The sequence below is a fragment of the Bos indicus x Bos taurus genome, chromosome 20, assembly GCF_003369695.1.
Source record: "Bos indicus x Bos taurus breed Angus x Brahman F1 hybrid chromosome 20, Bos_hybrid_MaternalHap_v2.0, whole genome shotgun sequence".
In the NCBI taxonomy this organism is placed as follows: Eukaryota; Metazoa; Chordata; class Mammalia; order Artiodactyla; family Bovidae; genus Bos; species Bos indicus x Bos taurus.
The window spans coordinates 54,093,053-54,165,141 of record NC_040095.1 but is presented as its reverse complement, the minus strand read 5'-3'; positions in this window follow the sequence as shown (position 1 = coordinate 54,165,141).

Sequence of the window (72,089 nt, the reverse complement as noted above, 5' to 3'; positions counted from 1 at the left end):
CGACCCCATAGACGGCAGCCCACCAGGCTCCTCGGTCCCTGAGATTCTCCAGGCAAGAACACTTGAGTGGGTCGCCATTTCCTTCTCCAATGCATGAAAGTGAAAAGTGAAAGTGAAGATGCTCAGTCGTATCTGACTTTTAGCGACCCATGGACTGCAGCCTTCCAGGCTCCTCCATCCATGGGATTTTCCAGGCAAGAGTACTGGAGTGGGTTGCTATTGCCTTCTCCAATAACTAGTGTCAAATTAGACATTCCAAGTTGGTAAAGGGTTGATGACAATGAAAACAGTTTGTTTAGCATGCCTTATATTTTATCATTTCTTCGCTTATTCATTTTGCATTACATTAGACATAAACAGCTAAAATAGGTTCAGAGTTAGTGTACATAATATTAAAAATTGTATAATCTTCCATTGTGTAATTCTGTTTTGCTTGTTTTTCACTTTTTATTTTGTTCTGGAGTATAGCTGATTAGGGCTTTTCTGGTTACTCAGACGGTAAAGAAGCCCCTTGCAATGCGGGAGGCCTGGGAAGATCCCCTGGAGGAGGGCATGGCAACACACTCCAGTATTCTTGCCTGAAGAATCCCCATGGATAGACGAGCCTGGCAGGCTACAGTCCATGGAGTCGCAGAGTTTGACATGAATGAGCGACTAAGCACACATAGCTGATTAATGATGTTGTGACAGTTTCAGGTGATCTAGAAGACCTCCTAGAACAATCACCTAAAAAAAAAAAAAAAGATGTTCTATTAATCATTGGGGATTGGAATGCAAAGGTAGAACATCAAGATGTACCTGGAATAACAGGCAAGTTCGGTCTTTGAGTACAAAATGAAAAAGGACAAAGGCTAACTGAATTCTGCCAAGAGAATGCAAATACCCTTTTTCAGTAACACGAGAGACAACTTTACATGTGTTCATCACCAGATGGTCAATACCAAAATCAGATTGATTTCATTCTTTGTAACTGAAGATGGAGAAGCTGTATACAGTCAGCATAAACAAGACCTGGAGTCGACTGTGGCTCAGATCATCAGCTTTTCATAGCAAAACTCAGGTTTAAATGAAAGAAAACTAGGGAAAACACTAGACCAGCCAGGTATGACTTTAATCAAATTCTGTATGAATTCGCAGTAGAGATAACAAATAGATTCAAGGGACTAGATCTAGTTAACAGTGTGCCTGAAAAATTATGGACAGAGGTCCATAACATTGTATAGGAGGTGGCAAACAAAACCATCCCAAGGAAAAAGAAAAGCAAGAAGGCAAAGTGGTTGTCTGAGGAAGCTTTACAAATAGCAGAAGAATGAAGAGAATTGAAAAGCAGAGAGAAGGAAAGTTTCATCCAATTAAATGCAGAGTTTCAAAGAATAGCTAGGAGAGACATGAAGGCCTTCTTCAAGTAACAGTGCTTAATAATAGAAGAAACCAAAAAAAAAAAAAAAAGTGGTGGGGGGGACGAATACCAGAGATCTCTTTAGGAAAATTGGAAATATCAAGGGAGCATTATGCCCAAAACTGGCACAATAGAGGATAAAAATGATAAAGACCTAGCAGATGCTGAAGAGATCAAGAAGAGATGGAAAGAATACACAGAAGAACTGTATAAAAACGGTCTTAATGAACCAGATTACTACGATGGTGTAGTTAGTCACCTAGAGCCAGACATTCTGGAGTGTGAAGTCAAGTGTGTCTTAAGAAGCACTGCTACTAATAAAGCTAGTGGATGCAATGAAATTACAGCTGTTGCTACTGCTGCTAAGTCGCTTCAGTCATGTCTGACTCTGTGCAACCCCATAAACGGCAGCCCACCAGGCTCCCCCGTCTCTGGGATTCTCCAGGCAAGAACACTGGAGTGGGTTGCCATTGCCTTCTCCAATGCGTGAAAGTGAAATTGCTCAGTCGTGTCTGACTCTTCGAGACCCCATGGAAGCAGCCTACCAGGCTCCTCCGTCCATGGGATTTTCCAGGCAAGATTACTGGAGTGGGTTGCCATTGCCTTCTCCGGAAATTACAGCAGGACTATTCAAATCCCTAAAGGAGGGTGCCGCCAAGGTTTTGTATTCATTATGTTAGCAAATCCTGGAAGACCCTGCATGGACCACAGTACTGGAAAATGTCGATTGTTATCCCGATTACCAAAAAAGGTAGTACCAAAGAACGTGCTAACTATCAGACAATTGCACACATCGCCCATGCTAGTAAGATCATGCTTAAAATCTTGCATGCTAGCCATCAGCATTATGCAAACAAAGAGCATCCAGATGTCTAATCTGGGTTTAGAAAAGGAAGAGGAACTAGAGATCAAATTGCTGACATTCACTGGATTATAGAGAAAGCAAGGGAATTTCAGAAAAACAAACAAACAAAAAAACAAACATGTATCTCTGTTTTATCAACTACGTTGAAGCCTTTGACTGTGTGGATCATGACAAACTGTGGAAAGCTCTTAGAGAGATGGGACTACCAGACCATCATACCTGTCTCCTGAGAAACCTGTATGCAGGTCAAGAAGCAACAGTTAGAACCCTCTATGGAACAACTGATTGGTTCACTATTGAGAAATGAGTATGGCAGGGTTATCTGCTGTCACCCTGTTTGTTTCGTCTATATGCTGAGCACATCATGAGAAATGCCCTACTGAATGAGCTACAAGTTGGAATCAAGGTAGGCGTGAGAAACATCAACAACCTCAGATATGGCGGTGGCAGCATTCTAATGGCAGAAAGCGAAGAGCAACTAAAGAGCCTCTTGATGAGCATGAAGGAGGAGAGTGAAAGAATGGACTTAAGACTAAACAAACAAACAACTAAGACCATGGCATCTGGCCCCATTACTGCATGGCAAACAGAAGGGAAAACGGTGGAAACAGTGACAGATTTCCTTTTCTTGGGCTCCAAAATCACAGTGAATGGTGACTGTGGCCATGAAATTAGAAGACAATTACTAATTAGCAGGAAAGCAATGACAAACTTAGACAGTGTATTGCAAAGCAGAGATTTTACTCTACTGACAAAGGTCTGTGTACAATGCTATGGTCCTCCCAGTAGTCAAACAGAGTTTTGAGAACTGGACTGTAAAGAAGGCAAAATGCCAAAGAATTGATGACTCCTGTATGTCCCTTGGATAGCAAGGAGACCATACCAATCTTAAGGGATATCAACCCTGAATGTTCACGAGAACGACTGATGCTGAAGTTGAAGCTCCAGTATTTTGGTCATCTGATGCAAACAGACAACCCATTGGAAAAGTCCCTGATGCTTGGAAAGATGAAGGGCAGAAGGAGAAGAGGATGAGATGGCTGGACAGCATCACTGATGCAATGAACATGAACTTGGGCAATCTCTAGGAGATGGTGAGGGACACGGAGGCCTGTGTGCTGTACCCCATGGGGTTACAAAGAGTCAGAAATGACTGAGTGACCGAGCAACAGCAATATAGCCAATTAATGATGCTGTGACAGTTTCAGATGAACAGCAAAGGGACTCAACCCTACCATTTGTGTAGTTTTAAAACACTTAAATGGTGTTCTATGTTCATATGTGCTTACCAATAATCATATTTTCTGAGAACAAACTGAAACTCTCATAACAAATAACCTTGAAAAATAATTATTTCATAATCAATCAGCTTATCCCACATGGTCAATTATTGTTTCTCTAGTCTATTTGATAATGAAGACTAATGGGTGCTTTGTTTTTAAGTTGTCCTTTCTTTTTTTATTCTTACCTATGAAAAATTACATGAAGGCAAATAGTTTATGGCATGTAACATTTGTCTGGGCCTATATCACATTTGAAATATAAATGTTGTCAATTTTAGATGGCAATTTGATAGTGATACTTTAAGGGTTAATGCCAGTGAAGAAAATAACAAAATGTAATTCATTCCCATCACTGTCACTGTTAAAAACACATCCTTGTAAATTCCATTGGAAAAAAAATTTTGATGATCAAACCCTTAGAGGAAACTAGATTGTCTCCATTATAAGCAGTTCTGTGGAAACAAATTTGAAATGTACGCACTTTGTTCTACTGGGGCTTCGAATAACTCAACTGAATATTTCAGAAGAAGCCACGAGTGTGTTAAGAAAAGAAACTAATGCATGATAGAAGCCAGACTAATCAAGGGAAGCAGTGCTACAGCATATGTTGTTTTCTCTAGAAAAATCCAAATGGGACATTCAGATGACTGAGTCTGAAATTAATTTTATAGGCATTAACATTGTGGGTATTTCACACACGCAAGTTCAGAACATTTCCCTTGATGGTAAAACAAAATGTGGGTATCAAGAGGGACATAAATTGAAACTCACAGCCCCTTACAATCAATCGAGTTTTACATCAACTTTGTTTTCATTGTTCTTAGAAAATTTATACTGTGCTTCCCTACCAAAATGTTAGTTAAAATAATGCTAAATATTTACAGACTAAATGGGTACTAATATAATATTTCTCAACCATATATTTAATTTCAAGAAGGGTCATACTGGCATACCTGAAAGAATTTGCTTTCCAGTCTCCAAATTTTCATACTGCTTTATAAAAGTAAAACATGAATCAATATTAAAAATTTTCCATAAATTTAAGAGGTTAAGAATTTAGTCTGAAAAAAATAACCATGAGATAAAATGAATCATACATCTTAAATGTTATTCAGTGTTCTATGTAATGATCAGTTAAGGAAAAAAAACAAATAAAACATTGTTTATGAAAAATACTGTGAGTAACATCTTGAGCACTACAGTTAAAGCTCTGATTTAAAACCTATAATTCATGTCCATCATCAGAAGTCTTTGCTGAGTAGACAAGTAAATATCTGTAAAAAAAAAAAAAATAATATGAGCAACTCTGCTAGAGATTCAGACACTTTTCCAGTCCTCTAAAATCCTTTTAAAATAAAATTTACGTGGCATTCCAATGGTTGACCTAATAGCGTCAACTATATTTAAGTAAGGTCCATCCTCATGGGGCCATAAGTTTTACAATGTATAATGTGTTGTGTACTTTGAATTAAGCAATAGAATTCATCTTAAAATTTCTTATAATTTATTTTATTGAAATTTCAAAAACATGACTGTTACCCCCCAAAATCCAGCCATAAATCACTTGCCTAAGCTATAATTGGACTAAGTGACATTGAAGGCAAATATATGAGGAAACAGTAGAAATAGTGTCAAGACTTTATGTCTTTGGGGTCCAAAATCACTGCAGATGGTGACTGCAGCCATGAAATTAAAAGACAGTTGCTCCTTGAAAAAAAAGTTATGACCAACCTAGACAGCATATTAAAAAGCAGAGACTACTTTGCCAACAAAGGTCTGTGTAGTCAAAGATATGGTTTTTCCAGTAGTCATATATGGATGTGAGAGTTGGACTATAAAGAAAGCTGAGCACCAAAGAATTGATGCTTTTAATTGTGGTGTTGGAGAACACTCTTGAGAGTCCCTTGGACTGCAAGGAGATCCAACCAGTCCATCCTAAAGGAAATCAGTCCTGAATATTCATTGGAAGGACTGATGCTGAAGCTGAGGCTCCAATACTCTGGCCACCTGATGCAAAGAACTGACTCATTTGAAAAGACCCTAATGCTGGGAAAGATTGAAGGCAGGAGGAAAAGGGGACAATAGAGGATAAGATTGTTGGATGTCATCACCAACTCAGTGGACTTGAGTTTGAGTAAAGTGGAAGTTGGCAATGGACAGGGAGACCTGGCATGCTGCAGTCCATGGGTTCACAAAGAGTAAGACACGACTGAGTGACTGAACTGACTGACTGAAACTATAATTTGACTAAGTGACATTGAGGGTCTTGTATACTTGAGAATTTTGATAACATAGTGGACCTATTTTATAGCAATACATAATTACAACTTGATTTTAGTTTTAATTTAATTTAGTATTTTTTTTTTTTAGCACAGAATATTTTTTGATGTACCTATCCATATTTCCACGATGCTTTGTACTCACAAGATTTATTTCTGCTTCTAAAGTTTCTTTTTCCCCTTAACATTTGAAGATACATATGAACAACCAAATATGGACTCAAGAAAAATATTGCAAATATTATATTATTAGGCCAAAAAAAATTGCTTGTCCAAAATAGAAGACCAAGATAACCTAATGACTGTCACAAATGTATTTTCCACATCAGAAGCTAAACCAATAGAGTCTAAGATTTTAAGAAGGAGCATCATGGTGGTGAGAGACCACAGAATTTGAAAATACAAAAAAATGAAGAACAAGTTGTCTAGTGGAGCCAAGGTCAGTGCTCACCAGGTGTCAGCCAGTCAACCTTGGATTTAGGTCATCAGTTTTAGTTTAGTTTTAATATCCTATAAATATTGTTTCTTTTAGCTTATTTCAAATTTCTTCCTATTTTATTCTCTTCTTTCTCTTTGTTTGGATTAGAATGTACAATACATTTTTACCTCTACTTGTTAAAAAATTATGCAGTCTGTTAAAAACACTTTATTTAGCCTATATATTTTAATAGGCTTATTTAGCATATGAGATGAAAAGGGATCATAATCTCTGGTATACCCAGATTACATCACCCAATTTAGAATACTTAAGCTTAGTTTCTTTCTTTCTTTCTTTTTTTCTTTCTGTAATATATATGCTGTTGTTGTGATGCATTTTAGCTGTATTCTGTTCTTTTTTTTAAATTTTATTTCATTTTTTAACTTTACAATATTGTATTGGTTTTGCCATATATCAACATGTGTTGTTTTTATGGTCAATGTTTGCTTAGAATTAGCCACATGCTACCATCTTCATTGTTCATCCTCTGTCTTGTAGAATTTCATGCCTAAAGAGTACTTTGAAATATTCTTAATTAGGCTTTATTTTTGGAAATCTCTGTCTATTTTTCTTCATTTTTGTCTACATATGCAATGTATGGAAACACCACTGAGACAAATATAATTCATAACATAAAACCAGAAAGGAATTCTTATCAGAGACAAGATATCGAACATGAATAAAGTGTGAGGAAAGAAATATAGACCAATGAAATAAGACAGAGAGTCTAGAAACAGGTCAACAATGTATATCAACTTGTTTTTAACAAAGTACACAGGCATCATTGTAATTGAGCGTGTTAATAAGGTAGTTTTGGCTTATTTGATTATCCATGTCATTTGAGGTGGATTATATACTTACACGTTAAAGTAGAACAGTAAATCTTCTAGCTAGAATTGAAGGGAAGTATATTTACAGTTTTGAGTAATAAATTCATAAATTCTCTTTAACCTGAGAGCATTCATTTCCAATTGCTGTTGTAAAAATTATCATAAACGTAGAGGCTTAAAACAACACAAATATATTGTCTTATAATTCTGGAGGATAGAAGTCCTAAAATCAAGTTATAGAAAGGATTGTTATCTTTTGCCATATTCTAGGGAGGAATATGTTTCCTTATATATTCTTGATTCTTGTGGCTATTTGTATTACTTGTCTGATGGGAACTCCCTCCATCTCCAAAATCACTAGAATAAAATTCTTCAACTAGTATCTCTTTTTCTGACCACTTGAATCCCTTTTATATGGTCACAGATTATTTTATTGTGCCCACCACATTATCTACAATGATTTCTAAATCTGAAGACACAATTTAATCACATCTGCATTTTTCTTTCTTTCTTTCTTTTTATGCATCATAAGGTAACATTCACAGCTTTGAAAACTTGAATGTGAACATTTTTGTTGATGACTTCTGGCACCTAAATATCTATATTCATCCACATATAAAGTGTATTAAATCCATAACAATATCCTCAGAAGTTTCAACTCATTGGAGCACACACTCATAATCCAAGATTTCACTTAATATTCATCAGCTTAAAAGGCTTAGTTTAGTTCAGTTAAGTTCAGGCATTCAGTCGTGTCCGACTCTTTGCGACCCCATGAATCGCAGCACACCAGGCCTCCCTGTCCATCACCAACTCCCGGAGTTCACTCAAACTCATGTCCATCGAGTCGGTGATGCCATCCAGCCATCTCATCCTCTGTCGTCCCCTTCTCCTCCTGCCCCCAATCCCTCCCAGTATCAGGGTCTTTTCCAGTGAGTCACCTCTTCACATGAAGTGGCCAAAGTATTGGAGTTACAGCTCCAGCATCAGTCCTTCCAATGAACAGCCAACACTGATCTCCTTTAGGATGGAATGGTTGGATCTCCTTGCAGTCCAAGGGACTCTCAAAAGTCTTCTCCAATACCACAGTTCAAAAGCATCAATTCTTCGGTGTTCAACTTTCATCACAGTCCAACTCTCACAACCATACATGACCACTGGAAAAACCATAGCCTTGACTAGATGGGCCTTTGTTAGCAAAGTAATATCTCTGTTTTTCAATATGCTATCGAGGTTGGTCCTAACTTTCCTTCCAAGGAGCAAGCATCTTTTAATTTCATGACTGCAATCACCATCTGCAGTGATCCTGGAGCCAAAAAAAATGAAGTCTGTCACTGTTTTAGTTTTTTCCCCATCTATCAGTCATGAAGTGATGGGACTGGATGCCATGATCTTAGTTTTCTGAATGTTGAGCTTTAAGCCAAATTTTTCACTCTCCTTTTAACTTTCATCAAGAGGCTTTATAGTTCCTCTTTACTTTGAGAGAGTCATTTCCTAGGCAGGTTGATAGGGAGTCTAGGGGTCCCCAAGGAGAGAGGGGTCTGGAATTCTCAAGGAGGAAGAAAGGACAAACTTTTTTTCTTTCTCCACATTCCTTAGGATTATATAACAATAATGTATCCTACCTAAGGACAGTCTTTGGATTCAACCTTCTGTTATCTAAAAATGTTAATTATGGGAGTAGACCTGGTCTTTACAAGGATGAATCTTGCCTGAGGACAGTGTTATCTTAAAATGTAAATTATGGGAGTAGGTCTGATGAGGTCTTTACAACCTCCAGATATTCTTTGGATTATATAACTTCATTGTTAACACTAGCAAGCGGGTACTCTTTCTGCCCCCTTCTGATGCCTATGTCAGAAGCTTTCTCTATCTCCTTTATACTTTAATAAAACTTTATTACACAAAAGCTCTGAGCGATCAAGCCTCATCTCTGGCCCCGGATTGAATTCTTCTCCTCCGGGGACAAAGAATCCCGGTGTATTTGCGTGATTCAACAGCAACCTTTCAACTTTCTGCCATAAGGATGGTGTCATCTGCATATCGGAGATTATTGATATTTTTCCTGCAATCTTGATTTCAGCTTGTGCTTCTTCCAGCCCAAGGTTTCTCATGATGTTCTCTGCATATAAGTTAAATAAGCAGGGTGACAATATACAGCCTTGATGTACTCCTTTTCTTATTTGGAAACAGTCTGTTGTTCCATATTCAGTTCTGTTGCTTCCTAACCTGCATACAGGTTTCTCAAGAGGTAGGTCAGGTGGTCTGGTATTTCCATCTCTTTCAGAATTTTCCACATTTCATTGTGGTCCACACAGTCAAAGGCTTTGGCATAGTCAATAAAGCAGAAATAGATGTTTTTCTGGAACTTTCTTGCTTTTTCAATGATCCAACGAATGTTGGAAAGTTGATGTCTGCCTTTTCTAAAACCAGCTTGAACATCTGGACGTTCACGATTCACATACTGTTGAAGCCTGGCTTGGAGAATTTTGAGCATTACTTTACTAGCGTGTGAGATGAGTGCAATTATGCAGTAGTTTGAGCATTCTTTGGTATTGCCTTTCTTTGGGATGGAATGAAAACTGACCTTTTCCAGTCCTGTGGCCACTGCTGAGTTTTCCAAATTTGCTGGCATATTGAGTGCAGCACTTTCTCAGCATCATCTTTCAGGATTAGAAATAGCTCAACTGGAATTCCATCTCCTCCACTAGCTTTGTTCGTAGTGATGCTTTCTATGGCCCACTTGACTTCACATTTCAAGAAGTCTGGCTCTAGGTGAGTGATCACACCATTGTGATTATCTGGGTCTTGAAGATCTTTTTTGTACAGTTTTTCTGTGTATTCTTGCCACCTTTTCTTAATATCTTCTGCTTCTGTTAGGTCCATACCATTTCTGTCCTTAATTGAGCCCATGTTTGCATGAAATATTCCCTTCATATCTCTAATTTTCTTGAAGAGATCTCTAGTCTTTCCCATTCTGTTGTTTTCCTCTATTTCTTTGCAATTGATTGCTGAGCAAGGCTTTCTTATATCTCCTTGCTATTCTTTGGAACTCTGCATTCAGATGCTTATATCTTTCCTTCTCTGTTTTGCTTTTTACTTCTCTTCTTTTCACAGCTATTTGTAAGATGTCCTCAGACAGCCATTTTGCTTTTTTGCATTTCTTTTCCGTGAGGATGGTCTTGATCCCTGTCTCCTGTACAATGTCACAAACCTCTATCCATAGTTCATTAGGCACTCTGTCTATCAGATCTAGTCCCTTAAATCTATTTGACACTTCCACTGTATACTCATAAGGGATTTGATTTAGGTCATACCTGAATGGTCTAGTGGTTTTCCCTACTGTCTTCAACTTAAGTCTGAATTTGGCAATAAGGAGTTCATAATCTGAGCCACAGTCAGCTCCCAGTCTTGTTTTTGCTGACTGTATAGAGCTTCTCCATTTTTGGCTGCAAAGAATATAATCAACTTGATTTCAGTGTTGACCATCTGGTGATGTCCATGTGTAGAGTCTTCTCTTGTGTTGTTGGAAGAGGGTGTTTGCTATGACCAGTGTGTTCTCTTGGCAAAACTCTATTAGCCTTTGCTCTGCTTCATTCCATAGTCCAAGGCCAAATTTGCCTGTTACTCCAGGTGTTTCTTGACTTCCTACTTTTGCATTCCAGTCCCCTATAATGAAAAGGACATCTTTTTTGAGTGTTAGTTCTAAAAGGTCTTGTAGGTCTTCATAGAACCATTCAACTTCAGCTTCTTCAGCGTTACTGATTGGGGCATAGACTTGGATTACCGTGATAGTGAATGGATTGCCTTGGGAACGAACAGAGATCATTCTGTTGTTTTTGAGATTGCATCCATATACTGCATTTCAGACTCCTTTTTTTAAAATTTTATTATTATTATTTTACTTTACAATATTGTATTGGTTTTGCCATACATCAACATGTATATGCCATGGGTGTACATGTGTTCCCCATCCTGAACCCCACTCCCACCTCCCTCCCCATACCATCCCTCAGGGTCATCTCAGTGCACCAGCCCCAAGCTTTCTGTATCCTGCATCAAACCTGGAGTGGTGATTTGTTTCTTTTATTGTATTATACATGTTTTAATGCCATTCTCCTAAATCATCACCCCCCCGCCCCGGGGTCCAAAAGACTGTTCTATACATCTGTGTCTCTTTTGCTGTTTCGCATACAGGGTTGCCGTTACCATCTTTCTAAATTCCATATATATGTGTTATTATACTATATTGGTGTTTTCCTTTCTGACTTACTTCACTCTGTATAATAGGCTCCAGTTTCATCCACCTCATTAGAACTGATTCAAATGTATTCTTTTTAGTGTCTGAGTAATACTCCATTGTATATATGTACCACAGCTTTCTTATCCATTCATCTGCTGATGGACATCTGGGTTGCTTCCATGTCCTGGCTATTATAAACAGTGCTGTGATGAACATTGGGGTACACGTGTCTCTTTCAGTTCTGGTTTCCTTCATGTGTATGTCCAGCAGTGGTATTGCTGGGTCATATGGCAGTTCTATTTCCAGTTTTTTAAGAAATCTTCACACTATTCTCCACAGTGGACTCTTATTTTGACCATCATGGCTACTCCATTTCTTCTAAGGGATTCCTGCCCACATTAGTAGATATAATGTTCATCTGAGTTAAATTCACCCATTCCAGTCAATTTTAGTTCGCTGATTCCTAGAATGTTGACATTCACTCTTGCCATCTCCTGTTTGACCACTTCCAATTTACCTTGATTCATGGACCTGACATTCCAGGTTCCTATGCAATATTGCTATTTACAGCATCAGACCTTGCTTCTATCACCAGTCACATCCACAGCTGGGTATTTTTTTTTTGCTTTGGCTCCATCCCTTCATTCTTTCTGGAGTTATTTCTCCACTGATCTCCAGTAGCATATTGGGCACCTACTTACCTGGGGAATTCTTCTTTCAGTATCCTATCATTTTGCTTTTTCATAATATTCATGGGGTCTTCAAGGCAAGAAAACTGAAGTGGTTTGCCATTCCCTTCTCCAGTGGACTACATCTGTCAGACCTCTTCACCATGACCTTCCCGTCTCGGGTGGCCCCACACAGCATGGCTTAGTTTCATTGAGTTAGACAAGGCTGTGGTCCTAGTGTGATTAAGTTGACCAGTTTTCTGTGATTATGTTTTCAGTGTGTCTGCCCTCTGATTCCCTCTTACAACACCTACCGTCTTACTTGGGTTTCTCTTACCTTGGACGTGAAAGGCTTAGTTCATTTCAGTTCAGTTGCTCAGTCTTGTCCGACTTTTTGCGACCCCATGAATCGCAGCACACCAGGCATCCCTGTCCATCACCAACTCCCAGAGTTCACTCAGACTCACGTCCATCGAGTCAGTGATGCAATCCAGCCATCTCATCCTCTGTCATCCCCTTGTCCTCCTTCCCCCAATCCCTCCCAGCATCAGAGTCTTTCCAATGAGTCACCTCTTCCCATGAGGTGGCCAAAGTACCGGAGTTTCAGCTTCAGCATCATTCCTTCCAAAGAAATCCCAGGGCTGATCTCCTTCAGAATGGACTGGTTGGATCTCCTTGCAGTCAAATGGACTCTCAAGAGTCTTCTCTAACACCACAGTTCAAAAGCATCAATTCTTCGGCGCTCAGCCTTCTTCACAGTCCAACTCTCACATCCATACATGACCACTGGAAAAACCATAGCCTTGACTAGACGAATCTTTGTTGGCAAAGTAATGTCTCTGCTTTTGAATATGCTGTCTAGGTTGGTCATAACTTTCCTTCCAAGGAGTAAGCGTCTTTTAATTTCATGGCTGCAGTCACCATCTGCAGTGATTTTGGAGCCCAAAAAAATAAAGTCTGACACTGTTTCAACTGTTTCCCAATCTATTTCCCGTGAAGTGATGGGACCGGATGCCATGATCTTTGTTTTCTGAATGTTGAGCTTTAAGCCAAATTTTTCACTCTCCACTTTCACTTTCATCAAGAGGCTTTTTAGTTCCTCTTCACTTTCTGCCATAAGGGTGGTGTCATCTGCATATCTGAGGTTATTGATATTTCTCCCGGCAATCTTGATTCCAGCTTGTGTTTCTTCCAGCCCAGCGTTTCTCATGATGTACTCTGCATATAAATTAAATAAGCAGGGTGACAGTATACAGCCTTGACGTACTCCTTTTCCTATTTGGAACCAGTCTGTTGTTCCATGTCCAGTTCTAACTGTTGCTTCCTGACCTGCATACAAATTTCTCAAGATGCAGATCAGGTGGTCTGGTATTCCCATCTCTTTCAGAATTTCCCACAGTTTATTGTGACCCACACAGTCAAAGGCTTTGGCATAGTCAATAAAGCAGAAATAGATGTTTTTCTGGAACTCTCTTGCTTTTTCCATTACCCAGCAGATATTGGCAAGTTGATCTCTGGTTCCTCTGCCTTTTCTAAAACCAGCTTGAACATCAGGAAGTTCACGGTTCACATATTGCTGAAGCCTGGCTTGGAGAATTTTGAGCATTACTTTACTAGCGTGTGAGATGAGTGCAATTGTGTGGTAGTTTGAGCATTCTTTGGCATTGCCTTTCTTTGTGATTGGAATGAAAACTGACCTTTTCCAGTCCTGTGGCCACTGCTGAGTTTTCCAAATTTGCTGGCATATTGAGTGCAGCACTTTCACAGCATCATCTTTCAGGATTTGAAATAGCTTAAGTATCATCTAAATCAGATGTGAATGAGACTCTGGTAAGATTGTCCCTAGGACAAAACTCCACTCCATCCGTGGGCTACAAAACTAGGGAAAAAATTCATATGTTCCCAAAATACAATGTTGGGCCAGGAATAGTAAACAAGGAATAGACAGTGCCCTTTCTAAACTGAAAACAATGAAAAATAAAAGGAGTCACTTGTCAAAACAATTTCAAATCAGTCTAGGCTAACAGAGTTAAGCTTCAAGGTTTAATAATAATTTTCTATGTTTCATGGGTCCATGCTGTGACTCAAGGTTTCATTCTTAGAATCTCCTTCCTTTTTTATGAAGATAGCATGCATGTATACCAAAGAAATTTATTCACCTGTTTCCTTCCTGTAGAATTTTGTGAATCTTATAGCCTGCATTTGTTTTCCTTCTGTACCTTATAGTTCATGCTGGCAGTGTTTCTATTGGTGCAACATTTGCAATAACCCTGTAGGTTCCCTGTGTATTTCAGAGGAATTCATTGCATTAGGCAAAGGCTCCTTCACAGATCTTTCCAGAATGATCCTACCTCCATTCTTGGTTTCTATGTTGATGTTGCTGAGGGAATCCATGAATCACATGTTTAATTTGTTCATGGAGCATTTCTGTAAATAAATAATCTTTTGACCTTTCTAAGATATTCAGTCATATCTCCAGCTTTCTGACTGTAATTGCCCTAATTTTATTATTATTTATAGTGGCTTTCCTGGTAGCTCAGAGCTAAAGAATCCACCTGCAATGCAGGAGACCTGGGTTTGATCCCTGGATTGGGAAGATACCTGGAAAAGGGAGTGGCTACCCACTCCAGTATTCTGGCCTGGAGAATTTCTTGGACTGTATAGTCGATGAGGTCGCAATGAGTCGGACAGGACTGAATGATCTTACTAATCACTGCAGTTTGGCTAAACTGAGAATTTTCATTATTGTGAATTCATGGCTGCTTTTTACTTAACATTTCTTCCTTCCTATTCTATGTATGCAGCATTTTACTATAAGCAGCAACAAGAAATTACTACACACCCTTTACAATTTACTCGGAAATCTCCTCAGCTGGATATCCAAATTCATCATTTATAAATTCTGCCTTTTATCCTTTAACTGCAGGAAGTAATTCAACTAAGTAAGATTTCTCCTACTGTATAATAAAGAATTATTTTCACCCAGTTTCCAATAACATATGCCTCATTTCCTTCTAAGTCCTCACCAAAACTTCCTCTAATATTCCCATTTCTACCAAAAGCTTGTCTATGCTGATGTAATTATTCCAGTATAGATTTTTTGCTAATTACTTCTTGAGTTCTCACTAGCAAGGTTCTTAATATTCATATTTTTGCTAAGAATCTGTTCAAGTAAAACTAGGCTTTTTCTATCATGCTCCTCAAAATTCCTCATGCTCTACACATTACACAGTCCTAACCCAAATTCCAAATGTTTAGATATTTATTATTTATTACTTCCAGGCACAAAAATATTTTCTATTACTGCTTAATAAATTACTACAAATACAGTAGCTTAAAAATTACAGCTTTGTTATCTTGCTACTCTAAGGGTCAGAAGTCTTCTAACCACCATGTCAGCACAGCTGTTTTCCTTATGGAGGCAACAGGGAGAACTGAAACTCAGCATTTTTCAGTTCCTACAGGCTTCCTACAACTTTGACTCCTGGCTCCTTTCTACATTTTTAAGGCCAGCAACACAACATCATCACAGGTCTCACTTCTGTGGTCACATCGCCTTTTTCTGACTCTTACATTATGTCCTAACTTTATGATTTCATTTGATCCATCCAGACATCCCAAGATAATCTTCATGTTTCAAGACCTTTAAATTAACCTTTAAAATAACCACATCTGGAAAGTCTCTGCAAGTAAATGATATACGTTGCAAGGATTAGGTGTGATTTTTTGTGTGTGTGAGGAAAGCATTTTCTTCCTACCATACAGTCTAAGTATTAAAATAATTATGAGTAAGAAAGAATTGATACATTCAAATTTATTATAAGTAAGAATTATGTTGATCTAAAGACATCATAAAATGAATGAAAAAGAAAGAAACCAGAAAAATATATGTTAAATGAATATACCTTAGAGAGGATTCATATCCAGAGTACATAAAAAGTTCTCACAAATTAATAAGAAAATACACAGATTCTTCACAAAAGAATATTTTCAAATAAAAAATAAATAAATAAGAACCACTCAACATCATTATACATCAGGGAAATGCAATTTCCACTTTGAGATAACCTTGTATATGCACCAATCTAGCTAAAATTCAATGACTTGATTGACAATATAAAATCTGAGGCTTTCATAGTTTGTCATTTTCTTCACTATGGATATTTTTCAATAAATTTTCTTTTTTAAACATATTGTATTAAAATATCTTTGTATCTTCATTGCTGAGTTATTTGGAGCCCCAGAGCTTCATTTCCACCTCTCTAATCCAATTCCTGATTTAAAGTACAAAACCGGACAAAACCAATCAATAGTAATAGAGGTCAGAATACTGGTTATATTTTGGGAAGGTGGTATTGATCAGGAAAAAGCCTTTGGGTGCTGGAATTATCTGTACCAGTACTGTGGGTGTTGGGTTTTGGGTGTATAACAATGAAAGAATTTGTCAAACTGTTCAATCTGCATACTAAACTAAATTTATGGGTCAAAATAAGTTAAAAAAGTCATTGGCAAGAAATTCCATCTAAGAAACTGATTATAAAAAAAAAAAATAGTTTGACAACCTTTCTCTTATTTTCAGTTATTTATTTTATAGCTCCAAAGAAGTTAATCAAAAATTTCATGTCTCCTATAAGAGAATACAATTATATTTTAGCTTACTGTTATACTGAGAAGGTAGAAATGTAATCATATTTCTGTGGGAGGTAATTTCTATTAGACTCCAAAATGTGTATGGACTCTGAAGTTTGTTTCATGTTCCATGCTTCTAACAAGATCGTGAAACTCAAAATTTCTTATGGTGAAAATTGACTTTAGTATTCTTCATGCTTTGTAATGTTATTGATCTCCTTTAGTTCTTGGCATCTAAGAAATTCTTACTTTCCTCACATTTTATTCCTGCATTTAAAAATAACTGAAAACCTGCACATCTATCTGATATGGACTGAATTGTGTCCCCTCAACACTCATATATGGAAGTTCTAATCCCCAGAACCTCAGAATGTGATTGCATTTGGAGAGAGATTTTTAAGAGTTAAATAAAGATGAATGAGTTCATATGGGTGGGTTCACAACCAATATCGCTGATATTTCTTTAAGAAAATTAAGAGGGAGCAGGATTCTGTGCACGTAGAGAAAAGAGCCCCTGAGGACACACAGAGAGGAGAAATAACCAAGAGAAGCCATCCCTGCCAACACTTTGACCCTGGACTTCCAGCCTGCAGAACGGTGAGAAATAAATTTCTGTTGCTTAAGGGACCTAGTGTATGTATTTTGTTATATCAACTCTAGAAAATTAATACCACTTTGTTTTTCATTCTTCTTAAAGAAAAGTGTTTTGACTATTCAAGTGCTGGACTTACGTGAAATTATGAAGTCTCCACTTTGATAGTAGATATTCACTAAGGCCTGTGCTATGACTGTGTTCAGTAAAGAAGCTGACACTCTCCAAGAGGATGAGGAAAGGAAAATATCATTCACTGACCACAGGTTGGAAATGTGTGAAGCTGTGTGTAAATGCAGTGTTAGACATTGCTCACTCTGTGATATGATTAATCATTAATGTTCCCCACAATAAACAGCAAGGCAATGATGGCAAGGTCCATTGATCAGGTATTTTATTTCCCCTCAGGCATATGAGTATATTTATAAAAGACTCATTTTACTATGCTTAAATAAAAATGAATAAATTTAACTCTATGTTCTCTTAAAGACTTACCTAGGTTGTTTCTTATTTTAATTCCTACCATGCTATAACAGCTAACAGAAAATATATTTTCTAACAGTGAAACTAAAAAGATAAAAGCTCAATCTCTGATTCCATTTTCCTCGGGGTGATCCAGATGCAAGATCATCTGAAGTAAATAAATTTAAAAAATCATAAACATATTTCAAGAAAAAAGAAAAAGGATAGAAGTGGTGATTGCTTGTCCATCAAATGGCAAACAAAGATTGAGAGGTAAGAAAATGAAATCAAAGTTAAGGGGTTGTCTCAGCTATATTTATATGTGTGAGAAACTGAAAGTGAACATGTCAGTTTTTAGTCTACTAAATGCCAGCAAACCATCATGTCTAACTTTATGTTATTTATTCTATTTTCAGAAGTAATCAATTCTTTCAAAATGTCTTAAGTTTTTGATCTATGAGATTAACTGTAAAGGTTCGGTTTCATAGAAACATGTAAACCAGAGCCTAAGGTCACAATAATATTTTGGTTTGTTTGTAGAAAGTAATTCTGTGTTATACAAGGAAACTAGAATTTTATCCTGTACCTAAATTAGTGGCTAGATATGTAAACATGTGTCATTCTACACTATTTCATAACCCTTTTAGTTCATAAAAAATAATATAGAAAAGATTTTCCCTAATATTTATAAATATATCTATGAATTGGAAAGTATCTTGACACTATTGGAGGTAAAGTAACGATCAATTTGCAGAATAAAATATTAACATTAGATAGATAGGAACATTCATAGTTCCTTTAATAAAGTTACAGCCAAAAATGTTGTGACTGGATTAAAAATATTCTTAACATCACTAATCAAAATTACTAAGCTACAGAAAACTGACAATAACAATTTCTGGAACAACACAAACTCTCATTCATGTGGGTGGAATTGTAACATGGGACAGCTGGAAGACAGTTTGCCATTTTCTTGAAAGAGTTTTGATTTACTATATAATCCAGCAATCTCACTCCTAGGTATTTACCACATAAGCCAAAATCTTATGCTTATGCCAAAACCACCCAGAGGCAACCGATATAACTTTCATCAAGAGAACACACAGCATTAAACCTGTGCTATGGAATCCTATTATTCCATACATATAAATGAGCTTTTGATTCACACAACAACACTGACAAATACATTTTAATATAAATTTATTTATTTTAATTGGAGGCTAATTACTTTCCAATATTGTATTGGTTTTGCCATACATTGACATGAATCCGCCGCTGGATTACATGTGTTCCCCATCCTGAATCCCACTCCCACCTCCCTCCCCATACCATCCCTCTGGCTTATCCCAGTGCACCAGCCCTGAGCATCCTGTATCATGCATCGAACCTGGATTGGCAATTCATTTCACATATGATAATATACATGTTTCAATGCCATTTTCCCAAATCATCCCGCCCTCACCCTCTCCCATAGAATTCAAAAGACTGTGCTATACATCTGTGTCTCTTTGCTATCTCACACACAGGATTATCATTACAATCTTTCTAAATTCCATATATATGTGTTATTATACTGTATTGGTGTTTTTCTTTCTGGCTTATTTCACTCTGAATAATAGGCTCCAGTTTCATCCACCTCATTAGAACTGATTCAAATGTATTCTTTTTAATGGCTGAGTAATATTCCCTTGGATTGCAAGGAGATCCAACCAGTCCATTCTGAAGGAGATCAGCCCTGGGATTTCTTTGGAAGGAATGATGCTAAGGCTGAAACTCCAGTACTTTGGCCACCTCATGCAAAGAGTTGACTCATTGGAAAAGACTCTGATGCTGAGAGGGATTGGGGGCAGGAGGGGAAGGGGACGACAGAGGATGAGATGGCTGGATGGCATCACCAACTCGATGGATGTGAGTCTGAGTGAATTCCAGGAGTTGGTGATGGACAGGGAGGCCTGGCATCTGCGATTCATGGGGTCGCAAAGAGTCAGACATGACTGAGTGACTGAACTGAATATTCCATTGTGTATATATACCAGAGCTTTCTTATCCATCCGTCTCCTGATGGACATCTAGGTTGCTTTCATGTCCTGGCTATTATAAACAGTGCTGCAATGAACACTGGGGTACACGTATCTCTTTCAATTCTGGTTTCCTCAGTGTGTATGCCCAGAAGTGGGATTGCTGGGTCGAATGGCAGTTCTATTTCCAGTTTTTTAAGGAATCTCCACACTGTTCTCCATAGTGGCTGTACTAGTTTGCATTCCCACCAGCAATGTAAGAGGGTTCCCTTTTCTCCACACTCTCTCCAGCATTAGTAGACTTTTGGATAGCAGCCATTCTGACTGTTATTAATGGTACCTCATTGTTGTTTTGATTTGCATTTCTCTGATAATGAGTGATGTTGAGCATCTTTTCATGTGTTTGTTAGCCGTATGTATTATTTTTCTGGAATTGAGATGCAGAAGTTACTTGTATATTTTTGAGATTAATTATTTGTCAGTTGCTTCATTTGCTATTATTTTCTCCCATTCTGAAGGCTGTCTTTTCACCTTGCTTATAGTTTCCTTTGTTGTACAGAAGCTTTTAAGTTTAATTAAGTCCCATTTGCTTAATTTTGCTTTTATTTCCAATATTCTGGGAGGTGGGTCATAGAAGATCCTGCTGTGATTTATGTTGGAGAGTGTTTTGCCTATATTCTCCTCTAGAAGTTTTATAGTTTCTGGTCTTACATTTAGATCTTTAATCCATTTTGAGTTTATTTTTGTGTTCTGTTGCTGATACAGCAAATATCGCAAAGCTACCATCATCTTAAAGCAACACAAAATTATAATCTTAAAGTCCAGGAGATCAGAAATTCTAAACAGTTCTCTCCAGGGTAAAATCAACAAGCCATAAATGCTTTGGGGAAGAATGCTCTCGCATTTTCCAGCTTGCAGAGGTTGATCACATTTCTTGAGATATGATTCCTTTTCCATCTTTGAAGGTAGACCTGGTATTTTAAAATCACGTTAGTTCTGTCACTATTCAAATTGATTCACTTTAAAATGAAGAAGGGCTTCCCAGGTGGCGTTAGAGGTAAAGAACTCACCTGCAGATGCATGAGACATAAGGGACACAGGTTCCATCTCTAGGTCAGGAAGATCCTCTGGAGCCAGGAAATGGCAACCCACTCCACTATTCTTGCCCAGAGAATTTCATGGACAGAGGAACCTAGCAGGCTACAGTCCAGAGGGTCGCTAGGAATCAGACAAGACTTAGCATGCACACAAGATTGAAACACAAGGGACCATCCAAACAAAACAAGATGATGAAGTCTACAGACTGGCAAAAATTTATATAATAATGACCACTCATGGTCACTTTCATTGCTATAAACACTTTCATTGGTACAAACATCCTTGAAGGGAACTTGCATGCTTAATAGCTCATTAGTTTCCCACTCTTTGCAACCCAATGGGCTGCAGCTCGCCAGGCTCCTCTATCCATGGGGATTCTCCAGGAAACAATACTGGAGTAGGTTGCCATACCATCCTCCAGGGGATCTTCCCAACCCAGGTATCGAACCCAGGTCTCCTGAATTGCAGGTGTATTCTTTACCCTCTGAGCTACCAGGGAAATCCCAAAATACTGGAGGGGTAGCATATCCCTTCACCAGGGGATCTTCCCCACCCAGGAATCAAACCAGGGTCTCCTGTATTGCAGGTGGGTTCTTTACCAGTTGAGCTATCAGGGAAACCCAAAGGGAACTTGGGAGTACTAAAAGTCTTTAAAATAAGTTTAACTCTGTGTAAGAATTATATTGGCAAGGTGAGATTGCATATTACACAGCATTATGAAAGTGGTTGTCCTCCATTTAGCCATTAGTAGAATTACTGGCATGAATGAATGGTTTGATTTATTTATTTCTCTCCCATATAGATATATTCTGTTTTGCTGTTTTGGTCCCCAATTTTTTTTCAAGTTATTTTTTCTTTCTTTCTTTTTTTTTTTGTAAGTTATAGTGTTCTCAGTAAGGTCTATTATGGAGCAGCAGTAAATACAGTGCATGTTGATGAAAACCTGTATAAATCTTTTGGTTAAAAATGTCTAAATATATGTGTCTTAGTTTCTCACGTCTATCATGCACCTCTGAATTCTTCTAGCCTCCACCCATTATCAGTTCTAAAGACATTTTAAGTATGTATTATAGCAGCATCCCAGTTGCTGTTACTAAAGATCAGGTAGCTTGAAAAACAAAAGAATTTTATTCTCTCAAGTTCTGAAAGGCAGATCTCAAACCAAAGTGTTGCGAGGCTGCATACTTTCCTGAGGCTCTCCGGGGGAATCCCTTCTTTTTATCTTCCTGGTTCTGTACGCTGCTGACATTCCTGGGCTACAAGACACAACATCCCAATAACTGCCTCCAACTTCACAAAGCTTTCTTCTCTGTGAGTGTTAGCCTCACAGAGTTTGCCTTTGCGACCTGGCAACCCACTCCAATATTATTGCCTAGGAAATCCCATGGACATAGGAGTCTGGCGGGCTACAGTACATGAAGTCACAAAGAGTTGGACATGACTGAGAAAGTAACACTTTAGTTAGCTATTGATAATATAGGGGAAATTCCTACTCTCAAAAGTTTTAGTTTAGGTACATCTTTTCCATACAAAATCATATTTACTCTCATTCTAGATCAAATCAGTTCAGTTCAGTTGCTCAGTCATGTCCAACTCTTTGCAACCCCATGAATCGCAGATGCCAGGCCTCCCTATCCATCACCAACTCCCAGAATTCACTCAGACTCACGTCCATCGAGTCGGTGATGCCATCCAGCCATCTCATCCTCTGTCGTTTGCTTCTCCTCCTGCCCCCAATCCCTCTCAGCATCAGAGTCTTTTCCAATGAGTCAACCCTTTGTATGAGGTGGCCAAAGTACTGGAGTTTCAGCTTTAGCATCATTCCTTCCAAAGAAATCCCAGGGCTGATCTTCAGAATGGACTGGTTGGATCTTCTGGCAGTCCAAGGGACTCTCAAGAGTCTTCTCCAACACCACAGTTCAAAATCATCAGTTCTTCGGTGCTCAGCTTTCTTCACAGTCCAACTCTCACATCCATACATGACCGCTATATCAGATACTATTTGCCAATTCTGAAGATTTGAATGTTGCCATATTTTGGGGGTTATGATTAAGCTAACTATATATATATATATATATATATAGGCTTCCCTGATAACTCAGTTGGTAAAGAATCTGCCTGCAAAGCAAGAGACCCCAGTTTAATTCTTGGGTTGGGAAGAACTGCTGGAGAATGGATAGGCTACCCACTCCAGTATTCTCAGGCTTCCCTTGTGGCTCAGCTGGTAAAGAATCCGCTTGCAATGTGGGAGACCTGGGTTTAATCCCTGGGTTGGGAAGATCTTCTGGAGTGGGGAAATGTTACCCACTCCAGTATGCTGGCCTGGAGAATTCCATGAACTGTATAGTCCACGCGGTTGTACAGAGTTGGACATGAATGAGTGATTTTTGTTTTCACTTTCATATCTGTACATATATATATATGAGTAAATATAGTAAAAAACTAATAACTAGAATTTGCATTTTGCAATGAATTCATAACACTATGTATTTTTTTTTGACCCTGTGGCATGTGGGATTTTAGTTCCCTGACCAGTGTTTGAACCTACACCCCCTGTGTTAAAAGGGCAGGATCTTAACCACTGGACCTCCAGGGAAGTCCCATAGTCCTCACTTTTAATGCATTTTACTTTAATGTATTGAAAGTCAAGTATAAAAATGAATTTATAATAATGAAGTATAATTATTTGTTGAATTTTGATTCATTGAAGTCATGCCAGAATTAATATTTTATTACCAGTTTAGAGAGCAAATATTTAATTGTTGAATTTGTTACAAAATCCAATCATTTTGCTGTGCACTTTTTAAGGGATGTAAAATAGTCACTATCATCCTTTGTTGTACTTCCAGCAGCAAGTTCTGATGTTACACCTCCAGCAGTAGTTCTCCACTGCTTCCTTATGGCTCTTGCCTGAGTGAACTGGCTTCATGGTCTCCATGTCTGATGTTCTTCTCAATATAACATTTTGTCACTTCCCAGAGGTGCAAGGCAGGCAATTTATTTTCATTTAAAATATTTACTCTGCTGCTGCTGCTGCTACTAAGTTGCTTCAGTCATGTCGGACTCTGTGTGACCCCATAAACAGCAGCCTACCAGGCTCCCCTGTCCCTGGGATTCTCCAGGCAAGAACACTGGAGTGGGTTGCCATGTCTTTCTCCAATGCATGAAAGTGAAAAGTGAAAGTGAAGTTGCTCAGTCATGTCCGACTCTTAGTGACCCCATGGACTGTAGCCTACCAGGCTCCTCTATCCATGGAATTTTCCAGGCAAGAGTACTGGAGTGGGGTGCCATTGCCTTCTCCGAATATTTACTCTAAAAGGAGCCAAATACTTGTAACAAGTTGAAGGCAAAATGCAGAAGAGTGCTTTAAAAGTGTGACATAAGCCAGGTGGGCTAGATGGCATCATGAAAGAGCACAGGTTTTGAAGTCAGAAAGACCCTTAGCTGGGGACCCTTGGGCATATAGAGAACTCTCATGAGCTTCAGTTTTCACTGCTGTACAGTTGGTGTGGTTATCCAGACAATGCACATGATTGTTATAAGGAAACATTACAAATGCATGTCCTGAAGTAAATCGTTTATCATTAGGGAAATGAAGTGTAGAAATAGCTTAGCACAGGGTCTGGTGCATTTTTTAAATTTTTCCTAGTGTATTTTTCCAGTTTTATTGAGGTTTATATTTAAATATAGTTGACACAAAGCACAGCATTAATGTTAAAGTATATAGCATAATGAATTGATTTATACGTATGATAGCCATGATAAGTTTAGTTAATATCCTTTGTAGTATATCAAAACAAAAAGAAAAAAATATATTGTAATGAGAACTCTTAGGATCCATTCTTTCAACATCTTTCAAATATATCATACAGCAATGTTAAGTATGGGGCTTCTGAGGTGGCGCAGTGGTAAAGAATCTGCCTGCCAATGCAGGAAACTCAAGAGTAGTAGGTTTGATCCCTGAGTCAGGAAGATTCCTTGGAGTATGAAATGGCAACCCACTGCAGTATTCATGCCTGAAAAACTCAATGGCCAGAGAAACTTGGCAGACCTCAGTCCATGAGTTTACAAAGAGTTGGATGTGATTGAGAGACTGAGTACTCATAATATGTTAACTATAGTTAGTCATCACACTGTACATTGCAACTCCAGTACTTATGTATTTTATGACTGGAAGTTGACACCTTTTGACCACCTTCACCCAGGAGTGGCAAGTGGGGGAACTGAATGAAGGAGATTTGTTAATAAGTAGTGTCTCTTACTTTATTAAGCATAGGGTAGGATATTCTTCCTTACATCATAACAGGCTATAGTAACAACTCTCAAATCTCAGGGATGTAGCAAAATGAAGGTAATCTCATTTTCATGTTATAAGTCCACTGCAAAGAATCAAAATGGCTTTGCTCATTAAGATTAACTCTGGGACCTCAGGGACCCAGCTAGTTGGAAATTCAAATACCACTGATACAACTTTTGAGGCAGGGTGATGAGAATATAGTAACTTATTTTCTGGCTTTAAAATCTCCACTTTAAAATGACACATGTTATTTCCAATCTTGTTTTATTACCTGTACAGGTCACCAGAAGAATGCCTAACTTCAAAGAGGATCAGAAAGTACAGTCCTATCACACTTCAGGGAGAGAACAAAAATATTTGTCTCCTGCTCTCGTGATTAACTCCAAGCATATAAGTAAAGGACCTAGTGATTAAACTACGATTTCTTACTAATTAAATCCCAAATGTTTGTAAAATAGAAAAATGTTGAAGTGGAAATAACACAGTGGGGTTTACTAGAATATAATAGTAGTGACTTCATTAAATTTGTAAAATGCTCTGATATTTCCCCAACCTTTCAACCTCATTTTAATCAGTGGGAGATCTGACCAGGAATAAGTATGCACACATAATGAGAAGATACAAAGTTGTAAGTGTTAAAATGAAATTTCCAATGGATAAATTACTGATCTAGTAGGTGTATATTTAGTAAATTATGAATTGAGCAACATCCAATCTAGTAGATAAAAAGGAACTCCAATAAGCTATATAAGACGAGAGATTTTTATAAACCAAACTGAACAGAAACAAGAAACATATGCTGAGTATTTGCTAGCTGATTAAAAAATAAATAAATAAAAGGATACCTTCCTTACATGGAGCAAAGGGAAGTCTTGGAGCCAGGTCAGGTAACTTGTACTGAGCAGCCAAGCTCTAATTGGTTGATCTAGGGCTTCCTTTTCCAGGAGATTAGAACATAGTTATTTAGTTAAGTTTGAATAGCTGACATTGGGCTTGGCATGAGGGACTTCATCTTGAGGCTAATTTGGTTACTTTAGTAAAAGTGACATACCAACAGCCACCTGAGAAACTAGCAGCCTGGCAGTGAAACCCAGAGAAAAACACTATAAAGTATTATGGAACAATTATATGTGCTGGGCATTGTCTTAGGGTGGTGTAAAGAGAGTAGTGAATAAAGCAGACACAAAATTCTACTTCTCATATTTTAGATACATGTGTTAATGTTGGTTTTTAATATTAAAAAAAGAGTTTGTCTTTTTGTGGTATGGAATACACATTCCAAACCAATTCCATGAAATTTTTCTTGTGATAGGAAGAGTATATCTTAAACTCTAGAGCTTTTGAATTTTGTGCGGAGGGAATAAATCTGATTTCATATTGGATTCATTTATTTTACTTTAACCTTTGTATTTTATTATTTTTGCCACAAGTTAATCATTAAAGGGATGTGCCCTATAGCTTAAAGTACACATAATGGTCCATTTCTGGGAACTCTGCCTCCCATGCCTGAGTGTTAAGCTAAAATATCTTTGTTTAAGCTCATGGGAAACATCCTGACCAGGCCCCACTGTGAATAACTGCAGAAAATAAGAAATTAACACATGCCTTCTGGAGTCGAGCTGGAACAAGGAAATATTTACATCAACATATTGCCTTTTTTTACTTTACCTCCTCATCTTCCCCTCTTTGTTCTAAAAATAAAATAAAATAAAAATAAATAAATAAATAAAAATTAAATTGAGTAAAAACAAAGCCAAGCTTTCAAATCCTGTCAAGATGGTCCTTTGGGACACTAGTACACCATCTTTTCAGTCTGCTGGCTTTCCAAATAAATACACTATTCCTTGCTCCAATGCCTCCTCTCTAGATTTATTGGCCTGCAATGTAGTAAGTAGTAGGAGCTTGGACTCGGTACCATTTTTCCTACAACCATGTCTCAGATGGCCTTACTGTGAATTGTATCTGAAAGAATATAGCCTTCCTGCGAAGGTACATAGAGATAAGATACAGAGCAGGCATACATAGGCTCTGGGACCAGGCTACCTGAAATCAGGGGCCTACACAGCTACTATGAGCTAAGAGGCCTTTGGTAAGTTACTTTACTGATCTCTGCTTTAGTTTCTTCAACTGCCAAGTTCATCCATTGAGGAGAGGGACATCTTCTTCACATTATAGTCTAATGTATGTGCAATTGCTGAGAAAAGACCAGACATATAATATTATTAATTTTACTTCTTGGGTATTGGAAAGGATAGTGGATATGTAAAATATGAGCTTCTTATCCAGAAATAAGATGAACAGACTTCCATCACTCTCTCTTCAATTCACCGTAAAGACAATTTTCCGTCATCCTTTAGGGTAATATATTGATAATGCAGGACTTCCCAGGTGGCTCCAATATAAAACAATCCACATGCCATTACAGGAGATATAGGAGATGCCTGTTCAATCCCTGAGTCAGAAAGATCACCTGGAGAAGGAAATGGCAACCCACTCCAGAATTATTTCCTGGAAAATCCCATGGACAGAGGTGCCTGGCAGACTACAAACAGTCAGATATGACTAACACACAGTCACCTCATACTGATAAGGAGTGCATGTGTACTCAGTCATGTCTGACTCTTTATGACTCCAAGGAAATCTGCCATTCTCCTCTGTCCGCAGCATTTTTCAGGCAAGAATACTGGGGTGGGTTGCCATTTCCTCCTCCAGGAGATCCTTCTGACCCAGGAACTGAACCTGTGTCTCTTGCATTGGCAGGAGGATTCTTTACCACTGCAATACCTGGGAAGCAATGTTGATAATAGTTTGTTGATAATCACCAATAAAACTGGAAAAGGTCAGTTTTCTTTCCAATCCCAAAGAAAGGCAATGTCAAAGAATACTCAAACTACTGCACAATTGCACTCATCTCACACACTAGCAAAGTAATGCTCAAAATTCTCCAAGCCAGGTTTCAACAATACATGAACTGTAAACTTCCAGATGTTCAAGCTGGTTTTAGAAAAGTCAAAGGAACCAGAGACCAAATTGCCAACATCCGCTGGATCAATGAAAAAGCAAGAGAGTTCCAGAAAAACATCTATTTCTGCTTTATTGACTATGCCAAAGTTTTTGACTGGGTGGATCACAATAAACTGTGGAAAATCCTGAAAGAGATGGGAATACAAGACCACCTGACCTACCTCCTGAGAAATCTGTTTGCAGGTCAGGAAGCAACAGTTAGAACTGGACATGGAACAACAGACTGGTTCCAAATAGGAAAAGGAGTACGTCAAGGCTGTATGTTGTCACCTGTTCATTTAACTTATATGCAGAGTACATCATGAGAAACGCTGGGCTGGATGAAGCACAAGCTGGACTCAAGATTGCTGGGAGAAATATCAATAACCTCAGATATGCAGATGACACCACCCTTATGGCAGAAAGTGAAGAGGAACTAAAAAGCCTCTTGATGAAAGTGAAAGAGGAGAATGAAAAAGTTGTCTTAAAGCTCAACATTCAGAAAACAAACATCATGGCTTCCGGCCCCATCACTTCATGGCAAATAGATGGGTAAAGAGTGGAAACAGTGGCAGACTTTATTTTTGGGGGACTCCAAAATCACTGCATGTGATTTTGCAGTCACCACTGCAGCCATGAAAATAAAAGAAGCTTGCTCCTTGGAAGAAAAGTTATGACCAATGTAGACAGTATATTAAAGAGCAGAGACACTACTTTGTCAACAAAGTAAGTCTAGTCAAGGCTATGATGTTTCCAGTAGTCATGTATGGGAGAGTTGGACTATAAAGAAAGTTGAGCACCGAAGAATTGATGCTTTTGAACTGTGGTATTGGAGAAGATTCTTGAGAGTCCCTTGGACTGAAAGGAGATCCAATGAGTTCATCCTAAAAGAAATAAGTCCTGAATGTTCATTGGAAGAACTGATGCTAAAGCTGAGACTCCAATACTTTGGCCACCTGATGCAAAGACCTGACTCATTTGAAAAGACCCCCATGCTGGAAAAGACTGAGGGCAGGAGGACAAGGGGACAACAGGGGATGAGATGGTTGGATGGCCTCACCAACTCAATGGACATGAGTTTGGTTAAACTCTGGGAATTGGTGATGGACAGGTAGGCCTGGCATGCTGCAGTCCATGGGGTCACAAAGAATCATACATGGCTGAGCAACTGAACTGTCTGTACTGAATCACCAGTAAAATTTGAAAACTTCCCAGAGATTCTATTGATATACTGATAATTTATTTTGAGGATGAAAACCAGTTCCTATTCCAGTGATAGTAGTTGAATTGATGCTCTGATATAATTTTTTTCAGAAGCTGATTTTGTGTTATGTTTTACTTTATTAGTTTCCACATATCTTCTCCACTGGAATACAAGCTGTAGGACAGCAAGAGTTTTAACATGTTTTCTTCTTTGTACCCAGAATCTGGAATGAGGTCCAACAGATATATGCTAATTAACATTTTAGATTAATGAATTAAGGACTGAACTAATCTTTCCACTTATCAGCCTCTTACAGAGACAGTGTGTCAGTAAAAATTATCTGGAAAATTTGGTTGACTTGAGAAATTCTTAATCTGACAATTGTCAGACTTTGGACTCCAAGTGATTATGATTTTTCTTCCTTTTTAAGATAGATAACCACCAATGCTAATGACACTTTAACTAAAAAAGAAAGCTGGATGCACAGGCAATTTACATTTTGTAAAAATAACCACACACATACACGTTTTCACCTGATTTAATTTTATTTCCTTCCTGAGAGTGGATATATATAATAAACTACACTTTTAACCCAAATTTAGGTTTGTAAAGTGAACCTAATAATCCACATACATTGAAATTAACTTTTAGATGTAGTTTTGACAAATGTATAAAGTGGATAACCATCACCATGACCAAAATGTAGAATATTTCCATCACTCCAAATTTCCTGTGTCCTTTTTTGTTCCATTTTCTCTTCCCACAGAAACCCTTAACCTCTAACCTTGTAGCTTTTCTCATAGTTTGCCTTTCAGTGTATCATAAAAATGGAATCAAACAGTATGTTCATTATATTTGCATTTTGACTCTTTTTGGACTTCTGATATTTGCTTTTTCCTATTAGTAGTTGATCATTTTGCATATGACTCCTTTGTATGTAACCCTGTATTATTTGATTTAGCAATCTATGACTAAAATATTTGAGGAAGAGAATGAAAAGTGAAAAATATAATGAACTTATATTTTTTCTTGACATATAAAAAAATAAACAAAATGTTCCCAAGCCCTTCAACTCCCAATAATAAACTCCTTGCTATGTTAATCATTCTTGTTTACACAATCTTGCCTATTTTTTAGTGAACATTGACACCATTATCTTTTATGATCAATCATTGGCCATTATCATTCACCTTCACTTATTCCCAGGACTGTGGAAATATAATAGAAAATGTGTTTGTTTTGTTTTGTAATCTGCCCTTTTCCTGCTTAATGATACTGCTTAGTAAGTGGGATGATACAAGGAGAAAGAAATCAAATTACAACCGGTACGGTTACAAAGTGCCATTTTCTCTGCCACCATTCTAAATCTTCCCTGTTCTACTGTAAGGCTCCTAACTGGTTAATTCTTCTAATCTCCCCTTGCTCCAAATTTGTCCCTTGCCTGGCTCTTAGTTTTATCTTTGTAATACATAGTTCTAATCCTATTATTTCTCAGCAAAATTTTTCTCAATTGTCTCTCACCATGAACCTAATTAAACTCAGATTTCTTATCCTGCCACTTGCAAACTTCTCCAAGAATGCTGTAAAATTTTCTTTGTTTTATCTTTCTACTTCATCCCTACATAATCCTTATACTCGCTTTGCATTGTGTTTTGTGCTATTTTGGAATGAGCTCAAACTAATTTTGCCCTCACTTGGAAGGTCCTGACACAATTGTATTGCAAAGTAAATATTAGTGTACTTAAACAAACCAGGAGGAAAGCAAGCAGTATCAAATCTGCAATTTATATGCTGCTTTAGAGTTAAGAAATAAGTAAATATATCATTATTATTTGTTTAGCTATAATAAATATAAGGCCACATTACAGCTAATTTTATTAAGCATTTCTTGTATGTCAGAAATTATGTTTGGTAAATTCTCATTGTTAACAATTTCAAACAATAATTAAAGTATTGTAAATATCATTATTTAATGGACTGAATGTAAATAGCAATCATTTTAATGATAAACTACAAAAGAATTCTCTAATTATCAACACTTTGAGTCAGTTCAATAGCTCAGTCATGTCCAGCTGTTTATAACCCCATGGACTGCAGCATGCCATTGTCCATCACCAACTCTAGGAGCTTGATCAAAATCATATTCATTGAGTCGGTGATGCCATCCAACCACCCCATCCTCTGTTATACCCTTTTCTTCCTGCCTCCAATCTTTCCCAACAACAGGGTCTTTTCAAATGAGTCAGTTCTTTGCATTGAGGGCAATGCAATACTTTGCAATACTTTGGTATTGGAGCTTCAGCTTCAGCATCAGTCATTCCAATGAATATTCAGGACTAATTTCCTTTAGGATTGACTGGTTTGATCTCTTTGCAGTCCAAGGGACTCTCAAGAGTTTTCTCCAACACCACAATTCAAAAGCATCAATTCTTTTGTGATCAGCATTCTTTATAGCCCAACTCTCACATCCATATTTGACACTGGAAAAATCATAGCCTTGACTAGACAGACCTTTGTCAGCAAAATAATGTCTCTGCTTTTTAATACGCTGTCTAGGTTTGTCATAGCTTTCCTTCCAAGGAGCAAGCTTCTTTTAATTTCATGGCTGCAGTCACCATCTGCAGTAATTTTGGAGCCCAGGAAAATAAATCTGTCACTGTTTCCATTGTTTCCCCATCTATTTGTCACAAGGTGATGGGACTGCATGCCATGATGTTTGTTTTCTGAATGTTGAGTTTTAAGCCAACTTTTTCACTCTCCTCTTTCACTTTCATCAAGCGGCTCTTCAGTTCGTCTTTACTTTCTACCATTAGGGTAGTGTCATCTGCATATCTGAGGTTATTAATATTTCTCCCAGCCATCTTGATTCCAGATTGTGCTTCATTCAGACAGGTATTTCTTATGATGTACTCTGCATATAGTTTAAACATGCAGGGTGACAAAAACAGCCTCGAGGTACTCCTTTCCCAATTTGGAACCAATCTGTCGTTCCATGTCTAGTTCTAACTTTTGCTTCTTGACCTGCATACAGATTTCTCAGAAGGCTGGTAAGGTGGTCTGGTATTTCCATCTCTTTAAGAATTTTCCACAGTTTTTTGTGATCCAAACAGCCAAAGATTTGGGTGGAGCCAATAAATCAGAAGTAGATATTAATGCTTTAAATTTATTTAAAACTAAGATTGGAAAAAAAGCAGGTCATCCAAAATTTTTTCATGAAAATTAATATATAGATCTAGCTCTTATTTTGTTAATAAAAAATTACATGATAATTTAAAATGATGAAATCTAATGAGCCTCATTTTTTTTCCCTCTCAAAAAAACTAGTATATATACAAAACATGTATTTTAAAATTTTGCATATGGTGTCAGAGTATGTCTGAAGAAATTTAAGGTCATCCATGTGTGTACTCTGCACTGATGAATTCCAAAATCCATGCAAAATATTATGCTAAGACCTCAAAATTACTTTGCTGACAAAGCTATGGTTTTTCCAGTCTAGTCGAAGCTATGGTTTTTCTAGTAGTCATGCAGAGATGTGAGAGTTCAACCATGAAGAACACTGAGCAATGAAGAACTGATGCTTTTGAACTGTGGTATTGGAGAAGACTCTAAAGAGTCCCTTGGACTGCAAGGAGATCAAACCAGTCAATCCTAAAGGAAATGAGTCTTAAATATTTATTGGAAGGACTGATGCTGAATCTGAAACCACAATAACACAATCAGGCCAGGTGATGCAAAGAACTGACTCTTTAGAAAAAGACCCTGATGCTGGGAAAGATTGAAGGCATGAAGAGAAGGGGACAATAGAGAATGAGGTGTTTGGACAGCATTACCAACTCAATGGACATGAGTTTGAGTAAGTTCCAGGAGTTGGTGATGGACAGGGAAGCCTGGCATGTTGCAGTCTATAAAGTCAGAAAGAGTCAGACGTGAGTCAGCTACTGAACTCAATTGAAAATCAAGAAGTCCTTAATTAATCACATATGTTATATAATTAATTTCATAGTTGTTAAATTTAAACAAGTATAGCTATTTTTCTGAAACTAAAGAACATAAGGGCAATGAACTAATCTTCCATAATTTAAGGGAAAGAAAACAGATGTATTTCAAGTGAATGAATATATGCAATTTACAAAGCATTTTGTCTTCTCTCATTATTTATATATGTCTGCACACATGCCATGTCATTTCAGTAGTGTCCCACTCTCTGTGACGCTATGGACTATAGCCTGCCAGGCTATTATGTCTATGGGATTCTCCAGGCAAAAATATTGAAATAGGTTGCCATGCATTCCTCCAGGAGATCTGCTTTACCCAGGGATCAAACATACATCTTTTATATCTCCTGCATTTATATGAGGGTTCATTACCATTAGCACCACTTGGGAAACCCTTGCATATCTCTAGACTGAATTATAAATGCTCATATGCAAGTGTGTCTGTGTGATTCAATAAAATATTCTTGCTCTGAAGAAATTTGCCAATTATTGTGAACATAAATATAGAAAGGGACAAATGTGTGCATAAGGTCAAATTAAATATTAATCCATTTATTATATTTTCCTCTAAATTTATATATCAAATATTTTTATTTCACTATTTATATATAGACATGTATATCTATATGATTGTGTACATGTTTGCATATGTATATGTATATATACTTGCATAATTTCACAGTGGATGTTACTGCTGCTTTAATGCTTTTGATTTAATTAGTCTGCTAAAGACCAAGGTGACATCAGTTTGAAACAGTGCACAGTAACGTGCATTCATATTTCACATCACTAACTTCCTTATAGTGAGTTGACTTAGAAACAGCATGCCAATTCACCAGGTGAAAAATCAGTTGTTTGTTTTTTGTTAAAATATACTGCTGTCCACGATATATCATATAAGCAATCACGTGGTGTCTGCATTGCTGGGTTCTTTTGCTTTAATATTCTGTGTTTAAATACTCATTTAGGGCAGTGCAGACTAATGGTTAAACATATTTGAATCTAATTGCCTAAGTTCAGTACTGGCTCCAACACTTACTAGTTGTATAACCATTAACAAGATAATTAAACCCTCTCTGCCTTAGTTTTTTCATAGTGTTTTATGAAGTCTAAATGAATTAAAATTTGCAGCAAGCTTAGATCAATGACTGACTCATAGTAGGCATTGTTACATATACAGTTAGTCATGTTGGGCTTCTCAGGTAGCAGAGCAGTAAAGAAACCACCTGCCAATGTAGGAGATGCAAGAGAATCCAGTTCAATCCCCAAATCAAAAAGATACCCTGGAGTAGAAAATGGCAACCCACTCCAGTTTTCTTGCTTGGAAAATTCCATTGACAGAGAAGCCTGATGGGCTACAGTCCACAGGGTCACAGAGTTAGACATGACTGAGCACACACACACACACATGCACACACACATATTACATATATATTTTTTTAATAAAATAAAATTATCCATTTTATTTGTTGTAGATGGAATGCTTATGGAACAGGTTGAAGTTTTTCTGTGCTAGCCATATAAATTATGGGATTAATTTTTTCTAACTCCTACACTTCTCCTTTTCCTTTAGCTAAAATTTCTTTTCTAATTGTCCCACTTAAAAGTAAAATAAATGTATACATTTAGAGACAGAAGACCTGACTATATTTGTTGTAATATTTAATTTCTTTGTGTACCTGTGACTAAGAGAGAGACAAATTTTTAAATCTGAAGCACTTGTATTCCCCAAATAAATGGAAATATTTCTCATTGAAAAAATGAAAAAAATCTCTAAAGTGCTCATTTGGTAGATATTTGTTGATACCCTATTCAATGCTTTCACGAGGAAGAGATAAATAATAAATAGAAACATCGTTCATGATTTTAAATAATTTAAATTCTAGATATTTTGTGTAATCTATTTAATGTGAAGGCATAAAATGAAATAACATTCCAGAAATTATTATATCAATCTCATTTTATCTTTATTACTATTTAATGCATAACTTAAGGTACTATGTTGCTCTTAATTAAAAAAATAAAAATATAGCATTGCCAATTTTTTTCAAATTGAGTCATATAAAAATCAATGTGCCATTAGTATGACTTTACAGAAAGGTAATATAGCTTATGCGAGACAGCAAAAGAGACACAGATGTATAGACCAGTTTTTTGGACTCTGTGGGAGAGGGTGAGGGCGGGATGATTTGGAAGAATGGCATTGAAACATGTATAATATTATCTAAGAAATGTATCGCCAGTCCAGGTTCGATGCAGGATACAGGATGCTTGGGGCTGGTGCACTGGGGTGACCCAGAGGGATGGTACCGGGAGGGAGGAGGGAGGGGGGTTCAGGATAGGGAACACATGTACACCTATGGTGGATTCATGTTTGGCAAAACCAATACAATATTGTAAAGTAATTAGCCTCCAATTAAAATATATAAATTTAAATTAAAGAATATATATAGCTTAATGAAATGACTGACATGAATTAAGAATAAATGGCAATAACAAAGTGGCAGTTCAGTTCAGTTCAGTCACTCAGTCATGTCTGAGTTTTTATGACCCCATAGAAAAGCCGCATGTCAGGCTTCCCTGTCCATCATCAACTCCCAGAGCTTGCTCAAACTCATGTTTATCGAGTCAGTGATACCATTCAACCATCTCATCCTCTGTTGTCCCTTTCTTCTCCTATCTTCAGTCTTTTCCCGCATCAGGGTCTTTTCTATGGAGTCAGTTCTTTGCATCAGGTGGCCATAGTATTGGAGCTTCAGGCTCAGCATCTGTCCTTCCAATGAATATTCAGGGCATAGTTCTTTTAGGAGTCGCTGGTTTGATCATGTAGTCCAAGGGACTCCCAATAGTCTTCTCCAACACCACTGTTCAAAAGCATCAATTCTTCAACGGTCAGTTAAGAAACATCAATTTAAAAAAAAAATCAAAATTGTGATAGAAGGCAGAGAAAGAGGTGATACTTGAAGCTAGAGATTTGATGAAAGTCCAGATTCATGTGCTTATGGAGCAAGTAAAAGCAGGGGGCTAACCTAGTATCACTGAGATACAGAAAAGACAAGGAGTACACAACAGCAGTTAAATTTTCTATTTGCTTCTAACATAGAATTTTCTTCTTGCCTGTTCTTGCATCAACCCAAAGAAAAGAAAGCTGGTCAAGAAGCACCAAACCTGTAATCATAGCTAGCATAAGTCTGGTTAGTGCCATTTTCCAAGTAAGTAAACAAGATGGATCAACTTTGATTGATTCAGATAAAAATGACCAGTTCTTTGGAGACCTGAAATAAGTAAAATTTCAATTATCATATTTAATATAATGAAAACATTCATAAATAATCTGAGAATAATGAGAAAAACTTGGAAACTGAGAATTTTTATGCTCAGATTTAAAAATTCATTAATACCATTATAATATAATATTAACTTGCTATCAAGAGTGCCAAGATCACAGCTACCACCATCAGCAAAGGCAGAATTTTATAAAAGAATAAGAATAAAAAAGACAGTGGATTGTTCAGTAGGAACACTAGGTACTGAAAAACAATGGAAAGTTGATTTCAATTTTGAAGAATATTTTCAATGTAGAATAGGTATCCAAGAATATTAAGTGATTGTAAGTGCATAACAAAATACTTTCATTAAGAGACTGCAACAATGTGACTTTAAAAAGAAATTTTTTTTAATTTTATTTTTAAACTTTATAATATTGTATTAGTTTTGCCAAATATTTTGAATCAGTGGTGTCAGTCTAAGAAAACCAATGAGGGAAATCAAGACACTAGCCTTAATGAATAGAGTAGGTGGCTCAAATTAGGGGATAGCATGAAGAGGAACTAAAAAGCCTCTTGATGAAAGTGAAAGTGGAGAGTGAAAAAGTTGGCTTAAAGCTCAACATTCAGAAAATGAAAATCATGGCATCTGGTCCCATCACTTCATGGGAAATAGATGGGGAAACAGTGGAAACAGTGTCAGACTTTATTTTGGGGGGCTCCAAAATCACTGCAGATTGTGACTGCAGCCATGAAATTAAAGACGCTTACTCCTTGGAAGGAAAGTTATGACCAACCTGGATAGCATATTCAAAAGCAGAGACATTACTTTGCCAACAGAGGTCCATCTAGTCAAGGCTTCATGTATGGATGTGAGAGTTGGACTGTGAAGAAGGCTGAGCACCGAAGAATTGATGCATTTGAACTGCGGTGTTGGAGAAGACTCTTGAGAGTCCCTTGGACTGCAAGGAGATCCAACCAGTCTGTTCTAAAGGAGATCAGCCCTGGGATTTCTTTGGAAGGAATGATGCTAAAGCTGAACTTCCAGTACTTTGGCCACCTCATGCGAAGAGTTGACTCATTGGAAAAGACTCTGATGCTGGGAGGGATTGGGGGCAGGAGGAGAAGGGGATGACAGAGGATGAAATGGCTGGATGGCATCACCAACTTGATGGATGTGAGTCTGAGTGAACTCCGGGAGTTGGTGATGGACAGGGAGGCCTGGTATGCTGCGATTCATGGGGTTGCAAAGAGTCGAACACAACTGAGCGACTGAACTGAACTGAGTGTGAGTAAAGATTGCTTAGAAGAGAACTGTTGTTCTTAGTAAGCACTTTATCCCTTCCTTTTAAAATTTGAAATCCTCTGTACCTACATCAGATTACAAAAGATCTACATCTTTTGCAATCTCTTCATTATAATTGGATACACAATTACCCATTAATATTATTCATAATAACTTCTCTCATCAAATTGTCTTTCTCATCATTTCTTGACTAGTATCTACTGAAAGATTAGGAATTGAACAAAAAATAAAGGATTTTCAATAATGATCTCAGTCTAAATAAAAATGATAATATGGAATTCACTTGCATTACATACTAAAAATAGGTATTTGTTGACTCACATACTATCACTGTTCTTAACAAATTACCACACATTTTGCAACTCAAACAGCATAAATTTATCATCTCAGAAGTCCAGGCAGGGATTAACTGGATCTTCTGCTCAGGGTGTCTCCAGGCAGAAGTCAATTTGTTGGTCAGGACTGTGGTCCCTTCTGAGCATCTCTATCAAGCTCATTAAAATTGTTGGCTGAATTCAGTCCCTGGCAGCTTTAGTACAGAAGTCTCATTGCTGTTGTCGATTTGTGGTCTATTGGCAGGGTTTTCCCTCAGTTCCTAGAAGCTACCTTCAGGTCTTAGTCACAAGCCCTTCTCAAAACATGACAGCTTTTTTTTTTTTTTTTTTTAAGCTAGAAGGAGAATCTCATTTGCTTCAAATCTCTACATCCAGTCTCCTAAATTGGAATCTGAGATAAGTTATTCAAGAGAGTGAAAATCCCACTATATTCACAAGTTCTGCCATTACTCAGGGAAGGAGACTATAACAGGATGTTTATACGGGTTCTTAAGAACCAGTTAGAAATTTGCCTGATAGAATTCAATAAATACGCCTGAATGTCAACAATATTTCAGTAGTTAAAGACACATTGCTATTCAGTGTTAAGTCATGTCTATTTTGTGAACCCGTAGACTGTAGCCTGCTAGGCTCCTCTGTCCATAGGATTTCCCAGGCAAGAATACTGGAGTGTGTTGCCATTTCCTTCTCCAGGGGATCTTTCCAACCCAGGGATCAAACCTGAGTCTCCTGTATTAATAGGTGATTCTTTACTGCTGAGCCCCCAGGGAAGCCCAAAAACCATATTAATGCCTTGCTAGTAACCTTATTGATTCTCAAATCTGGTTTCTATCTGAATTAAGTGTTAAGCTTTAAAATATAGGATTATGAGGCTCCAGTCCATTTAAATTAGAATTTCTGTTATGTGGCCAGACTATGATATTTTTAATATTTATCAAGAGATTCTAACATTTAACTGGGGTCAAAAGCCACATTTCTTAATAGAAAAAAGCACATGAAAGTTTGTGTTAAGATGACTTACATAGCCCCATGAATCTTAAGTTTACTTTTTACAGGCATGCTTCAGAAATATTTCAGGTTTATTTCCAGACCACCCCAATAAAGCTTCCCTCATAGCTCAGTCAGTAAAGAATATGCTTGCAGTGTGGGAGACCTGGGTTCGATTCCTGGGTTGGGAAGTTACCCTGGAGAAGGAAATAGCAACCCACTCCAGTATTCTTGCCTGGAGAATCCCATGGGTAGAGGAGCCTGGCAGGCTACAGTCCATGGGGTCACAGAGTCGCACACGACTTAGTGACTAAACCACCACCACCATCACCAATAAAGCAAATATTGAAAGAAAGCAAGTCACACAAAGTTACTGGTTTCCCAGTGCAAATCAAAGTTATATTCATACCACACTGTAGTCAAGTAAGTGTGCAATAGTACTATGTCTAAAATTTGCACACATCTTAGTGAAAAAAAAAAAAAAAAACTTTACTTAGAAAAATTTCCAGCCATCATCTGTCAACACAAGGTTTCCACAAACCTTCAATTTGTAAAACACATTGTCTGTTAAAGTGAAACTACGCTCGTATTGCATGTCTGCCTATCTGGAATTTAAAGTGCTTTATATGGTGCAAATTACCCAGTTAGATTAAAAATTAACACAAAGATTGGTATTTATAAAAATAAATTACATACTTGCTGGATAAATAGCAAAAGAGTATTATTTAATTTATAGTAAGTTATTGGCATGTGGGCTTCCCAGGAGGCACCAGTAGTAAAAAACCCACTTGCCAAAGCAGGAGACTTAAAAGATGTGAGTTTGATCCCTGGATGGGGAAGATGCCCTGGAGGAGGGCATGACAACCCACTTGAGTATTCTTGCCTGGAGAATCCCATGGACAAAGAGCCTGGGGACTATGGTCCATAGGGTTGCAAAGAGTCAGACATGACCGAAGCAATTTAGGAAGCACAGAGCATATTGGAATGTGGTACAAGCCAATGGTGGTGGTTTAGTCACTAAGTCATGTCTGACTCTTATGACCCCATGGACTGTAGCCTGCCAGGCTCCTCTCTCCTGGGATTCTCCAGGCAAGAATTTTGGAGTGAATTGCCATTTTCTTCTCTAAGGGATCTTCCTGACCCAGGAATTGAACCCAGGTCTCCTGCATTGCAGGCAGATTCTTTACTGACTAAACTACAAGGGAAGCCACAAGCCAATGGATTTCATAATAATAAGAGGGTGAATTTATTTCCCATCACTTCATGGGAAATAGATGGGGAAACAGTGGAAACAGTGTCAGACTTTATTTTGGGGGGCTCCAAAATTACTGCAGATGGTGACTGCAGTCATGAAATTAAAAGACGCTTACTCTTTGGAAGGAAAGTTATGACCAACCTAGATAGCATATTCAAAAGCAGAGACATTAATTTGCTAACAAAGGTCCGTCTAGTCAAGGCTATGGTTTTTCCAGTGGTCATGTATGGATGTGATAGTTGGACTGTGAAGAAGGCTGAGCGCCGAAGAATTGATGCTTTTGAATTGTGGTGTTGGAGGAGACTCTTGAGAGTCCCTTGGACTGCAAGGAGATCCAACCAGTCCATTCTGAAGGAGATCAGCCCTAGGATTTCTTTGGAAGGAATGATGCTAAAGCTGAAACTCCAGAACTTTGGCCACCTCATGCGAAGAGTTGACTCATTGTTTCCAATTTTCATACCCTGATGCTGGGAGGGATTGGGGGCAGGAGAAGAAGGGGACGACAGAGGATGAGATGGCTGGATGGCATCACTGACTCAATGGACGTAAGTTTGAGTGAACTCCGGGAGTTGGTGATGGACAGGGAGGCCTGGCGTGCTGCGATTCATGGAGTCACAAAGAGTCGGACACGACTGAGTGACTGAACTGAACTGAAGAGTGTGAATAAGAAGAGGATAAGAATATTATTGAAATATGTGTGCATGTGTATGTTATAATATTGGGAATACTCAATATAAAATAAACATCAAAATTAAATAATTAATTATTAGCTTCAACAGATGTGTACTATGACAGTTTTAGGAATTAAGTGTACTGCTCTGATCTTGTAATAAATGAAGGGTAGAGGGGTATTGAAACTGAAGGCTTTCCTATTGCAAAGCCTGTGGGTTTTGATACACTGGCCTTCATTGACCTTACATTATATGGGAAGTTATTCTCTGCTTTTCTACAATCCTTATGTACAGTTTGTTCTTTACTGCTTTGTTTCTACATTAGGTAAAAAAAAATAAGCAACAGCTAATTTTGCTTTTCTGCTGAAGACTTGATAGTATTAATGAAATAATGTGATTGGAATATGGATTTAAAATTGTATATATGAGTTCATGAATGGAAAGCAGAAGACATACATTTTTAATGTTTCAGAAAATATAGCACTTTATATTTTGAGAAAAAATATTACATTTTATGTTTCAGGAAATATAGCATTTTATGTTTCAGAACATGTAACAGGGAAATAAAAGTAGCTATAAAATCATCTACAGGTTGATGTTTAAGTTACAGGAGATATTACTACAGAATGTACAAATTCAAAATCTACATAAATTGAACTGAATGGTATCTCAAGATGTATAGGTGTGAAGTGAAGTGATGGGTGTGGGAGGTGTTAATTATTTTGTATGCATTGGTACCCTGTTCTGACTTGACTTTAGCCAACTGATAGCTAGGTTTGGGTATATCTTTTTATTGACTCAAAATAATCAGGTCCTTAAATACTGCAGTCTCATATTAAAAGGTATATAAGAATATTGTAGCTCAGAATCTAAATAAAATTCTGAAGTGACTTTCCAAGTATATCTTACCATTTTGGAGAAGAAAATGGCAACCCACTCAATTTTCTGCCTGGAAAATTCCATGTATAGAAGGCCTGGCAGGCTATAGTACACATGATCACAAAAGTTGGATACCACTGAGCATGCACACTTCATTATCACTTAGTTTCTAATGCAGGAAAGTAGGATGTAATTTACAGAAAGAGGTATAGTTTCCAGTCTGAAAACAGCATCCATCAGTAATAGTAAATATAGCTGATTTTGGGGGGATTACCAATAATACAGAAAAGCAAAATGCCTGGAAGCAATCCATAAATTAAAATAATTTTATTTTATTTTTTTAAATTTTATTTTATTTTTAAACTTTACAATATTGTATTAGTTTTGCCAAATATCGAAATGAATCCGCCACAGGTACACCTGTGTTCCCCATCCTGAACCCTCCTCCCTCCTCCCTCCCCATACCCTCCCTCTGGGTCGTCCCAGTGCACCAGCCCCAAGCATCCAGTATCGTGCATCGAACCTGGACTGGCGACTCGTTTCATACATGATATTATACATGTTTCAATGCTATTTTCCCAAATCTCCCCACCCTCTCCCTCTCCCATAGAGTCCATAAGACTGATCTATACATCAGTGTCTCTTTTGCTGTCTTGTACACAGGGTTATTACCATCTTTCTAAATTCCATATATATGCGTTAGTATACTGTATTGGTGTTTTTCTTTCTGGCTTACTTCACTCTGTATAATAGGTTCCAGTTTCATCCATCTCATTAGAACTGATTCAAATGTATTCTTTTTAGTGGCTGAGTAATACTCCATTGTGTATATGTACCACGGCTTGCTTCCATGTCCTGGCTATTATAAACAGTGCTGCGATGAACACTGGGGTACACGTGTCTCTTTCGCTTCTGGTTTCCTCAGTGTGTATGCCCAGCAGTGGGATTGCTGGATCATAAGGCAGTTCTATTTCCAGTTTTTTAAGGAATCTCCACACTGTTCTCCATAGTGGCTGTACTAGTTTGCATTCCCACCAACAGTGCAAGAGAGTTCCCTTTTCTCCACACCCTCTCCAGCATTTATTGCTTGTAGACTTTTGGATCGCAGCCATTCTGACTGGCGTGAAATGGTACCTCATAGTGGTTTTGATTTGCATTTCTCTGATAATGAGTGATGTTGAGCATCTTTTCATGTGTTTGTTAGCCATCTGCATGTCTTCTTTGGAGAAATGTCTATTTAGTTCTTTGGCCCATTTTTTGATTGGGTCATTTATTTTTCTGGAGTTGAGCTGTAGGAGTTGCTTGTATATTTTTGAGATTAGTTGTTTGTCAGTTCTTCATTTGCTATTATTTTCTCCCATTCTGAAGGCTGCCTTTTCACCTTGCTAATAGTCTCCTTTGTTGTGCAGAAGCTTTTAAGTTTAATTAGGTCCCATTTGTTTATTTTTGCTTTTATTTCCAATATTCTGGGAGGTGGGTCTTAGAGGATCCTGCTGTGATGTATGTCAGAGAGTGTTTTGCCTATGTTCTCCTCTAGGAGTTTTATAGTTTCTGGTCTTACATTGAGATCTTTAATCCATTTTGAGTTTATTTTTGTGTATGGTGTTAGAAAGTGTTCTAGTTTCATTCTTTTACAAGTGGTTGACCAGTTTTCCCAGCACCACTTGTTAAAGAGATTGTCTTTAATCCATTGTATATTCTTGCCTCCTTTGTCAAAGATAAGGTGTCCATATGTGCATGGATTTATCTCTAGGCTTTCTATTTTATTCCATTGATCAATATTTCTGTCTTTGTGCCAGTACCATACTGTCTTGATAACTGTGGCTTTGTAATAGAGCCTGAAGTCAGGTAGGTTGATTCCTCCAGTTCCATTCTTCTTTCTCAAGATAGCTTTGGCTATTCGAGGTTTTTTGTATTTCCATACAAATTGTGAAATTATTTGTTCTAGCTCTGTGAAGAATACCATTGGTAGCTTGATAGGGATTGCATTGAATCTATAAATTGCTTTGGGTAGTATATTCATTTTCACTATATTGATTCTTCCAATCCATGGAAGAATTCCTCATCCATTTATGATAAGAACTCTCCAGAAAGCAGGAATAGAAGGAACATACCTCAACATAATAAAAGCTATATATGACAAACCCACAGCAAACATTATCCTCAATGGTGAAAAATTGAAAGCATTTCCTCTAAAGTCAGGAACAAGACAAGGGTGCCCACTTTCACCATTACTATTCAACATAGTTTTGGAAGTTTTGGCCACAGCAATCAGAGCAGAAAAAGAAATAAAAGGAATCCAAACTGGAAAAGAAGAAGTAAAACTCTCACTGTTTGAAGATGACATGATCCTCTACATAGAAAACCCTAAAGACTCCACCAGAAAATTACTAGAACTAATCAATGACTATAGTAAAGTTGCAGGATATAAAATCAACACACAGAAATCCCTTGCATTCCTATACACTAATAATGAGAAAACTGAAAGAGAAATTAAGGAAACAATTCCATTCACCATTGCACCGGAAAGAATAAAATACTTAGGAATAAAATAATTTTAATAATTTAAAATTTTACCTATCAAAGGACATTTTAAGACTTTCAAGATATTAATTTCATATATCACATAATTTATTCATTGATAATTTTGAGTGGTAGTTGAAAACTGTATTAAGAGGATTGAATGTGACTGGTTAATATAAAGAAGACATCAGTATGATGCAAAATTTTCATTGCTTAATAACTTATTTTTCCCAATTCACTAACATTCATCGCTATTAAGTAATATCAGGTGAATGCAGAGTCCATTAAACAACTAAATTAAACAAACAGCCACAAAACACAGTAATTTGTATGTTCATTTTCCTTGTATTTCTTATATTGTGCTCACATTGGCCTTGAGCTTTGTCTTAGAAATGGTTTTTACGGAACCTACACTGTTTATTAAATCTTGTGCTTTTCTTCCTCAGAGTTTGGAAATCTCAAGTAGTTTTCCCTGTGTTTTAAAGGTAAAATCCTGTAGTACAGTGTTTATGTACTTATTAGGAAATTAACATGTTAAATTTTATTAGGGCTGGCTGTTTTGTTTTACTTTGCACCCTGGTTACAAATTTGCATCTTTTCTTTATTGGTCTTTTTCTAAGTCATATTTTCCCCATAAACCTTCCTCTTTTTACAGCAAATTATGCTGAATGCATCATTTATAGGAATTTTTATTTTGCATTCTGCCAGAAATGTTTTTATTTGATTTCCTGTTATGTACTGGACAAGTTTCATTAGAAAACACATTCTGACATTATGAAAAAGCAGATACAGATAAAAATGTGACATTTATTATTTACATGTTTGCAACTTTGTAAATTATCCAATTCACTAATAACTGCTTGCCAGAGCCTAATTTGTGCCATTCGCTGTATTATGTGGCAAGATTAAATTTTTGAAAAAAGAGGTTATATTCAGTCCTTGCCCTTGTGAAATCTATATTTTGGTTGAGGAGATAGAGGTAGGAAGTTACAATACAATACTATAAGGGGATCTCAGGAGTCATGCAATGTATTCAATGGAGTATAATAGAGTGATACACCCAGCCCTACATTTTGCATGATGTACTCTGCGAGGTTCTTACTGCAAGAACACTGGAGTGGTTTGCCGTTCCCTCCTCCACTGGACTACATTTTGTCAGAACTCTCTACTATGACTCATCAATCTTGAGTGGCCCTACATGGCATGGCTCATAGCTTCACTGAGTTACACAATCTCCTTTGCCACAACAATGCCAAGAGAATTATCAACAACGGCAGATATGCAGATGGTATCACTCTAATGGCAAAAAGTAAAAAAGAAATTAGGAGTCTTTTGATGAGGGTGAAAAAGGAGAGTGAAAAAGCTGGCTTAAAACTCAACATTCAAAAAACTAAAATCATGGTATTCAGTCCCACTACATCATGGCAAATTGAAGGGGAAAAATTGAAAGCAGGGACAGACTTTATTTTCTTGGGCTCCAAAATCACTGCTGACAGTGACTGAAGTCATGAAATTAAAAGACACTTGCATCATTGGAAGAAAATCTATGACAAACCTAGGCAGCATATTCAAAAGCAAAGGCATCACTTTGTCAACAAAGATCCTTATAGTCACAGCTATGGTTTTTCCAGTAGTCATGTACCGATGTGACAGTTTGGCCATAAGGAAGGTTGAACACTGAAGAAATGATGCTTTTGAATTGTGATGCTAGGGAAGACTCTTGAAATTCCCTTGGATTGCAAGGATATCAAATCAGTCATTTCTAAAAGAAATCAGTCCTGAATATTCATTGGAAGGACTGATGCTGAAGCTGACGCCAATACTTTGGCCACCTGATGCAAAGAGCTGACTCACTGAAAATGACCCTAATGCTTGGAAAGATTGAAGAAGGCAAAAGGAGTAGTGGGCAGCAGAGGATGAGATGTTTAGATAACCTTACTGACTCAATAGATGTGAATTTGAGCAAACTCTGGGAGATAATGGAGGACAGGGAAGCCTGGCATGCTGCAGTCCACGAAGTCACAGAGTCAGATATAACTTAGCAACTGAACAACAACAAAGAGAGTTATGCTATTATTACTTTTGAACTAAAAATAATAAACTCAAAACTAGGCACTTTTATGGAAGATACGTATTAAATGACCATTAAAGTTACTTGCATATTTTCAAGGAAATCCAAGAGGATCAAGTTTACCAGCTACACAGCCAAGAATGTTGACTAATTTGCATCACAGTCCTATTACACAGAAGACTTTTCAACTGTTTGCTCTGAGCACTGACATCCTTCAGAGTAGACACTGAATATGATAACACTGCTGCTATGGTCTTCAGAATAAGATTGGTGGAAGACTTGTTTCTATGTGACCCTTGGTTCTGAATAGAAGATCTATGAAGAAGTACTAACTGAAATGTTTCATATATCTGAGCCACAGCTAAATATTAGAAAAGTAACATCCTGGTTTCTGTTTTTGAACATCATAGGACTTCATAAATTAAACTTTGCCCAAACAGAAGTGAAGTCGGTCAGTCATGTCTGACTCTTTGTGACCTCAGGGACTGTAGCCTACAAGGCTTCTCTGTCCATGGAATTTTCCAGGCAAGAGTACAGGAGTGGGTTGCCATTTCCTTCTCCAGGGGATCTTCGTGACCCAGGGACCCGGGTCTCCCGCATTGCAGGCAGAAGCTTTACCATCTGAGCCACCAGGGAAGCCCCAAACTTAGGCTTAACCATATACAAAACTCTTTCCTCAGGGTTCACTTTTCACAAACCTTATCACTTTTTGTACCCATTACTATGGTCTTCCATCCTAAAAAGCCACTTGTAAGTCAGGCTTACTTCCTTTACCCTTCTCAAAATGCAATTTCATTCCTCATACCCTTTTTACCGAAAACACACTTCCTACTTTCCCTTAAGCAACAAAGAACTGACTTTTATATTAGCATTTTATAGATTGGTGAGCATAAATTCTAATTTATGGTAATAAATAGAGATAATTTCTAAAACCTTTGTTTTCTTAGAAAGAAACAGAGGAAATGTGTATATATTTGTTGATCAACCAATACACTGACAGTTATCCAGTATAGATTTCACAAAGATAGAAACTAAATCTAACATCTTTTTTTTTTTTTTTCAAAATTCTAATCTTGCCACACAATACATAGACTGGCACAAGTTAGGCTCTGGAAAATATTCATTGAATGAATTAGATTCATAGGTGACTCTAATGGAAGAACCCTCCTGCCTATGCAGGAAACATAAGACTTGGGTACAATTCATGGGTCGGGAAAATCCACTGGAAGAGGGCATTTCAACCCACTCCAGTATTCTTGCCAGGAGAATCCCATCGCCAGAGGAGCCTGCTGCTGCTGCCGTCGTGTCCAACTCTGTGCAACCCCAGAGACAGCAGCCCACCGGGCTCCCCCGTCCCTGGGATTCTCCAGGCAAGAACACTGGAGTGAGTTGTGATTGCCTTCTCCGATGCATGAAAGTGAAAAGTGAAAGTTAAGTAGCTCAGTCCTGTCTGACTCCTAGCAAACCCATGGACTGCAGCCCACCGGGCTCCTCTGTCCATGGGATTTGCCAGGCAAGAGTACTGGAGTGGAGTGCCATTGCCCTCTCCACCTAGAGGGCTACAATCCATAGGGTTTCAAAGAGTCAGACGTGACTGAAGCTTCTTAGCATGCACACAAGTTTTCAAAGACATGTAAGTAATAAATGTCACATTTTTATTTGTATTTGCTTCATCATAATGTCTGAATGTGTTTTCTAATGGATAATTACCTATCCAATATATAGTAGGAAGTTAAATTTAAAAATTCTGGTATACAATGGAGAAAAGACAATCTCTTTAGCAAGTCGTGCTGGGAAAACTGGTCAATCACTTGAAAAGAATGAAACTAGAACACTTTCTAACACCATACACAAAAATAAACTCAAAATGGATTAAAGATCTAAACATAAGACCAGAAACTATAAAACACTTAGAGGAGAACATAGGCAAAACACTCTCCAACATACATCACAGCAGGATCCTCTATGACCCACCTCCCAGAATATTGGAAATAAAAGCAAAAATAAACAAATGGGATCTAATTAAAATTAAAAGCTTCTGCACAACAAAAGAAACTATAAGCAAGGTGAAAAAACAGGCTTCAGAAAGTCAGAATGGCTGCAGTCCAAAAGTCTACAAGCAATAAATGCTGGAGAGGATGTGGAGAAAAGGGAACCCTCTTACACTGTTGGTGGGAATGCAAACTAGTACAGCCACTACGGAGAACAGTGTGGAGATTCCTTAAAAAACTGGAAATAGAACTGCCTTATGATCCAGCAATCCCACTGCTAGGCATATACACTGAGGAAACCAGAAGGGAAAGAGACACGTGTACCCCAATGTTCATCGCAGCACTATTTATAATAGCCAGGACATGGAAGCAACCTAGATGCCCATCAGCAGATGAATGGATAAGAAAGCCGTGGTACATATATACAATGGAGTATTACTCAGCCATTAAAAAGAATACATTTGAATCAGTTCTAATGAGATGGATGAAACTGGAGCCTATTATACAGAGTGAAGTAAGGCAGAAAGAAAAACACCAATACAGTATACTAATGCATATATATGGAATTTAGAAAGATGGTAATGACAACCCTGTATGTGAGACAGCAAAAGAGACACGGATGTATAGAACAGTCTTTTGGACTCTGTGGAAGAGGAAGGGGAGGTATGCTTTGGGAGAATGGCATTAAAACATGTATAATATTATCTAAGAAACAAATCGCCAGTCCAGGTTCGATGGATGATACAGGATGCTCGGGGCTGGTGCACTGGGATGATCCAGGGGGATGGTATGGGAAGGGAGGTGGGAGGGGGGTTCAGGATGGGGAACATGTGTACACCCGTGGTGGATGCATGTTGATGTATGGCAAAACCAATACAATATTGTAAAGTAGAAAAAAAAAAAGTCAGAAAAAAATTGTGGTAGAATGCAGTGTCATTTTTACTGCTGAATAGCTGTACTAGCTTCCATGGTGTTACAGCATATGAGTGTTTAATTGCTAAGTTGTGTCCAACTCTTAGCAACCCCATGAACTGTAGCCCACCAGGGTCCTCTGTCCATGGCATTTCCCAGGCAAGAATACTGGAGTGGGTAGTTATTCCCTTCCCCAGGGGATCTTTCTAACCCAGGGATCAAAGTTGAGTCTCCTGCATTGGCAGGCAGATTTTTTACTACTGAGCCACATGGGAAACCCCTCATGGTATTGCAGTACAACTTCCTTAACTTTTGTTTCTCAGTAGATTTGACAGTGCATGGAGTATTCTCAGCATTCTAGGTTTCCAAGCATTGTGATAACTCACACGTATTGTCATCATTTTGATGTCTGTGCATGCAAACTGTGCTATGGTATGAATACTTGTATCCTCCAAAATTCATATGTTGAAATCCTAATATCTGATGTAATGGTGTTAGGAGATGAAGTGTGTGGGAGATAATTAGGTAATTAAGGTGGAGCACTCATGAATGAGACTGGTCTGTTGTAAAACAGATCCCAGAGGTCTTTCTAGTCCCTTCCACAATTTGCGGATACAACTAGAAGGTGCCAGCTATGACCCAGGAAGAGGATCCTCATCAGAATGCAAAGATATGGTATCTTGTTCTTGGACTTCTCAGCCTCCAGAACTGTGGGAGATACATTTCTGTTTTTTTGTAAACCACTCAGTCTGCAGTGTTGTTTTTTTTTTTTTTTTTTTACATCAGTCTGAACAGACAAAGAGAGATAAATAAATATGTAGATAGATAGATAGGCATACAGATGGATAATTGCTGATTTTTTCTCCAGTGGCATAAGATGCTAAAATATCACTCTGAACTTCTCTGAGCCATTCTTTTGGTGGCATTATTTCTTCTGAGGAAAACTCTGCTTTTCAATTCAGTAAAGATTATAATGGAGTAAATATGATGTTAAATTTCTTGTATTAATTATAATACTTGGGGGACCATCCATATGTTCTGACTGTCAGAGAAATAAAGATATATATTACTTCTTGGTTCAGAATGTGTTATTCATGCAGGACTTGACCTCAAACTTACAAGGATTTTTGAAATTTATTCCCATTTCATAAACCCAGCTTCATGTAGATGATATACATGTTAAGATCAGCATATCCCAAAGAAATTACCTGTTTCCCAATTATCCACCACAAAAAAATATTTTAGAAATAATACAATATTGTAAAGTTTAAAAATAAAATAAAATTTAAAAAATAAAGAAAAGAAATAATAAAAGTTATGCATAAAGTGTGTAGTGATATGACATTTTTGTAATGAATGACATTATAGACAAATGCATAGGAGCAGAGAAGACAAAATCAAATTACAGCACAAGTACCTGTTTCATCATCTATGATGGACAGGCATCCGATGGGTCAACTGACTTCCATTAGCTACTGGTCTTATGATAGTGGGTAGCGTGGCCTTGGCTGTTGGCAGTATTGGACACTCAACAGGACTGGTAGAGAGATCGTTATTGCTGAAAAAAAATATATATTGATGAGCACATAACAGCAAGGTCATGCTGTTTGCACATTCATTTTAAAGGCATTAAGGATAGGGGAAAAGATTCATTGATTTCTACAGGTTAGATTATCTTACTGATCTGATTTTTCAAACCCTTGTGTACAGCAGAAAGATTTAGACAGACATTCATATTCAGTCACACTTATTTTAAATTTGACTTCCTATGCCATTTTTTCTAAAAATGTCTTTTTAACTAATCTTATAATAGCTTTTGTTAAAAATTCCTAAACATTGACAAAACCATTAACCTTCCCTGATGACATTCCATAAATCTTCATTTCAGATTATCTTTTTCTCCAGACAAAGAGGATAAGTTGTATCCATTATCCTCCCCAATTGTCTACAGCTCCTCAAGTGAAACTACTACTGGTATAATGTCCAAAATTCACTTTTGCTTCGTCACCAAATTATGCAGAAACATCTTGTACCATTAACCACATTTAAAAACATGTTTAACCCAGTTAAATAATTACTTTAAAATACCAAAGTGGCTAAATGTATGTGCTTTGGCAGTGGGGACATCCTGATAGGAGTCAATACAGGACCTACAAGTTCATTACCTTAATTTTGCCTTCAGGTTACTGTCTTTTCCCCTCTCCATATATCACTTCAACCCAGTAATGAAATGCTGCTAATGATGCACTATTTTAGACCCTGATGGATGAGTAACACCAGATTCATGACGGGAAATTCAGTTCAAATGGTTACCTAATGTTCTTTGTCAATCATTCAGTCCTTCTATGCTCAGTTGCAAGACAAGAGCAGTTTCTCAAAATATCAACAGAATAGCTACTAAAACATGGCCTTCCTTTAAAAATAATAGGGTCCTCCACTATGTCTTTCTATTAATAACTTTTTAAGTGGAATATTCCAATATGGAAAAGCTAATAGGAACAGTTAGTATCAAGAGTCTATATATCAAGGATGCCAAACCAAACTATAGAAATGTTAAGGAGCACACACATACACACACACACATGGCTTCCATATATCCTAAATGTGCATTATTGTGGGTCCCAGATCTTTCCTGGTAAAAGTTGAAACTGCTTCCTGTATGTGGAAGGCAAAGTGAGTCCAGAAAAAAGAGAATGACCACTCCAGATTGGTAGGCAGGGGCTCTAAGAACTCAGGGGACTTACTTACAAGGCTTGTCTTGGGCCACTGCACAAGTAGATCCAAATACTTGCCAGCCAGAATCTTAAATTTATACAGAGGGCTTAATGGGATTCAGTTGACTATACCATCCATATAGTCTCCAAAACACGTTGCTCTCTCAAGACTGCCTCCTTGAAAATGGCTCCCACTGTGGGAACAGTGGGCAGAGTGTACATTTCAAGGACAAGGGAGGGGGTGAAGAGCCTCTGACTGCCAGGGTCTGGATTGAGGGTCAAACTCAATGACCTCCTCCAACAATTACGTCTGTATTATACAAGCAAAGGCAAATATAATGTGAATACAATTGATGGATATAGTCACCTCCAACATTTCACCCCTCATAATCAGTTCTTACACTCTTAAATGCCATCCTTAGGCACACAAAGCGTAGAGTGGTCAGTAAGTGATTTCTTTACCGTGGAGGTGGCTTGTTTGGTAAGTATCTGGCTGTCATTGGAAGCAGATATTATAGTAATAATATGGGCACCTACAAGAGAAAACATTGCAAATTCCAGCAGATAATGCCTTTCCCAGGCATGCTGGGGCTTGATGTTCTCAGCTAGCAGCATATCATGATGATCCACTCTGAGAGTTGAAGCGATGGCTGTCTTTCCAATTCCATACCTTCCCAGTGCTGAGTATTTTGGCAGGGCTCTCCAGTCTGGCATATGGAGCAAAAAACCCTACTGGTTGATCATTCAAATGTATTAAAGCCTGGAATAGTACTTTGATTTACCAGTTCGTGATTTAATCTTCTGTTTTAGTATGCCATTCTTCCTTTCAATGTATTATTGAAAACATGAAGACTCCCTTCAGTGTCATGTTCTTTTGCCTAGCCTGGCATATTATGCCAATTGAAAAGGGTCTCTCTCCCCCAGTTACTGCCTATTTGATGAGAGTATTCCTACATGATACTCAGCTTCTCTAATTCTGGTGGCAACATGGTTTATTTGGTGACAAGGGAAAGCCTGGGTTAAGCCAGATGTGGTGTTCACACACACCAAGGCACATTTACAACTCTCTTTGGAAAGTTAGGGCCAATATAATTAATGTATTAATCCTTCACTGATTGAGAACTCAGGTGGATGACCTCAGATTTCTTTGGTATTCACCTTGTCCAACGTATTCACCTTGGACGTTGTTTAGAACACACAGGACATGATACTGCATTAACACAATCACTGTATTTCAAGAACAATCCTACATTCTTGGCAATATATCCTGAGGATTATAGTGGCTGCTCTTCCTTTGTACCCAACCTCCTGTATTTCCTGATGGGTCAGCTGCTAAGGCTCATGTGTGTGTGTCAGTCATTCAGTCATGTCCAACTCTGCGACCCCATGGACTGTAGCCCAACAGACTCTTCTGTCCAAGGGATTCTCCAGGCAAGAGTCCTGGAGTGGGTTGCCACTTCCATCTCCATGCTAAAGATCATACCGAAGTTAAAAAATATTCCTGTTTATCTGACGGTATCGGTGTCTTGGGGCTTCCCTTGTGGCTTAGCTGGTAAAGAATTCACATACAATGTGGGAGACCTGGGTTCAATCCCTGGTTTGGTAAGATCCTCTGGAGAAGGAAAAGCCTACCCACTTCAGTATTCTGGCCTGGATAATTTCATGGACTGTATGGTCCATGGGGTCACAAAGAGTTGTACATGACTGAACAACTTTCACTTCACTTCATCAGTGCCTTTAGGATATGAGGCAATGGAGACTGGCTCTGGACCTTACAGGAAAACCCAAATGTCTTTCCTTATATCTCAACTCCACAGGGCTTATTCATATATATTCACCCCCCAGCTTCCCATTGTCTGAGCTATAGGGCTCATCACATTAGAACAGCCTAACTGTCAGTGCAGAAGGATTAATGACCAGGGCTCCTGGATCAGTTCAGTTCAGTCACTCAGTCGTGTCCAACTCTTTTCGATTCCATGGACTGCAGCAAGCCAGGTGTCCCTGTCCATTGCCAACTCCTGGAGTTTACTCAAACTCATGTCCATTGGGTGGGTGATGCCATCCAACCATCTCATCCACTGTCATCCCCTTCTCCTCCTACCTTCAATCTTTCCCAGCATCAGGGTATTTTCCAATGGCGGCCAAAGTATTGGAGTTTCAGCTTTAGCATCAGTCCTTCCAAAGAACACCCAGGACTGATCTCCTTTAGAATGGACTGGTTGGATCTCCTTGCAGTCCAGGGGACTCTCAAGAGTCTTCTCCAACACCACAGTTCAAAAGCATCAATTCTTCGGTGTCAGTATCAATATGCTATCTAGGTTGGTCATAACTTTTCTTCTAAGGAGCAAGCGTCTTTTATTTTGCATGGCTGCAGTTACCATCTACAGTGATTTTGGAGCCCCCCAAAAGAAAGTCTGTCACTGTTTCCACTGTGTTTCCCCATCTATTTGCCATGATCTGCCTCTTGAGAAATTTGTATGCAGGTCAGGAAGCAACAGTTAGAACTGGACATGGAACAACAGACTGGTTCCAAATAGGAAAAGGAGTTCGTCAAGGCTGTATATTGTCACCCTGTTTATTTAACTTATATGCAGAGTACATCATGAGAAACGCTTGACTGGAAGAAGCAAAAGCTGAAATCAAGGTTGCCGGGAGAAATATCAATAACCTCAGATATGCAGATGATACCACCCTTATGGCAGAAAGTGAAGAGGAACTCAAAAGCCTCTTGATGAAAGTGAAAGTGGAGAGTGAAAAAGTTGGCTTAAAGCTCAACATTTAGAAAACGAAGATCATGGCATCCAGTCCCACCACTTCATGGGAAATAGATGGGGAAACAGTGAAAACAGTGTTAGACTTTATTTTTCTGGGCTCCAAAATCACTACAGATGGTGACTGCAGCCATGAAATTAAAAGAGGCTTACTCCTTAGAAGGAAAGTTATGACCAACCTAGATAGCATATTCAAAAGCAGAAACATTACTTTGCCAACAAAGGTCCGTCTAGTAAAGGCTATGGTTTTTCCTGTGGTCATGTATGGTTGTGAGAGTTGGACTGTGAAAAAGGCTGTGCACTGAAGAATTGATGCTTTTGAACTGTGGTGCTGGAGAAGACTCTTGAGAGTCCCTTGGACTGCAAGGAGATCCAACCAGTCCATTCTGAAGGAGATCAGCCCTGGGATTTCTGTGGAAGGAATGATGCTAAAGCTGAAACTCCAGTACTTTGGCCACCTCATGAGAAGAGTTGACTCATTGGAAAAGACTCTGATGCTGGGAGGGATTGGGGGCAAGAGGACAAGGGGACGACAGAGGATGAGATGACTGGATTGCATCACTGACTCGATGGACGTCAGTCTCAGTGAACTCCGGGAGTTGGTGATGGACAGGGAGGCCTGGCGTGCTGCGATTCATGGGGTCGCAAAGAGTCGGACACGACTGAGCGACTGATCTGATCTGATCTAATAGGCTCATGGTTACCACCAACCAAACTGCTCCGGGTTTAGCTCACTGCCTGCTGTGGTTTCTTCCTGTTTTTGTCCAGATGGTGGCAGTGTTGAGCTGAATAAGGACTTTGTTCATGGGGACAGGTGGCCCTGACCAGACCCATGAGTGAAAATTTCCCCTCCTCCCTCTGCACATGCCACGGGGACTGTGAGAGGAATAAGGATGGTGTGAGAATTTGGAGGATCTACACATCCTATGAGGACTAGCTGCACCCACATTTCTAAGACAGAGGATAGAGTGCTCATCTGCAAGCAAGGTGACACGTCACTGACTGAAAGGGGGATTTGAGCTCTTGTGGAAGTGAATTCAGGGAAAATATTCTCAACATGTCACTTGATAGAAAGGAAAGTTCTTACTATGCCATTTGTTCCTTCTTTTTTCAACTACTTATGGTATTTTATGCCCCCAGGTTTGGGGGTAGAGGGAGTTCGTTGTTTAGCAATCTCCATAGAATCTAGGTATTTTCTTTCTCCAATTAATTGTTTCCCTCAGGAATATCCTGACAGCATATCATGTGTTAATAAGATCATCAGTGCATGGTTTTAATATTATTATAAGATATTTTCTCAAATATTCCCAGTTCTCCCTTTGTCAAACGACCCTGGATCTGAGAATTGAGTTGAGTTTGGAAAATGGAAGATCATTGCCTTTCTTTAAGGTAACTCAAATTTGCACCAGAGTTGTTTTCCTTATTAAGCAGATCTAGCATCACTATGTGGGGGTGGCATCATATTTGCAAACTAGGCACCTAATCGTCCATTATCTACCCACCAGAGGTCTCAGCAGTGGTCAATCTGAATGTGGACACCACGCTCCTCATGCCTCTGACAGCTCAGTGCTGTCAGCTGGCCTCAACAGCTCAATAATCCCTTATCTTTGCTGAAATAAGAAACCCTGTTTCAACGACAATATCTTTTTCTTACAGAAAACAGCCACAGTGGCGCATTGCAAAGATGCTGTCACTCCTCTCGCCAATAAATTTATCAACTTTAAGGTTGAAATGGGACCTTCTGGACCTGTTTGAGAGATATATTAAGGACTGAGGTAACAAGGCTACATCCCTAAGCACTTAGATTCTTTCTTCTCCTCTCAGCAAGTAGTTTCTATCTTTCAACTTCATATGTAGGAGGCCACAGTTAAGTAGAGATTTCAGCTAATCACCCAAGCAAACAATTAGAACATCTGTCTATGTATTGAACTAGTGGATTGCAATCACAATCTTTGCTAAGTGCATTTGTGTTAAGTCAGATGCTCTGGAAGCAGTTTCTGAGATGGGGACTTATAAAGATTTGATTTATTAAAGTAATATTCTTAGCAAAAATTGATAATGGAATGAGATAAGTAAGATGATAAAGGTAGAATCTATATTTCCATATACTATAAAAATGTAGCTTCAAATTCAATTTAGAACAATTCTGATGTAATCAACTTGCTGACCATGTCTTGCACACCTCTGTGATGTAGAGATGATTGGGAGCTCAGGTTTATTTTTCCTGGCAGATCAGAAATTCAGGAGAATTCATAGCTGGAACAGCCTTGGAGATCAACACTCTAATGAGCATTAGCATAAATTTGATGTCTCCTCACTGTGTACTCCATTGCCCAATCTGAGAGTCTGAGAGGTGACTGAGAAAAGAAACTTATGAACCTAATCAAATCATTCTGTCCACCACTCCCTGCTCCAGTGTAATTTTTTTTTTTCCACAGTGGGTGCCTTCTGGCATGCGTAATTGTGCAACACAAAAACACCTACAAGTTGTACATTCTTCCCTGTGTGCCATTCCCTTCTCCAGAGGATCTTCCTGACTCCAGGGACAGAATCCACATCTCTTGCATTCTCCTACATTGGCAGGTGGATTCTTCACCACTGAGCTACCTTGGAAGCCCACATTGTTCCATAGGTCTGTCTATATCATTATTTCCCAAACATCTGGCCCATGATTGTAAGTCTGGCTTCTTCCAGGTGAGAACTGGAGTATTATTTGCTATATCAGAAAACAAGGATGTCATAGTCTTCAATGATTCCAGCCCTCCAATGTGAGCTGATGAGTCCCAAGGGCACTCTGGAAGGAGAAAAATACCTGTGATCTAGCAACCATCAGATTATAGCCACTCCCTACAATGAGCCCCAAGGGACACAGGATCCTGGCCCAGGATAGCTGAGATGCATATGAAAAGAATGATCTCAGTAAGCCCAGCCTTTTGAATCTTCTCCTACATAGAAAAACACAGAATTCCTTAACTTGGATATCTGGTTTTATTTAATTCAATAATCTTTTGAAGTTCAGACTGTTTTTTGTTGCAAAACTTCTGTATAATCTGGCTCCTTCCATCCCCTCCTTGTAGCAGTTCTCTCAGGGTTACTTGAGATACTGTCTCCTGGGCTTGAAGTCCTAAAAATTCTCATTGAATAAAACATAAATCTTAACTTTTGTTATTCAGTTGCTAAGTCATGTTTGATTCTTTGCAACCCCTGGACTGTAGCACACCAGGCTTCTTTGTCCTTCATTATCTTATCTCCCAAAGTTTGCTTAAACTCAAGTCCATTGAGTCGGTGATGCTATCCAACCATTTCATCCTCTGTCACCCACTTCTACTCCTTCTGTTCCTGCCTTCCATCTTTCCCAGAATCAGGGTTTTTTTTTTTCTTCTTTTTCTCAACTTTAGGGGTTGTGACTATTTTGAGGGTCGACTCAGGTTCTTGATGAAGCAGTGGAGCAATTTGTAAATTCACACAAATCCATGTCCCTCCTAAACTCAGGACACTTCTCTGTACACAACAAGTGAGTGATCAGGTGTAGTCCCCAAATTTCCAACCACTAGAGAATAGAATAGCCCCAGTGGTTTTTAAGACTATATTCAAGCATGTCAGTAGCATAGCAGCAGATCCTTATCAGGCAAATCAATTCATTTAAAAATCATGTCTTCAATAAACCATGTTTATTCTATTCCCAGCTTTTATAAGTAATAGTCCATGAGTTCATTTTATTGCTGTTCAGTCACTAAATTTTGTCTGACTCTTTGTGAGCCCACTGATTGCAGCAGGCCAGGCTCCTCTGTCCTCCACTATCTCCCAGAGTTAGCTAAAATTCATATCCATTGAGTCGGTGATGCCATCTAACAATCTCATCCTCTGCTGCCCTCTTCTTCTACCTTCAGTCTTTCCCAGTATTAGGGTCTTTTCCAATGAGTCGACTCTTTGTATAAGTATTGGAGCTGTAGCTTCAGCATGCATCCTTCCAATGAATATTCAGGGGTGATTTCCTTTAAGATCAACTTGTATGCAGTCCAAAGAACTCTCAACAGTCTTCTCCAGGACCACAATTCAAAGGCATCAATTCTTCTACAGTTAGCCTTCTTTATGATCCAACTGTCACATCGGTACATGAGGTATGGCAATAGTGTTTGTACAACCACGTACATTGACATGAGTATTTGAATTATCTGTTTAGATAGGTTACATATGTCTAGTGGCTTCCTTTGTGGTTCAGCTGGTAAAGAATCCATCTGCAATGCAGGAGACCTGGGTTCAGTCCCTGGGCTAGGAAGATCCCCTGGAGAAGGGCAAGGCTACCCACTCCAGTATCCTGGCCTGGAGAATTCCATGGACTGTATAGTTCAGACATGACTGAGTGACTTTATTTTATATGTCTAGTGCCAAGTATGTGATTTTCATCTTATTCTGGATTCTACTATGCTGACTCAACTACTCAATGATGTGACAATTCTGAAAGGATAAGGCAATGGGATGAGAAATGATTTACAAAATAATTTGTAACCCATGGCCAGAGGCTCAGTTTCTACTAAGGTTCATCAACATGATGAAGTACCTTTGAATATTGTTTGGTTTTCTGTTGCAAGTGTTAATAGAATCCTGTAACTCTGCAGTGGGCTTCCTAGGTGTCTCAGTGGTAAAGACTGGTAAAGAAACCATCTGCCAATGTAGGAGACGTGGGTTGGATCTCTGGGTCCAGAAGACCCATTGGAGGAGGAAATGGCATCCCACTACTCCAGTATTCTTGCCTGGAACATCCCATGGACAGAGTAACCTGGTGAACTATGGGATTGCAAAGAGTCAGTTACGACTAAGCACAAATAGCTCTGCGTTAAAACACTTTTTGTGGATTGCCAGAGATACTTTATAAAAAGTTTCTCTACCACAGATACCTCTACTACTATGGTATCTGATAAATCATATGGCCTAAGTGACATTTTGCTTGCACTTTCATTGGATTCCACTGAAAATCTACAGACATTCATGTCACTTAATAAAATGATATGAGAGTATTTTTAATTGAGAATATACTGCCTCGGAACTGCAGAGATTGATATGTTTGTACTTCCTTTTTAGTGGTAAGGAGTTTAATTTCTGGTACTTTATCTTGGAAGAGACACCCTAAAGGCACCCAAGAATATTAGAACGCTAAAATATTCACCAATATGGCAAGCGACCAGAACTTCCTACTCAATCCACTGTATGTCATTGGCTAAAGCCTGAGGGGTGAAGGATTATAACTCCCAAAAGTCTTTAGACAGCATGGCTTGTATTTGCCTATGGGCAACATTTCAGAGAAGTGTGTACTTTTTATTCATTAATGTAGGCTGTCTGCTCCAGCATTGAAGTAAATATTTAGTCTAATCTAAAATTAGATTTTTGTTCCTGATTAAGCTTATTGGGAATTCATAAAATTTATACACATAAATTCATATTTATGTATACATTTCCTGGTAGGATTTTCACAAACATACACACAAGCATACATATAAATATATATAAGGAAATCTTTTACTTACTCTTTTTGTGAATAAGCTATCTTTTCATGGTCTTGACTTTGCAATTAGTCCCCAAGGACAAGTTCTGGTCTTATTCTTATTATAGGTTCAGGAAAAATGAGACATTAGGGGGAGGTAAAATCAAGATATTTGGATTCTCCTTGTGAGTTAGCTGCCTCTGGTGTGATGAGTTCAGCATTCTAAAGCAATGTAGAAATGACTTTATCAAATGGCTAAAAGGATGAATGCACAGAACTGCTTTGGCTGGCAAAATATGATCAGTGGGGTTTCTGGATTTTTTCTTATGACCCCTGTCCAATGTTCAAGCTTCATCTTTACTGATAAGTGATTTCCCTTTCACGGACTAAATTCAGTGAGGCTGGAAATTCAGCTAATCTAATTTGGCAGCCGTCAAAGGCAATCCCTTAGTGTGATTGGCTATTTGAACACTATATCTAAAAGAGATAAGATTCTTTAAGAAAAGATATAATCTCTTTGACTTTTTTTTGTCTTTTTTTAGCAGATAATTAAGAATTCATGTTTTCTTTCTATTTAACTTCTCTGTACAGTTAGAAATAGTTAATTCAGCTTTCATTCTGAATTCTTCACATCCTTGATTCTATTCCTTGTCAGTTTATGTGTGGCTCCCAAAGTCTTACCCTCATTTTGCATATCATCTGGACACCATACGTGATAATTTAACTGCTAACTCCTTGAGATGGATTCATCATGTCCTTTTCTGTAATAAAAGCATGGTTTTCTTTGTATCACACAAGCAGGTCCAAAAAAACAATTCTCCATTTCCTTTATTCTGGAAAATCTTTTACCTGCATTATTCTTGGTACTAATTTATTTATTAGTCACTGTTCACTACTGAAGACAAGATACATCATTTTATTCAAATTAGACCAAAATTATTTTTAAATGTTTGTACTTAATGAATTTTTACATTATCTCAAAAATCAAATAGAATTTTAACGAATTAAAAAGATTATTGCACCATAGACTGTTCTGCTGGTGACATATATATATGTTGTCAAGGAAAATGGGCATTAAAATTCCATTACTGGTACTGGACTCAACTTTGCCACTAATATTGCTGCTGCTGCTAAATATAAATGCTGAACATTCCTGCTGCTACCCCATCAGGAAGAAATCCCTATATGCCTATTTTATAGGTTCAATAACTTCTGAATTAGGTATATCTGACTGGCATAGTTACATGGGAGGCTGGGGAAAAATGAATTTCGGGTCCAAGTCTTGCAAAATTATTCACTCATAATATGAAATTTTCCAATATATGGGGAAATGTATTTAAAAATGCTTATTGACCAATGAGCATGTAAAATGGTCAATATGTTGGAAATGTAATCAGCATTTGTAAGTGCCTACAAGATGAATCTATCAAAGGTCATTCTCATTCATTTATAAGTACAATATAAAGCAGAATGTATAAGGAGAGAGGAATAGTAAGTAAGAGGAGGAGAAATGAAAGTAGGTCAGAATAGCAGGAATATAGATGTATAAAGCATAATTATGGTGAATCTAGTTGGGGGAGGGTACCAGAACAAAGGATCAGACTGGGTAAAGCATCAACAACTAAATCAGGAGAGACTTTATAAGCCTTGTTAAGGCAACAGATTCCCAGCACTGTGTGGTATTGAGAATGATGAGTTGTCTGAAAATGTACCCCGCTTGCAAGGTCAAGTCTCATAGTTGCTGTTTTTGTGGATACTAATATAAAATACAAAATTTCTGAGACAGACATCTTTACTATTCACAGCAGTGACAGTAGTCAGAGTTATCACCATTTCTATGCTGTTTCCCTAAGCTTCAATTACCATAAAACTATGTAAAGTCCAGAAGACACCTACCCATGTAGTGTGCTGAATTACAGAAGAGCAGTACTGAATTTAAAGGGGCAAAATGTTTTGTTTTGGGAGTAAGCTTGCCTGTTTTGCTCTGGAAGAAGACATTATCTTTATTTTACTAGCATGCCTGTTTCCACCCCCTCCCCCAAAGGAGATATTATCTCTACCAAGCAATGGTTATTCACTACACAGATAACTTTGAAAAGAGTAAGACAAAGAGTAACTTGTTGGAAGGCATGAAGAAATGTGAAAGAGTCAGGGAGGATCATTAAATATTTCCCACTTAAAAATGCTGGATAGATACATCTTCTTCTCTTTTTTTTTTCATCACCACCTCCCTCCAAATTTGCTGTGGAATATGAAGAATGACTTGTAAGTTGTTGTTTTTGTTCAGTTGCTAAGTCATGTCTGATTCTTTGCAGCCCTGTGGACTGCAGCACAGTAGGCTTTCTTTGTCTTTCACTATCTCCCATGCTGCTAAGTGGCTTCAGTCGTGTCCGACTCTGTGCGACCCCATAAACAGCAGCCCACCAGGCTCCCCTGTCCCTGGGATTCTCCAGGCAAGAACACTGGAGTGGGTTGCCATTTCCTTCTCCAATGTATGAAAGTGAAAAGTGAAAGTGAAGTCCTCAGTCATGTCCAACTCCTAGCGACCCCATGGACTGCGGCCTAGCAGGCTCCTCCATCCATGGGATTTTCCAGGCAAGAGTACTGGAGTGGGTTGCCATTGCCTTCTCCGACTATCTCCCATAGTTTGCTCAAATTCTTGTCCATTGAGTCAGTGATAGTATCTAACTATCTTATCCTCTGTCTCCCCCGTCTCCTCCCGCCTTCAGTCTTTCCCAGCATCAGGATCTTTTTCAATGAGATAGTTCTTCCCATCAGCTGGCCAAAGTATTGGGGCTTCAAATTCATCATCAGTCCTTCCAATGAAAATTCAGTGTTGATTTCTTTGAGGATTAACTAGTTTGATCTCCATGCTGTCCAAGGGACTCTCAAATCTTCTCCAGCAGCACAATTCAAAAGCATCAACTCTTAGGCACTCAGCATTCTTTATGTCCAACTCTCACATCTGTATATAACTACTGGAAAAACCATAACTTTGGCTATACAGACCTTTGTCAGCAAAGTGATGTCTCTACTTTTTAATATGTTGTCTAGGTTTGTCATAGTTTTCTTTCAAGAGGCAAGCATTTTTAAGTTTGGGGGCTGCAGTCACAATCTGCAGTGATTTTTGGAGCCCCCCAAAAATATAATCTGTCACTGCTTCCCTTATTTCCCTTTCTATTTTGCATCAAGTAATGAGACCAGATGCCATGATCTTAGGTTTTTGAATTTTGAGTTTGACTTGAGACTATCTTTCTCAAATCAAGTAAACGAGAGTACTAGATAACAACTTTTAAGAGAAGGGGTAGTTGCACATTGGGTCAAGAAAAACAAAGCACAGAACTGTATAGAAATGGAAGTATGGATAAAATTATACCCTGATATTTTACCTAGATATATGGAAGTTTGTTAATTACGTACAATAACATCTCTTTCTCACATGTATTCAATATATACTAATACCAAAAATGCAAAGACCTATTTGTATTATGTTAAAAAGTAATAAACACACACTGCCAAATACATAATACAGAAACTGCAAGTTTGTAAATAACACTAATGTATATCTATATGTAAATATATATCTGTATACATATATTATATATAAACATATCTACATGTATGTGTGTGAGTATGTATACTTTACAACTCTGTCTTTATTGGGGGAAAGAAACTTGGTCTAATTCATCTATATTGAGTTAAATGCTGTACAAAACATCTTATTTCACTGTGAATGAAACATAAGTGACTCGAGCATGCTGTACAATTATCTAACTTTATTTTGTACATCAGGTATTTCCAGGAGGAAATCAAGAAAACCAGCTCAGCTAAAGGTGCTTTCTTAAACTCTAAGATTTATTTTCTAGCCATTTCCACAATCACAGCTGAAGTTTTAACTATCACGGCTTCTGTGATGCTGATCTCTGGTGCTTTCTTCAAGTTCTTTGCTGTTATTAAAGTTATTGGTACTTCCCTTATTCTCTATGCTTCTTCTAAGGATGTTTATCTTATGTGTTAAAAATACAGATTTTTTTAAACAAACTAAATTTTAAAAAGTTTTAAAATATAGATCTTTTACACTCTCCACAGGGAAATTGAACAATTAATAGTTATGATCCCAAAAGCTCAGTTTCTCTGCACTGGTGCCAGATCGAATCTCAGAGAGAGTTTGGGGTGAAGTAGAAAAAAACTTTATTGCTTTTCCAGTCAAAGGGAGACAAGGTGAGCTCCTGCAAACAAAATCTATGTGTACCAACCCCAGAGAACTTGATGCAGATTTTATAATAGTGGTTTAGGGGTGAGGTCTCTGACAAACTCAGGCTTGCAGTCCTTTAACCTCCCCTCAGGTTGTCCTCCACTCTTGATGACTTTCTCTGGTCCTTCTAAACTTGCCTCAGATGTTTCCTTGACTCTTCCTGCATTGATTAGCAATAGTTGGAATCTGCCCTTTGGAACTCAGGGAAGATCATGGAGGCTGGGGTCTTGCCTAGAAGAAACAGGGGGCAAAAGGGCCTCTTGGCCAGGAGCCCCAAAAAAGCACCACTAGATTTCAGTCACACGAAAATAAATGTAAATTCTAAGTAAAACAGGAAGGAGAGGGACAGGGTACAAACTTTAAAAGGATGACATAGCCTGAGAAAATGACATAAATTGATTAGAATAAAATAGGTCCAAGATGGTGGACAAGTCAACCTCCACTAGACCTTGAGCCTCAGTATATGCTCAATGTAATACATCAGCAAGCTAAGTGACAGTCTTACCAGCTCCATGATAACTCTGAAGCCACTCATCAAAGATCCATGTATGAAACGAGATGCCAGTCCAGGTTCAATGCACGATACTGGATGCTTGGGGCTAGTGCACTGGGACGACCCAGAGGGATGGTATGGGGAGGGAGGAGGGAGGAGGGTTCAGGATGGGGAGCACATGTATACCTGTGATGGATTCATTTTGATATTTGGCAAAACTAATACAATTATGTAAAGTTTAAAAATAAAATTAAAAAAAAAAAAAAAAGATCCAAAAGTAGGCAGTGGCCCAATTCCTGGAAACCCTCACCCCTTCCCTAAAATAGCTGGAATACTCCTCCCACTTTTTAACATAGGGAATTATCCACCCCAATAAAAACTGACCCAATATCCTGGTACCACTATTATCTTCTAAGATGGCACACACTATGTTGTGGAATGTGTTTCTCCCTAAATAAATCCACTATTTACCTATCACTTTCTCTCTCACTGAATTCTTTCTGCTATGAGATATCAAGGAACTGAGCTTCATTAAGTTTTGAAATAAGATGTGATCTTAGTAAAAAGACAGTTTTACTGAGTATTTGCTTTAAGTTCCAAGCTGAGTTACATGGTTTTATAAGTATTTCATTCACCAAGGTTTGGGAGTGCAACAAAGTGCATCTTTTTTTTTTTTTTCTAATCCATGATTTTATTGTTGTTATTTTTCTTGCCTCATTTGCTAACAAAGAATTAACAAGGCATCAAAATCCTGAGACGAGTAAACCCAGGGTCATAGAATTCTACTTAAACATTTTCTATTTTCCTAATAACATATAAGAATTAATGCAGATATTTAAAACCTATGTTTCCTTTCTTAAATTTACTTTTTGATTGCCCTTTATTCTCAACACATCTCAACACAACAAGGTTTTCATTTAGAAGCATGATCAACACATCTATCATGCTTCTAAATGAAAACCTTGTTTTTATTAAATGGAACAATTTTCCTTAATGTTTATTTCAATGTTATAAATTCATTACATTGATAATTTATTTGAATCTTCTTTCTATTTTATTGATAACTTAGGATGTTACTACTTACATACTTTGATTTACTTTTAGAAACAATGTGATATTTTTCAAATGTTGTATGTTCAAAAACATATGTTTATTTTACATGCTTGTTCTGGAACCAAGAATAAGACCTTTAAAATTAATATTCAAATGATAACACTTAAATAAGATGAAGTGTAGAGAATCCTACAAGTAATTTCTTAGGGCAGATGATATGACAAAGTTGTACATTATAATTAGCTTTCAGAAAGTTTTATTTAAAACTTTGAAGACTATAATATGTATGTCTGAGGTGCATATTTTAATCTAGAAATTCTTCTTTCTGGAAACCAACAAAAATAACTTTTTTTTTTTTTCTAACCACAAAGGATCTTCAACTACTGAAATATTTTTAAACTATTACTTCACTGCAGTTGCTTTTTGGCAATCCTTTTGCCTGAGCAGGAGGGAACATCTGAGTGAACTTGGTTGCCTCAAGCACTGAGCTGACACACAAAGTTACATGTCAGGTTACATAATTTAATTGGACTTGACTCCCCTTGGCTCAATTTGTCTTTGTCCTCCAGCTTTTTTTCCCCCTTATTTTTAAAAGATGACACATATGTAACTAAAGTCAGAAATAAAACATCATACTTATTCAAATAATGTTTTAGGTATTTTTCTTAAACATAGTTTGCTTTTTAAACAGCAGACCTTAGGCAAATAGTGATATTATACATGGTTTTTCCGGCCTCATATCTGCAGCATCGCTTCTCTTAGTAGGATCTAGCTATCCAGCTGGAAGGTTTGTCATTCCTAGGACATTAGTTGATATTACTTAAAATCTTCATACCCTCAGAAATTGTACAAATTGAATAGGACACTCGTAATAAACAGAGTCTGAAGACCAAGAACAGAGAATCATTCATAGTAAATAATCTGAACTAAAGAGCCTCTTGATGAGAGTGAAAGAGGGGATTGAAAAAGCTGGCTTAAAACTCAACTTCAAAAAACTAAGATTATGACATCTGGTCCCATCATTTCATGGTAAATGGGGGAAACGTGGAAATAGTGACAGATTTTATTTTGGGGGGCTCCAAAATCACCATGGATGGTGACTGCAGTCATGAAATTAAAAGATGCTTACTCCTTGGAAGAAAAACTATGACAAACCTAGACAGTGTATTAAAAAGCAGAGACATTACTTTGCCAACAAAGGTCCATCTTGTCAAAGCTATTGTTTTTCCAGTGGCCATGTATAGTTGTGAGAGTTGGACCATAAATAAGGCTGAGTGCCTAAGAATTGATGCTTTTGACTTGTGCTGCTGGAAAAGATTCTTGTTAGTCCCTGGACAGTAAGGATATCAAATGAATCAATTCTAAAGGAAATCAGTCCTGAATATACCTTGGAAGCACTGATGCTGAAGCTGAAGCTTCAATACTTTGGCCATCAATGCCAAAAGCCTGCTCAATGAAAAAGACCCTGAGGCTGGGAAAGTTTGACAGCAGGAGGAGAAGGGGTGACAGATGATAAGATTGTTGGATGGCATCACCAAAACAATGAACATGAATTTGGAGAAACTCTGGGAGATAGTAAAGGACAGGGAAGCCTGGCATGCTGCAGTCCATGGGGTCACAAAGAGTCAGACACAACTTAGAGACTGAGCAACAAAAAAATAATCACAGAAAATTGCAAGCAGTGATGATACATGGTAGAACTCTCTTCTTTAGGACTGGTAGATACTAATTTAATTTAAAAAGTAAAGTGGAAAATTAAAGAAAAACCTCAATTAAATGGAGCTGAGAGACCAGCAGAGGGAGTTTTCATTCTCTGAAATACTAGCAGAGCCCAGCAAGAAGCATCAAGACTCCTCTTCTTTCCTTTCAAGGACTCAGCCAATGAAAAATCCTAGACTCACAATTTACTGTAGTCTTCCCAACTTCCTTTTCTCCTCTGCAGAAACATTCTCCTTCTCTTGCCTTGTGAAGACTTGCACATGGCCAAACCCAAACTGAAATTCTCTGATGATCCCAAATAAACCCATGTTGTGTTCTTTTGCTGGAGAAATAATTTGTAGTCTATTTTAAATCAACATTTTGTTTGCCCATACAATGACCACAGAAGATGCTCAAAGGCTCCAGAGCTTGTGAAGAAACAGGTACAATAAGCACAGTTGAGCCCATTGAACCCATTGTTTTTCACACTGACCCATGAGTTTGAAGATATGTCTTTCTCCCAGATTCCAGTTTACTCTCTCTTTGCATTTGAAGTTCTCCAGGCTTTATTCAGGATATGCTTAAAGATTTTGTGTTTTCAACTTTGTCCTGTGTGTGAGTACTCATTTGGCACTTGGTCTGATTTTGAGGTGAGACTGTATTAGCTAAAAGTGGCTGGGAACCTTTGGACCACTTCTTTGGGAACATGGCTCATTTCACTGAAAAGGTGATATTTTTCAGCAGCTGGTCCATTCCTTTGGAATAGGTGCTATACTATCAAAACTGGCTGAAAAGCCTTCAGCCATATCCTTTCAGACCAAGCCATTTCCTTGGAACTGGCTGGTATTAGACTTACAGGCTATTATAGTAGCAAACTGTTTGAGGTGTTTGAACTCTTTAAATTTGAGATGCAAGTTGCTTGAAAATTATTCTTTTATTCTGAAGAAAATCCTCTGATAAGTGGGATTCCTAGTTACTTAAATTTTTGAAGTCACTTCCCTCCACACACAATATCTCTGATCAATTTTCTGTTTAAAAACTGTAATTCTGCCTCATGCACATTTCTAACAATGGACTATCTGACCTAAGGCAATTTAAAATATCAGTGGCAGAGTCCATAAGACTGTTCTATACATCAGTGTCTCTTTTGCTGTCTCATACAAAGGGTTATTGTTAGCATCTTTCTAAATTCCAGGAGAATGGCATTGAAACATGTATAATATCATGTATGAAATGAGTTGCCAGTCCAGGTTCGATGCACAATACTGGATGCTTGGGGCTAGTGCATCCCCAGAGGGATGGTATGGGGAGGGAGAAGGGAGGAGGGTTCAGGATGGGGAACACATGTATACCTGTGGTGGACTCATTTTGATATTTGGCAAAACTAATACAATTTGTAAAGTTTAAAAATAAAATAAAATTAAAAAATAAAATAAAATAAAATATCAGTGGCCATTATGGGTTATTTTTGAAATTCTCAACTAAATTAAAAAAAGAAAGAAAGAAAGATCTAACTGGACTACAGTAACCCTAAAAGTGTCCAGAAATAAATGGAATGCTTGTTATAATTGAAACTTTGAGGCTTCTCAATGTTGTCCAAAGCAAAAAATGAAGCTGAATTGTGAACCATAGTCAGAGATTTTTCCAAAGTACATGATCCTCACAAATATGCTGAGGAAAGCAATACAGTCATTCAAACTTACTAGCTTGATTTTTCTGACATACCAGCTAGTTCATATGCTTGTTGGTGAAGATTAGGTTCAGTATTGGATGACAACAGCTAACTGACTGGAAATAATCAGATTTGAACTCAAAAATATCATGAACCCATTCACGACTGAAACAGTTGACTTCAGATTGTTTTTAAAGAACATTTTAGTCTTTCTTCAGATGTTGATTCTACCTGAGTTGTTTATTGAAAGGCTGAAGGTCCTTTTCCTTCTACTAAAAAGGACCAGAATAGAATGGGAAACAATGTCCACTCCAAAGTGGGTTATTCTGACAAACCAGCTTTGTCTCACTCAAGATGAGTCCCCTAAAAGGAAGACTACAAGAATTCTTAATTTTCAGCTTCAGCAACCAAAGGTTCCTAAACAAAACCAAAGCACTCCTAGTTTCTGCTATTACTGCAAACAGCCAGGTTGTTAGAAAAATGATTGTTAAAAATTAAGTGCTTCAGGTGCATTTAGCCCTTTAAACACCCTTTCCAATATCTTCCTAACTCACAATGACAGAGCTCTGAAGAACTACAGGAGATCTTCCAATTCTCCCTCTCAACTGGCTTGAGCAAACATTTCACTAGATTGAGAATGAATCTCTCCCATGCCTAACTGACACTGGAGCCACACTTTTGGTGTTCAACTTCACTACTATATGGCAGCTTCTTGCATGTGGAAGAGTAGTAAACTATTTCAGAGTACTAAAACAGTTCAAACAGTGGGGATCAATAATGTCCCTTAAGAGAATCTTGTCTCTGAACCTATCTCCTATTTGTTTATGCCCTTTGGGAGATACACATGTTTTCTACATAGTTTCTCTGCCACTATCTACTTACTAGGTCAAGACTTCTTAGAAAAGTGTGTGTTGGAATTTATTTATTCCAAGAGAGAAATAATTCTAGAATTTGACAGCAGTTATCAAAGCAGACAACCAGATGATGTAAATGAATCTTCTCAACGTTTAGCTATCTGTTCCATCTATGATGTTACTAGACTTGATTCTGGAAACACGGACCATTTGTCTCTATTGAAAAAGTTAATATCCTCATTATGGGCAAAATCTTTAAATGACATTGGCAAAATTCAGAGCACAGCCCTTGCCTGCATGTGTGTGCTGAGTTGCCTCAGTTGTGTCTGACTCATTGTGACCCTGTGCACTGTAGCCCACCAGCTCCTCTGGAGAATCCTACAGATTCTCCAGGCAAAAATACTAGAGTGGGTTGCCATGACATCCTCCAGGGGATCTTCCCAACTCAGGTATCGAACCCCCATCTCTTACGTCTGCTGCATAGGCGGGCAGGTTCTTTACCACTAGCACCACAGGGGAAGACCAGCTCATGTTTAATTGAGTCAAACATCCCTCAAAACTTTTTTCTAGAGTTAGTATATATCCTGGAGGAAGCACAAGATGGAATCAAGATTGCCAGGAGAAATATCAATAACCTCAGATACACAGATGACACCACCCTTAAGGCAGAAGTGAAGAAGAACTAAAGAGACTCTTGATGAAAGTGAAAAAGGAGAGTGAAAAAGCTGGCTTAAAGCTCAACATTCAGAAAACGAAGATCATGGCATCTGGTTCCATCATTTCATGGCAAATAGATGGGGAAACAGTGGGAACAGTGTCAGACTTTATTTTTCTGGGCTCCAAAATCACTGTAGATGGTGACTGCAGCCATGAAATTAAAAGACATTTACTCCTTAGAAGGAAAGTTATGACCAATCTACACAGCATATTAAAAAGCAGAGACATTACTTTGTCAACAAAGGTCTGTCTAGTCAAGGCTATGGTTTTTCCAGTGGTCATGTATGGATGTGAGAGTTGGACTATAAAGAAAGCTGAGCACCAAAGAATTGATGCTTTTGAACTATGATGTTGGAGAAGACTCTTGAGAGTCCCTTGGACTGCAAAGAGATCCAACTAGTCCATCCCAAAGGAGATCAGTCCTGGGTGTTCATTGGAAGTACTGATGTTGAAGCTGAAACTTCAATATTTTGGCCACCTGATGTGAAGAGCTGCCTCATTTGAAAAGACCATGATTCTGGGAAAGCTTGAGGGCAGGAGGAGAAGGGGACAGCAGAGGAAGAGATGGCTGGATGGCATCACCAACTCTGAGGACAGAGGAACCTGACAGGCTACAGTTCATGGGGTCACAAAGAGTCAGACCAACTGAGCATGCAGACACAGACATATAAAAAGGAAGACAATGCTCTTAGGGTATCACACAGAGACCACCGTTGACCCATAGGGTATTATAACCAGAAACTGGACCCTGTGACATCCTGTCTTAGAGTAATTATTGTCATTGACCTTTTGGTTAAGACCAGCTCCAATACTCTGGCCACCTGATGCAAAGAACTGA